The 72089-nt window shown below is 44.4% G+C and overlaps 2 protein-coding genes across 6 annotated transcripts; one reads left to right on the top strand and one right to left on the bottom strand.

Annotated features, from left to right (window-relative positions):
• Positions 1-1577: 1577 nt before the first annotated feature.
• Positions 1578-24755, top strand: LOC118511781. Of its 2 annotated transcripts, none has more exons than XM_036055290.1 (5): positions 1578-2745; positions 19764-20027; positions 20113-21859; positions 22908-23080; positions 23797-24755. In XM_036055290.1, the coding sequence occupies exons 2-5, from the start codon at positions 19764-19766 to the stop codon at positions 24307-24309; spliced, it is 2697 nt and encodes an 898-aa protein (XP_035911183.1). In that variant the 5' UTR covers positions 1578-2745; the 3' UTR covers positions 24310-24755. The 2 variants fall into 2 exon arrangements, with proteins under 2 accessions (XP_035911183.1, XP_035911184.1); XM_036055291.1 differs by lacking the exon at positions 1578-2745 and adding an exon at positions 18671-18779.
• Positions 24756-28951: 4196 nt separating this feature from the next.
• On the bottom strand, positions 28952-71756 carry LOC118511780 (trissin receptor). 4 transcript variants are annotated; one of them, XM_036055286.1, is made up of 10 exons: positions 71024-71756; positions 46902-47680; positions 43042-43186; positions 37870-38029; positions 35389-35586; positions 35125-35286; positions 34784-34995; positions 33839-34040; positions 33148-33530; positions 28952-31158 (listed from the first exon to the last, which is right to left on the bottom strand). In XM_036055286.1, exons 2-9 carry the CDS (start codon positions 47335-47337, stop codon positions 33393-33395), a joined length of 1653 nt encoding a protein of 550 aa, XP_035911179.1. In that variant the 5' UTR covers positions 47338-47680; positions 71024-71756; the 3' UTR covers positions 28952-31158; positions 33148-33392. The 4 variants fall into 4 exon arrangements, with proteins under 4 accessions (XP_035911179.1, XP_035911180.1, XP_035911181.1 ...); XM_036055287.1 differs by having other exon boundaries at positions 71035-71756; XM_036055288.1 differs by lacking the exon at positions 33148-33530.
• Positions 71757-72089: the final 333 nt, after the last annotated feature.

Genomic DNA, 72089 nt, shown 5'->3' with positions numbered 1-72089 from the left:
GCGTTGGCGGGCGGGTGAGGCAGAAAATCGATCCTGAATCGAACGGAGATTAAGATTAATGTAAGCGAAAGCGGTAGTCGCGAAGCTGGCCGTCTGCAGATAGTGGAGCAGTTATTCTTCGTTATATTATTTACCGGTTGATGCTAAACATTACGTGGCTTTTGTTGGAGAATAAAATAATGGAAGGTCTTTTTTGTGTATGTGTCTTTTGTATGTTGCACACAGATAAGACTCGCAAAGACTTTTGTACTAGCCAAATAGATTAATAAAAAGAATGCTTGTTGTATTTTATTCATCACTTGTACTGGTTAAAACACGGTCAGTGATTAATTCCGAGTCCAAGAAATCAAACAGATTTAAAGGTAAATCATCAGCAAATTCATACTTGATTGCTCACTGCAAATATGTGTGTTAGACCGCATAAAATTATTTTCTTGAATGATACATCTCCATCAATTAAAACCTCTTTAGAATCCGACTAATGTGTGAATCTCCCCCGATCTAATTTCTACAGTTTAAGATACTGCTACAACCACCACAAATGGTCGCTAAATCCCAACGGATTTGCGTCACGCACTTTCGTTTTATTTGCCCTACTTCAGCCGTATGCGCACGGCGCCATGACGTCATCGTGCAGGATCGCAGCACGGTCACGATCCTTCCGCAACTGCGGGACACACGCACGTCTGCAGCAACCCTCTGGGAAAACGGGCATGGCAGGGTAAAGATCGCTCGGCACTTTGTTCTAGCGCACAGCTGTTTGGTATGCGATCGTGCCGGTACCCAACTGAAGCCACTGGCAGCATGGCTTATTCACATTCCATCCCCTTGTAACATACGCGTGGATGAATCAGCAATCGAATGCCGCCCGATGCGTCGTCGGTTTAGATCAGTGGTCGGCAAGCATCTAGGTTGAATCAGTATTAAATAATGTGATAAAGATAACTTAAATAAAAATTTAACAAACTTCATCTAAGTTTTTAATATGCCTTGTTGACTTTCTACATACTCGACAAACCCTCTCTACACAGTTTTCAAGGTACGCAAATCTCACTGTCTAGTGAAAAATCTGGGGAAAAAACGTCATCGAAGCCACATAAGTGCGATAGCAGACGATTTTTTTATATTTAAAAATTATCAACTTTAAATTACTTATTTAACTTTCTTCGATCACTTTAGACTAGCACAATTGATAATTTTTTTTATTTAATAAAAAGTAAGCAAAATACTAGGTGGGAATGCCTTGGGATATTTATACGATATTTGTGAAGCATTCCTTAAAATATGGCGTTGAGCTGTCATACTAAATTATAAAAAAATAAATAGGATTTGTACTTATTCTTCTAAAACTGGATTCTGACTTTGTTATGATAAATTTTGCATTCCAGTCTTTAGAAGACTCATTTTCGACAAAAAGAGGTGCTAGGGACTCGTTACTGTCGCCAAAGAACCAGAAGCAATTGCTAGCCAGCCACCGAGCCTTCGTTTGCCGACACCTGGCTTAGATCGTGTACGAGCCACCGTCACGCCAGCCCACCGTAGGGGTGGTTTGAGCGTTTCTGTTTACCCTGCCGTTTATTCGTGTTTCTGAAGCCGACCGCCGTGAACGTATGCCGTCGAGTGAAGGGTACGCGCGTAGTGAACAGCAAAGGTACGCCGCATGCACGCGTCCGAGTGATCGTAGTGAAGCAGTTTTTGGTATGGCACACGCGGTCTGAACCCGAAATGGGCTTCAAACTTCCGCAATAGCAGGGTGCGATCGTAAGAGGTGCAGATCACATTGAGGTGCATTTTTGTTTTTGTTGGTGTGGAATTCAATTTTGGTGCTGTGCCGTCAAACGGAAGTAAAGTGGCCGAAAGGTGTAAAGCTCCCGGTCAGCCTGAGTCAACTCGGCCGGGGCGGGATTATATCGGTGGGGCGCGCAGGAGGATTTAATTGTAAAATCGATGTGTCATCATTAAGTTTGCGATCGCGTGAAGGAATGTGTGGTCGCCAATTTCCATGCGATTTTGTGCTGCCGAGTGTGTGTGTATGTGGAGGTGAACAGTGTGTGTATGCGTCCTACTTTGTATGCGGGAATGCGAGAATAAGTGTCTAATCGGAAGACTCAGCACTAGGCGTTGCTGAGGTCCCCCCGCCACGAGCTGGGCAAACCGTTTACGGCACTGAAATTGTGAAGTAACGCGCCGAAGCTGCCCAATTTGACAGCTATTAGCGAATTTTGGCGCAGGTCACGTTTTGTGTTTTGCTGTGCCACTTTTCCCCAAGCTGGCGGGCCAATTGTGTATGTTTTCCGTTGATGTGATGTGTTTGTGCGGTCTTCCGTTGTGGTCTTTATTGCAACGCTATTGTGTTGATGCTCCGTGCTGCTGCTGCTGCTGATCATAAGCCCGCATTTTATGACATAACGAATTGCTGATTCCGTGCTGATAGAATCGATCGATAAGTTAGTTTGGAGAGGCACAGATTCGGGATCGGGAATCACACCCGGCAAAAAGGAAGCCATCCATCCCGACCCGGACCCATAGTGTGGTTACCTGCGAGATAACGTTACTTTGGGTCTTCTTCGATGCGTGCTACCTGTTGATGCTGTTCTCGGCTGGATAATAACACAAGTCCCCGGGACCCATTCTTCACACACACACGGCTCATTCAACTCCGGAGACTTTGGGACATCGAGCAAAACCGTAATCTTCTTAAAGGTCTTCGACCAACACCGAAAAAAGGGCAGGCTATAAGACAAGGTAAGGAAAGAAGAGTTTCAGGGAGGCCAACAAAAAAAAAACCGTAACAAGAACTATCGCCGATCTCCTATCGGACATCATCTCCGGAAACATGGCTAGACCGGCAACGAAGATACGGCGAGATCTTGTTCGATTCTAATTATATCTCACCATCGGGCGGTAGTACGCAAGATACGTATCGTGGCGGTTGTGTTCATAATTTACACACTTCCTGCCACCTCAGTTAGCATCCACGATAGAGTGAGTCCGGAGAGACGAATATGACGCAGCGGAACCAGGGATCCACGTGTGATTTATCGATCGTGATGATTTGTACCGCTAAGAGCGAAGCAGCATCAGCACCGTCTAAATGGGCAAGCTAATGGGCTAATAGGCCGCATATAGCCACCGCACCTCAGAAACTCGTTCCCGAGTCGAGTCGGTTGCCCTTGACCGTGTGTCCCTGCGCGGGGACGTACGTGTACTGCTAAAATATGCATTATTTCCACCACGAACGGCTGCAGGGAGCGCTAATGGCAAAACAATTAGCAATTCATATGTGGAAAGACGCGAGCACAAACCGTGCGGTATCGCACCGAATGGCTTATGATTCATGTGTGACTTAAACATGTAAGCAGCGAAAAAAAATATTGCAGTGAGCTCGTAAGTTCGCTTAACCACCGTAAACACTTGTGCTTGTTGTCGTCGATGTTCGGTGGCGTCTTGTCGAGGCTCGATTCAACGATAGGCAGTACAGGTAGAGTAGCTCTCGGAGGTTACAAGCGATACAAGTGTTTTTCTCGTGATTCATCAGTCCCGGCATCCCGTAAAAATAGCTTGACTCAGTATTTGATGAATGAGTTATAGAAGTAGTAGTAATGCCGTTTCCAGAGAACGGTGGAATTTTTGAAGGTCAAATTAGCGAGCTCGGAGAAGGTTCGCGAGGTGGGCTTTAACCAGTAAAGTTTTCTGTCCAAAAAGCTGGCACCCAAATCCTTTAGCTGTTTAAATAATCCACTAGATTAGTGAGTCAACCGGTGCGCAACGAGCATAATTAACAACTGTATTAAATTGGATCAATATTTACCACACACGCAGGCAGCTCAATTAGCTTCCCCAAAATGTAGCTTTCCAAGAATGGGGTGAAAACACAATCGGACTTTCAATTTCTGCACCAGGCACAACTGGAGTGCCATACAACAATAATGTTTTGAGCAATTTTTTTTATTTATGTTGTCGATTTGAATAGTGCAGTGCAATGCAGAGCAAACCACCGGCAAACGAGTCAGCACAAATCCGGCTGTTCCGAGCGAAACAATCAGAACTCTCATGTCGGCTGACAGGCGAGGCGAGTCGGTCTGTCAACGGTGTCGGTTTAGCGGTTTCAGAATTTGTATCGGAAAATTAATGCTCTGCTAAATCAGCATTATATCGCGAGCTTTTGAGCTTACGAGTAATTGTGTTGGCTTTATGCGACCGGGTCCCGCCCCGGGTCGGCCCTGTATCACTTGACAGGTTGGATGGTTATCAGTTACAACGACCTTATCATGTCTCCGTACACTCTGAACACGCGATGTTCGATGGGAAGGGTAGAATCTTTTGCAAACATACGCACTCGATGTTCCAGAATCCCACCGCTGTCTGGACTCTGCTGATGAGCTTATCGGAGTGCAAAAACCACCATCACCTTTTCCTGGTGGGAGTTCCTCGTGGCGGCTAGCGGCGACTAACTCTTCCCCCCAAAAAAAACTCAATTGCACAACGAGCGCACCAGTTTCCGAATGAAGTGTGAAACCTTTACGATGGCAGGCAGTTTCGGGCTGTTTTTGATAAGATAGTGCAGTTTGAAGCAGTAATTCGTGTCAGGGGTAAAAACAGCTTCTCTACCGTATCGGGTTGATGGTGGAGCGTTGTTTTGGAGTGTTCATGTACGGCGGTTTGTATCACCTTGTCAAGGAGGTTATCGTTCGGGTCCGTCGATGAAGCCATCGCCGTTTCGCACCTGGGCTGAGCACCATCCCTGCTTGATAATAGCCCCATCACGGCAGGGAAGTAGGAAAAAAGTAAACGACTTCAACAATGCCATAAACGGCGCAAGAGGTTCTCCCTTTTCCCTTAACGGCGGTGGCAGCTGTAACCGTGCACTGTGAAGGGGCTGGTCAAGGTTGCTGTCGGTGGCATCTCCTTACCGAAAACAGTAATCACGACTACGGTCTGCAGGACGCGTACACACCGGAGGTCATCGTTTGCGGTGGAAGCTGGCGCGTATGTAATGCATAATTCAGTGCCGGAGATGCCACCTCCTGCGCGGTTCTGTGAACTGAGCATATGCTGTAGTAAATGAGAACACGGCGATGACTATCGTCGATGTTTGATGATATTTATTAGCGATCGTGCACTGCTGATGTCCAGGTGTGGACGAGCGCGTCTGAACCGCGTTCGGAATCTGAAAGTACAGCATTCCAAGATCTTCAATGTTGGAAGCGATCACACAAAAAAAAAAACTAGCTTCTCCGTACATATTAATTAAATTGTATTGGGTTGTGTCTTTTTTTCCCCTCATCGCTCAAGAGGTTTCTATGGAAGCCAGCACCACACACACAGAAATAAGCGCGTCACCTACAGTAACGGAGGTAATACCCGTCCGTACATCTGCTTCTGTTCCGCCGATGGTGCCGCCTCAGTGCGCATGTAACCGTACACGAAGGGCTACGATCGCTATCCGCCCTAAGGGATGCGCACATCTGTACGCGTGCCATACGCGCTGCACGTTTCCGGCCGATAGAAGCCACCGGTCCGAGGGGCTGATCGTGTAGCGTGTGGCACCATATGTGCAAGTCCTTACCAGTTTTCCACACTGAGGTCCTTTTTGGGGTTGGCGTGTCGGCGGAGTGGGATATATTTAGAACTGAGAACTCACCCCCCCTCATGGTGAGTGCTTTCATGTGTAGGTGGGCGCATGAGGGTGCATTTTTGACAGTTACAATAGTGAGCGCGTCCTGCTGTCATCACTGGCGGTGGAGGGACTTTATGGTAGCGATGCGGGACCTCGGTACGCTATCGGAGCGTTGTTACAGCTGTCGAGTGGAAACCGTTTGTGGTCCCTAGATCATAAACCACCATCATGGAACGCATCTTCTTTTTTGAATATTCCGTTCTCCATTCTCTATTCCTTCTTTTTTAAATGCTTTTTCTGTTACGTCAATGAATTTGCATAGCTCCAGCTTCGGTTACTTTTCTTCTGTTTATTCATTACACATCGATCGCCAGCGAGGTTGTTCATTTGTCACATTTATTGACCCCATTACGTAGCTAGCGTAGGGAGGCCTCAATTCGATAGGTGAGAAAATATAGTAAGAACTTCCCAAACATCGTTCGCCGGTCGGGTTTTTTTTGGGGGGCGAACATGCTTTGAGGTTGTTTCCGTTGCCGCTCGATCGAACTGTGTCAAGGTGGGAAGATGGGCGCGTGCTTCAATGTCTGCCAGGCTCGTTTATCTCAAGGCTGGATTGTGGCTAAAAGCAAAATATGGTTAAATGATAAATGTTTGGTTATTAACGTGGTGACAACACACCGACCACATCGCACCACGGTGGCTCGTTAGTGCAGCGGTTGCAGCAAAGGCCGTGGTGATTTGCATTCGTCGATTATATTTAAACAATGTGCCTCATCGATCGATTGCGAACCGATCGCTTATCAATGGGGCAGTCCGAAAAAGGAAGGTTCGTAATTATGACGTGGAACATTGTTGAGGGAGGAGGGACAAAGATCATAATCATAATTTTTACTCGGGTCGAGATGTAGGCGCAACGACGCAATATGATTGAGCATCACATTTGGTAATAAATTGTGAAAGTGGGTGCTTCATGTCATTGAGGTCGCTTTTTATAAATAACGATGGTTGGAACGAATATAAATACTAATTTGATGAGATTAAAATAACAACTTGTAGAGGTTCATAGCTATATTTCAGAGATATGAGACGCACGTCATCTATCCGGCTCTTCAAGTAGTATCAAGTATTCTCGTTAAGTAAGAAGCTCTGTCTCTGAATCTATCTGAGCAATTAAGGGCATGCCTTTAAAGCAATAACATCAACTCATTAATTACATATTGTGCTCAATCTTTCTTATCAAAAATACTACATAATAGTACGATGATGCTTCGATAAGAAAAACTTTCCAATCAGGAACACAAGAACAAGTAAAAAGCAGATTCTTCTCAGCGATACGATGCTACCTTAACTGTCTACCGTTCCATTCCACTCTTACGGCGGGTTTTTTCCCCCATTTTCATAATCAGAATTATCGTCTCAGATGCGCTTCAATTAATTACGGCAACGATTATGAAACTCAACTCTCGGCGAGCCAGCTGGCGTGATGAAATTTGTAGCAAATTCTTCTCAACCTTTTCGCTGCTCCATCGTTGCTTCGTATCGCGCATCGGCGATCAGAACGATGCTCGAGCCCTTTCTCCCGCAGTGCGCAGCAAACTTCCGATTAGCGGTGCTTTCCCAAAAAAAAAACCAGTGAGGCCCCCAAACAGCCCGCATCTTCCATCGTGACAGCTCCGGTAGGCTAAAACAGACCTTCCACACCAGACAGGACCGATTTTTAATTCATTACGTACCATTAGTATGTAAATGGTTTCTGACCAGTTTGGGGCAGTTCGGTTCGGCTTTCATCTTGATTCCTCCTGCCCTCCAAACTGCAATCAATATATACATGCTGGATAGTGAATGGTTATTGTGATGAGGGCGAGTCGCGAAGGTAAACGCATTTTTACTCCCCAAACGATCGTGCACGGCGAGATCGTCGCGTAAGTCGAGAAGTCGGGGTGCCGAATTGGATGGATCCCATTCGGGGTGGATAGCATAGGAGATAGTTTTTCGTAATCGGAACGGAACGCGCCACAACGCGGGACCGCGTCCGCATTGCATAATTAAAGCCCGATCGCTAGAATGTGTTACGGCAAAGGTCGAAGAAAGCTATCGACTCGGCTTCGGTCGCGCGGCAAGAACGCGAAGTAAGCTCGGCCGTTTGACAAAACAAATATGGTTTGTCTACAAGCTGTACGGCAGCATAACGTGACCAGCCTAGCCATTAGCTGCGCACGGTTGATGGAACGATACCGATACTATGGCCAAAGATATCTGGCAGGGTCTAGACCAGTTACCACCACCCGCCGGTCGCTGACGGGCGACAACGGCGCAAAACCATCATCGGGATCGGTCAGTGTCAGTCGTTACGGAGCCATCGCGTCTGTCCCCGCAGGGTTGGCGACATATTTATTACCTCAAAGTCGATCGTACGCTTCTATTGTGATCCCTTAGCTTCCCTCCGGGGGACTCGATGACTCTGTGCCGTAACTGTACATTGTTAATTTTAATATTTTATTTGAGCAAAATCCCGTTTGCCCTCCAGTACCCTAAAGCTATTTCGGAACCATGTTTAGATCGAATTGTTTGTTTTGTTTAAAGGTATGATGGGTATAATGATAATAATCGTAAGTTCTATGAGCCACATAGACTAGAGCTTTTAAATCATGGTGTCTTAGATCTCTTCTAAATGAGAGATAGCTTGATAAACTGAAACTCTACTTAAGAATGTCTAAAGTTCTTTATGCTAATTCTGTCGCTAAATTCGTGTTTAATAACATAACATCAAGAGTTAGTATAGGATGAAGTTATGAAACCGTATCTTGCAATTAGTACCCATTTGTATGTCGTCAAAGATCAGCTGGTCTTTTGAACCACATCAAGACAACGCTGTGCACTAGCTTTGAATTCACCCAAAGACCTGCCTCTTGTCCATATTGACCATATTCCAAGGTACACAAATAGGGGTGTGTGCTCATATTGACCCGCAGCATTAGGTCATTTGTTTGGATTTACCAACACAATTGCGCTACCTTTGTTACGTTATCGGTCGTTGAGAGCCAACGGGCAACCGGGCCCCGGTCTGATAATGAACGGCCCGCGTCACAAGACGCTGGGATCAATGTCACCTGAACGGCAAGATGCCGTTGAACCCCATGATGTGTACGTGTGCTTTAAAAAGTTTTCTTACCACCCATGCACACAAGCATAGCACCGTGCAGCTCCTTCAAATCCCCTAATAAAGCCTTCAACACGAGAACAACGCAAGTTTTAGTTGACAGTTTCCGTGGAGGAGGCGTTTTGTACGAGCGGTGTGTGTTTACCCTTTTTGAATGGTTGATTTTTGATGGCAGCGGGAAGAGTGGTGTGTGGAGAGCAGCTTCCACTCCACGCAAGTCCAGCTCCACGTCCCCGGCTCCCTGTACAACAAAATTTGAATAATCTGTCAGTGGGGAATTAAAATTAGCTGATCACTTGTCGCGAGTTCTGAGACAAGACCCCTCCCTGTCCAGGCATCCCTGTCACATCCAGCCCGTCAGTAGGTACCAGAGCCGAGTTCGTGGCGTTAGAATAATGGGAGAGGTAACAAATAGAGAGAAAGGAGGTAGAAGCAAAATACACGCCGGCCTAGAATGGGGTGGGCCATGCTTCACGAGCAATCCGATCACGTACCAAAGGCTGCAAAGCAATTCTCGTCTATAACCTATGGTTAGAATTTTAAACATCTCGTCGTGCGTGCCCTGCCAGCATTTTATAGACCGGACCGCTTTTTTCAATGAACCAGCTTGACATGGTGTTGTTATTATGAGGCAATAGATTTTTTTTTTAGTTCGGTGTGTAACTAGACAACTGGGCAGCTGGGTACCGGGGAAAAGGTTTGGGGTTTTGGGGGGAAATTGGTCGATTTGTTAAACGCCACAATAGTCCTCATCGAGTGCGTGAGCCATAAACGTGACCAGGATTGTTTGGGTAGATTCCTGAGCGTGGATGTTGATTTGCAGCATAAAACAATTGAGGTTAGAATTTCGGTATAACAATAAACGATTGGTGGCTTTGGTGGTATTTTATTAGCTGCTGCGTGATAAGTGGCGTTACAGTGAGAGCCAATTGGAGCAGATGAACTTGGAGCTGAGTTGTTCAAATTTCTACGCATCCATCACTATAAACCACTCAAACACGAACGGAAAAAGTCATTGCAGACTTGTAAATTTAATTACCATTACCATCGATTGTGCTAATCTTCCCTCCCGGACAATCGTGCTGTTTAAAATTCCTGCAATGAAAATATTGATTGACGTGCAAGTACTGTATGCAAATATGGCTAATCGTTGAATTAGCTGTGTTAGCATTTTTTCGTACCGTTCGTGCGTGGGCTTTCCTTCCCTAACGGTTCCCGCTCATCTGGCTTCTCAGAACCTTGGATATCGGTTCCCGTTGAACGAAAAATAAACGGCACACGAAACATAAGCCATTCTAAACACGTTGCTCCGGAGCTGCAAAATGGGGCGATGAGAATGAGATCTCCTATCCTTTTAAGCAGCCGTGCCCATGTGCGCTGGAATGCTGTGTGTATGCATCGCCTTACCGTCCGCAACATCCGCAAGTCACATTTCAAGAGGCATCACAGCCCAACGAACCGTCTCGCTAAACAATTAACGAAAGGAAAGAAAGGTCTTCCCCGAGCCGGTAGGTAGACACGGCAGAAGGCAACGGAATGCTCTTTTGCGGGCGTTGCATTCCGTTCTTCGCGAGTTGTTCTCGCGGCAGTGATCGCTTGGTAAGACCGAAGATGTTTCTCTGCTGCGTGGAGAATGGAGAGCACTCGGTGAATAGGAACCCCCCCTGTTTGCTGGAGGTGATGTTTCTAGCTCGGTTTCAATTTTTATGTGTACCGTTTAAGGCCTCTCGAGCACTCCGTACGCCGCGATCGTTCGTCAAGCGGCACGATACGCTGATCGATGATGGATAACTGTTACGAGATCCGAGGAGCCCGAGCAAAGGTTTGGGTCGCTCTGCCCGAGCTCGGCGATGACTTGCGGTGGGCACAAATTTCGGGACATCTTCGAGCGAGCTTGCAGAATTTTAACCAGCCAAGACGGAGCTCCGTACCCAGCTCCGAGCGAGATGGAGTGCGAGAGGATCAACAGTTAGCCTTCCTCATCCCACCGAAAAGAACAAAAGTCTTCAACTCTTTCGAAACAAACCATCACCTGTAGGCATTGTTGGGTGGTGTGCCCTATGGACGAGCTTTTCCTCGGTACTTATGCTGTCGAGATTGGAATGTACGCCGTACGCCTGGAACGATCCCCCCCATAGGTTTGTGTGTGTATTAGTCGTTACGGAGCAAAATTACCCATCGGTACCTATTGGGCTATGGGTTCTCGATGTCTGAAGTGCCGGCAGCGATCCAAAGGCAAATCCGTCCGAATGGCGCATATCGTCCAATGTGGCGTGGTAACTTCCCGGTGATTAGAGGAGCCGTTCGTCAGCGGTTTCGGCACTGTGGTGCGCAAAATTTCCTCACACCCTCCCCCCCTCCTTCGGTAACGGCACTTCGAGCCGAAGGAATTAAAAGTGGTTTATGTCGACTGGCGGCCGGGTCGTCAAGTGTGGAGGGCCCCGATGAGTGATAGCGCCTAATGATATAACACCGGGTCCGACCGGTCACAAAGCAGCAGGCGAAGCTGGAGGGCTATTAGCGTGTCGTGTACCTTCTGGAAGCACTGGCAGAAGTTGGCACGATTTCTGGATACCGATAGGGGCACCGGAGTTGGAGTAGGGTAGATCAGGAAAAAAAAAATACGAAAGAATTCCTTTCGTCGGCAGAATCGTTTGTGCGGGTCGTGTTTGAGAGCGTGTGGCGAGAGCTTCGGAGATCGAGCAACGGAACGCTTCAGGACACTGCGGTGAAATGGATGTCACGGCACGTGTAGGTCAGGTCTTTAAAAGACCAATTTCGATCGCTACAAATCGTGAGCATTAAATTCTTTCCGGTGGACGTGTTTCGGTGCGCCCGGGTGGGAAAAAAGAAGGTTCCGCACCTTTGTCAAGCCTTGGATTATTTAGATTGATTTCGATTGAATCGTCGGGATTCGCGCGGCTCCGGCACACTACACAGCGAGAGCGTGTGCTGGAGTGTGTCCCTTCCGGGAATGGACCAGCAGCAGCAGCAGCAGCAAAAAAAGGAGTCCAAAACAACTTCACAGCTGTTCCGGAGAGAGTAATTAATAGATCGAGATCAAAGTCGTTGGGCCCGTTGTTGCTTCGCTTCAACCGTGCCATCTGGACAGCTCGGCGAACCTTCACGGAAAACTCCATCCCCGTGGCCTCGCCGAGAAAGCACCTGGTGGTAGGAGAGTAGGCAAACGACAGAACGTTTGCGAAGTAGCGCCGGATCGCCGGACGCCTAAATTGCCGGACGAAAGGTTGGAATTTGTCGCAGTGTCGTGTCGGACTGGGGCGCCCTTTGCTAAGGTAATTGGCAATTGGTTCCGCGAAACATCGCTTCCTACAGTGGAGTGGTAGGCTTGTGTGTGTTCGTGTTGTTGTTTTTGTTTTGCTTCTGTGTGTCGTTTGTTTTGTACTGCGAGTAGTTCAATGTGAATCGTCTGAAAGGTGACATGTTTGCTTTAATTAGTTCGTACAGATTTGGATGCAATTATACGGCTAATAGTTTTGTGCGCGCCGGAGTTCTAACGAAACTGTGTTTATTGCACGACTTGAAATTGGTAAATCATTGGGACGCTTTTATCGGAATCGCTGATGGATTATTGACGGAAATAATTAAAATTATGAAGTTTTTGGAATCCCTTCTTCATGATGATTTGTGATGCATTATAGATTTGGTGGAAATAGCGACCAAGTGGACCATTTCAAAGAATCGATGTTGCAAATGAGTATTTCAATTATAATTTCATCAGAATGGAAATTTCAACTAGATTCTCCAAAATTTGGACTAGATGTATATAAATTAAGGTTCTATTCTATGGAATTCTATAAAAATGATCGAACTGAAGAGAGCTTCGGTTCCTTTATTCCAAGTTCAGCGATTGAACATTATCAATTGAAACCTGAAACTTTGGAAGCGTAAATAAGTTAACGTTGAGTTTAATGGCGTTACAATATTGTTTAAGCACCATAGATCGATTAGTCTCCCAGAAGACAATATACTCCATTTTTATCATCCTAGTTAAGTTTTCGAAGTACGAATAATAGAACCAAAAGTTCTCCATCTGCATGTAACGTCCTATTTATTCTCCAGGAAAAAAGAAAACTTCCCCACAAAGTAAACATTCTATCTCCGGGTTTTTCAATGACCGACTTTGACCGTTTGAAGCTTTTGCAATACTTTCTCCCATTAGGTACGGAGAATTTCCTTCGCCACCAATCATTTGGTCCCTTCGAAGTACACCCAACGGCCCATCATCATCCGACCATCAATACGGTGTGATCGGATGGGACGGTGCACGATAACGATAAATATGCATATCCTTCCATTCACTGATTCCGCTTGCACCGAGTCGATGATTGGTTGCAGTCAAGTTGCTGCTCCAGATACACAATCACTGTTCGTGCTTTCACCTGCCTCGAAGAAAAGGTGTAATGAATGCGCCACACCTCTCCAGGAAGCCATTGCACCCGGTCCGATCTTTGGCGGGTCTTCGGCGGATGGTGGCAATGGTGGTTTGTTTTTATTGACCCGGACACGGTGGCGCTTTCATTGCACCGCGTTCGCTGGTGCAATTAGACACTTGGAACGTGCCGGCGTCGACGAACTAAAGTGGAGCGCCATTTTATTATCAGGAAATAAGCGTGATGGATCCCGCTTATATGGCGGTTCGGTAGGTTCTTAAATCCGAAACTGCTACGAACGCGCAGAACAAAGTTTAGATTGGCGCCCGAGTTTCGTTGGCCAGAAATTATTTACGACAATCGTTATTCATTACCTCATTCGAATGGGGTTTGAGTCGTTCCGGAGAACTTATTCCGTGAAGCATTGCGGATTCCTCATTGATATTCACGCGGGCTGGGAGCTGGGGAATGAATATTTATGCTATTCATATTGGTGCGGCGCAGATTTTGGATGCATCCGAGTGGACCCGGGCGGACTTTGTGTGACCACGAATCATAAATGGATAGCTAGTTCATATTCTAGGTGGTGGAAAGAAAATTCATCCACCTCGCCCAGTAACAGGTTCTGCCGAGCTGTCGATCAACAGCAATGACCCGCGGAGTGATGAAGTACTGTGCCGAGTGAACGATGATGACGAGCCGTTCCGGCATGCTCGGCACGTAGTCCCAGGCACCCGAGACGGTGGCCAGAACGGTGGAAGTCAACGATAGAAGTGCTTCGAAAAAGGCGGCATCGTGGAGTCGAGTAGTATATTTACTGTGAACCGCAAACGTGCCGGAGTTCGCCATCGCTGTTCAATTAATTGGTTGGTGGCTTAGTGGTGGGGCAATGATTTAGGCAGTACAGTAACTGTACCCTGTTCGATCTCTGGCGCCGGTGCTGGGTGCGGTTGATGGTAATGACATTTCTAATTACTAATTACCATATCGAACTCGCTGGAAGCAGTGCGAGCAATGGTGGGGCTGGAAGCTCTTACAGGATAATGTTTCACCGAAGAAACGTCACCGACAAAACATTTCTCGCCTGTATGGCAATGGGTGATTGGGTGAAGTTGGGGCATGCGAACTTTTCCAACAACTTTCAAGGTCCCTTCCCCCCCCCCCCCCCCGCTGGTGGCAATTGAAAGTGAAGCTTATGAAACTTAAGCGAAATCGGGGATGATGATGTTGTGAGGCATCATAAGGAGTTAGAGAAGCGCGTCAAGAGTGGTGGAGCAAAGATATTGAAGTTTTTGCTCAGGGCGGGTCGCCCAAATTCCTGAGTGAGTAACAACGATCGCGGGGGGATTTTCGATGGCAGAGATTTCCCAGCAAGGGCTGGGTAAATGGTATAGTGAGCTGTAAACGCGAAAGGAATTTTAACTGCGGCAGATCTTTAACATACGATACTGAAGTACGAGATGACGCTCGTACTAATAATCCTATTAGCAAATTATCGTCCATAGTGCTACCAGGCTACCCCGGCAGAGAATGTCCTGGAGGATAATTAAGCAATGGCAGGAAAGTTCCAGCACATCTAACTCATCAGCGCCAAGTCCAACTGATTATGTGTAAATTGTAGCTCTGTGACTGGATTGGAAGTAATGTACAAATGGCATGATAATGGTGTTCGGACTTTGTCTCGAGATGCTGATTATGTTGGTATCGAAATGTAACTATTGTTAGAACTCACTCACGCAACTTTGGCAACCCAATGGAGCTCGTTTGGCGTCCAGGCATCCTAGCCGTGTCCAAGATGTCCATCAACGGCGAAACCCATTTGCCAAAACTCATTTCGATCATCGTGCGTCCCACGCAGTGCCCTGTCAGCTGCAGTTTGACATTGAAAGCATTGTTTTGACAGTTAGTAGCAAAAGTTTAGCCTATTCTGAGTGTGCAGGCGAAAAGGTGAAAAGTTTACGGTTGGATTCGGTCTGACTCATTGAGGTTGTTAGGGGAATGGTCTGGCGCGGTTTGTGTTAATCATTCACCACCAACTTTGTAGCACTCGCGCACTCGATAAGCTTTCGATGGGTTGGGTTTTTGTTTGAAGTTCGATGGGGGGAATGGGCTACCCCCCTTTTTATTTTGTTTCCCCTATTTAGCCTAACGACGCAGTACCGACAACAACGCCTGCAACCTACCGCATAAAGTGTCATTAATCGATTCGTAGTACAGCGAGCGATTAAGTACGTCGCTTCCGTAAATGGCATTGGAGGAGAACTTTGACGATCGGTTTGAGCTGTAAAGGAAAAGCAACAAACTGCAACTAACAACATCCGCACACGTTCGCTCGAGGCGCAGGAATTCTGAGCTGGTCCGGGGAACTCTACGCGATTGTTGCTGCTGATGATGATGGAAACTTTTCTACGCCAGTAGCTAAATGGCTTGCAGGGTTGCCATAAGGGCTAACAAAGGGTCTCTCGTTTGTCGCAGCTGCATAATAGTGCCGCTGTCCTTTACCGGAATCAGCATCAGCAGAAGCAGCAGCAGCAAAACCATGACTCATACAACGAGTGTTCCTATTAGACGACCGTCTTTTCCAATTGAAACATGCACTTGCGAATGCAATTGTTCGTGGTTGGAGGTTTCACCAGCAGTGGTGGAAGGAATGTGTGCGCTCACATTCTTTGCCGACTAGTTTGTTGTGATGCTTCGGTGTATCAATAGAAAGGGGGTGATGCTTCTGAGAAGAAGAATGCAACACCCTTTCCCGTGTCACGGTTTCACGACGTCGGAAGCGAAAAGGCGTTGGTCGCGTCAACCGGATCGAATGTCGACCGGTCGGAAAACGCTTTGAAATTCCAGCAGTGGCGGGATGGAGGAAGAATTTTTCTCGACTCTAAGGTTCTGGGAAGTGTTGCTGCTGTTGTTGTTGTTGGGGGCTGCTCTGCCACTAACCCGTTGACACTGGAGCGCATCGAGTGCTGATGGAGCGTGGAATCGATTGCGCCTTCCGTACGATCTCGAGAGCTTCACTTTCGCTTCCGGGAATATGTCTGTCTGTTTAGCTACACACGCCACACGTAAGGTGGAAATGAAGCAGAAGACGATGCTGGCTAGATAGCGCTCCATACAGTTACCCCAGGGGCGTTTCTGTCTCGCAAAGGTGTCGGCATGATGCGTAGTTTATTGGGATCATTTGTGGGATGGTTGGTGGTGCGTTAAGGTGGTGTAGGAAATTGGTGATTTGCAACTTCGCACATGGCTGGAAGTGCTCGACTCTCGTCGACAACTTCCAGCGAGTGAATGGTAGCGAAAGTAAGAAGGAATGTTTTATGTTATTGTATTGAAGAGTATTGATCCACCAGCATTAACTAATCGGTTACGCTTAACGTTCCGGACGGGATGGCTGAAAATGGTGCTAACAGTAATACAATTTTCACTCATCGCTTTTCATCTGTAATCAGTCTTATCATTACATTAGTTTGGTTCTCCGTGATAAAATTACTGATAATCTTCCTGACTTTTTTGTACAACTCTTTCCAACTGACTAAGGCTGGTAAGTGGTGTAATTTTTTGTCATAAATCTTAATTTGGGATTACCTGGAATGGATGTTGCAGTGCTCTGATTTTTTTCACAGAAGGACCCTCCAATATTTGTTTCCTTCTCGAGAATCGATTATCTATGATAAGGGTACTATGAAGACGTGCTTTATGACTAGATCTGCGAAAGGCGTTTGAATCTGATGTTAGTATTAAAAATGCCTGAAAACCTTCATATTGAATATTCAAGCAAAAAAGGATTGCATAGACTGGCATTCAACCTTTTAGGCAACTGAGGACAAACGATTTCGACTTGGAATTTTTTTTCTTCTTATGTGACTCTACAACCTCGAGAGGTCTCCGTCTGCCATTTCTATCCATTTCTTTGGCTTGACTTTTCCCTGTAGCTGATTTGATCTCGGGTCCTGTCGTGTGAAGACTGGTGCCGCTTTCGCGTCGGCTACCGAACCGCCACTGCTAAAAAAATCTTTAATAACTGGCGCTTTCTAGCACTGATTTGCTACATGGTGTCATTGTGAGAAAGATTGAAACCTTCGTCCACTGATCCCTCATGGAGTAAGATTCTGTTAAAGCAGTTTAACGCAACAGGATTTCCTTGACTGGATCTAAGCTTGGACAACAAATGTTCAATAACCGACGCTTTCGAGCAAAATCACGATACTGTTCCCTACGATGAGAACTTTTGAAGCTTTTGGATTACTGTACAATAATCACCGCAACAGTCAAACCCTATCAGGATATGGTTCAACTATTTAATCACTCTAACCTACTTCAAGCAAAATGATTGTATTGATCTTCTCTTGGTAACAAATATCGAAAAGCTTAACTGAAGCTAACTTATGATGCTCTGATAGATCTGATGTATCTGGTGAAGATGCGATATTGACATAAACATCAACAGTAGCAATTCTAAGGCAGACTGAAGTTCTGCGAGCATCTGCTGACGTTTCTCCATTTTAATTTGATGTCCCAACGGCAGCAGTTTTGCACATTTATTTCCATTTAAAATGTCAAAAGAATCCAACGGAAATAAATACCATTTCATTAACAGCTACTGTGTCGAATCGATCGCTGCAACATCGCTGCGTTCTGCTCTAGAAATCATTGCAAAATAAATCGTCCTCTGTTCCCGGCCATACGCTCAAAAAAAGAAAGGAAACGAGAGAAGGTCTCAAAAACGAAATAATCAGCTGTGCTTCTTTTAAAGAACGGTTCCATGCCATGCTGACTTGCTGGCTTCACTTCCGCTTCTGCAGGCGACGTCCTGATCGTGCTCACCTGGTCTCGTTCTGCTGCAGACTTGCGGGCACGGTAAAAGTCGTTAGCTAGAGCGCCACCCCTCTTACCTTTGTGGCAAAAATAAACCACTTCCAAACCCGGGGGTTCGGTTCGATGGGGTAGGGAAAGAGAGAGAGAGGGACAGAGAGAGAGAGAGAGAAAGAAAAAATCCAAATTCATGAAGCAGTAACGCACCGAGATTAATATCGAGTCTCAGAAAATCCAGCCCATACACACATATGCTTTGTATGTGTAATCAAAAAAGGAAGAATGAGAGGGAAACAAATACGTCCGTGTTTCCCTTTGCACGGTTTTCCGCTGGTCCCTTGCGTAATTAAATCGCGGCTGTGTCGAGACCCCGGGTAAGCAGTGAGGGACCCCGTGCTTGATCGTTCTGCTTGCGCAAGCGAAAGGGAAACACACGTTACAATCAACACACACACACCCTCAGGGACGCATACTGTACTGCAAGGATATGAGGACGCATTTCGTCCTGCATCCTTGGCGTGCTATTCACAGGGCAACAACAAGAGGGATGGAAGAACAGGGGACGGCTGCAACATCTGCTCGTCTGCTATGACCGTTGGAAAGCGTCGTACAGCTTGCCTGGCGATGCAGGACGCGCGTCTGCTCCTATCAAACGATCGGCAATACTTGCAACTACCGAACGAAAAAAGAAAAAAACATTCTGGTGCATGCGAGAGTGAAAATTTCAGTTTAAAATTTCCTCTGCCCGATAGCGGAAGCGTGTTTTGCTGTGGTGTCGCTAGCGTTAGTTAAGGTAAAAGAAGCTTAATTTAATCGTGTGGTCGTGGGTGTTGGGATGTAAATTGTTGCAAAATTTATCTGTAAGTTAATGGAACCTGTGGAAAGGATGTCCCGATGTCACGATGTTAAGTTATTCGTTACACAAGTAAAGGACAAATGCTGCAAAAACAATATTCGGGTGGTCTGGTAGCGAGTGTCTTGTAACACGCGATGTTAAATGTGAACAATTTATCACCCAAAAGATAAACCACAGTGTTGCGGAATTGAATTAGAAAAAAGGTGGATTCTTGTTGGGAACACCCGCAAGATCGCACGAAAACTGTACGCCGGAATGCAAATTCACATCGAGCTTCGCAATGGAAATGGGGCGGTATCTTGCCATGCATCTTGCCGCCACGAAGGATTCGAACGGCGTACGCGCGTCTGTGGTTGTTTCGGATAAATTATTCCCGTTGCAAACGGGACCACCAAGGGTAGCGTTCTGTACGCTGCAGAAGACTCAAGAAGCGCGCGTACTAACTCGCCAAGTGAATCGCGAACCCGCGCTGCCGTGGAGTGTAACGCAAACAACGGACGCACACAATGGGGCGGTTTTCTGAAGCGGTTTTGCCCGCCCGGAAGTGTTTGCCTTCCAAATGTTTGTCCGATCGGCGAGTGTTCCGGTTGCGGAGTGGCTGCCCGATTCGGAGGCGTTGATATGTTTGCGCTTCGGCTAAACCGGTGCGGTGGGCTAAGGTTTGATATTTGCAATCCTTTACCCGTGGGCGGCAGCAGGAGTGAAATTAAATTAATCTCACTCGTACACCGGCACCGGGCACTGCGGACTGTTTGGGAGGGCGTTTGCTGTTGTAATTGTTGATGCGAGAGTAGGAGCCTTTTGCGAGTGTGTTCGAGGAAGTCTTGACCGTTATCAAGAGATGGCCAAGATTTTATTCGACATTTCATGTTAGAAGTCTCATGTCCCAATTATAATCCTACTGTTGCGCTTCCATTGCAGATGTCACGTTCCAACTTTGCGCGCTCACAAAGCAAAGTTTGGTTCGGCAATGAACCGGACAGCGGACCGTACGGTGGCTTCCGGCCCTACGGCTACCATCTTCACAGTGGACCAATGTCGCGGCCCACCTATCCCGCCTTTCACGATCTGGAGGAGGAGGACGAGCTGATCGAAGAGCAGCAAACGAGTGCGAAAAGTCCCCCGAGCGCCAACAGCTGGGCCGAAACGAACCGCCAGGGAAGCCCGGCCAGTCACAAAAGTCAGGTAAGCATTCCTTACACACGCGGAGAAGCTGCAATAGCGCTTATTTTATTTATTTATACGGTTTTTTCTACCTAATATCCAAAAGGACTCAGGGTTTTCGGACACGGAAACATCCCTGAATGCGGGCGGCGGTAGTCTGGCGAAGCGGGGCAACATAAACGATAGCCAGTCGTCCTCTTCCGGGGACGACAAGCTTACACCAAAGAGAACCGCAAACGAGGAACTGTTTGCACGGTCACCATCCCTCAACAGTAGTGCACCGACCCCTCCAACAGTCATCCGGAGGCCTGCAGCAGTAGAGGTCGGCGAGAAAGCTCCGGCAGGACGTCGGCTGTCGTACGGTGATCCGACCGGTGACGTACAACCACCCGACAGTCCACGTAATGTGTCACTGAAGAGGGGCCGTGTCATTACGAAAAACAGTCGCGTGAAGCGCAATCTCAGTGAGCAGTTAAGCAATTCGTGTGAGGAGATGATCTCATTGGACAGCAGCGAGCTGTCGAACATTCTTAATCGAACGATACACGAAGGTGCCGAACCGGTGTCCGAATCGGATGCCAATAATAACGCGATCAAGGGTGGTGAGCCGGTAGAGCTCCCGACGTACTCCGAACTTTATCCGTCCCGCGGTACCTCGACGCCTATCCGTGGACAGTCGAAGCTGTACCGATCGTTACCACTGTCACCGAGCCAGCGGGCTGCACCACCTATCCGGCCCGTCGTGGCACCCTCGGGGACGGACAATTTCTACGACGAGCCCAGCAATACCAACTCAAGCACGGTGAGTGATGCTGGGCTGTATTACACGATCTACGACAATCCGCTGCTGAATGGACATCAGCCGGCGGTACAGGGTTGGCTGGATGGGTTGCGATTCTCGTGCCAAAGTGAAGTAATGTCGATACTGCAAACCAAATCCATTGCGACCGAAGCGGGACGATCGCTCAAACTAACGTCGACGGTGGCGGTGAAGATATTGCGCCATCTGCAGGGTAAGGTAGCCACACTTCAGGGAACGTTCGAGCGGGTGGAGAAACTGTTTGCCGCTATCAGAAAGTACCAAACACAGCAGGAAAGCAACGGTGATCACGAGGAGGACGAGGAGGATGAGAAGGAAATCTACCAGAAGGTGGCACCGTTTGTCCATGGACTTGCGACCGATATCGATGTGTTCCTGCGGAAACAGCAAGGAACGGATTACTTCGGACGGGAAGCTTCCGAGCGCGAGGATCGAAGAAAGTTCGCGGAAAATGCTCGTTCGTTAGCGGACATGCTGGCGGATCTACGAGCAGCCGCCTCGAGTACGGACACGTTCGACTACCGGTCCGTGGAAGAGGAGATCCAGATCGTGAAACGCTACTTCCTCATTACGGTGCGATTGATCTTCAAGCACCTCGTAAGGGTAATTGTGGACGCTGTCGAAGGTGCCCGCTGTGAGCTGATCCTGCGCTCCAATCTCAGCTACGTCGCCAGTCTCTCCAACCTGGACTACGGTGGACTGGCCTCACTGAACGACGCATTCATAGCGAATGGGACGGTTCGGGTGTTGCTGTTGGTGTGCGTCGAATCGAAGCTTTCGTCCGTCCGTGCACTTGCCCTGAGGGCGCTGGCGACCGTCTGCTCGACGACGGAAACAATACGCCAGCTGGAAAGGGCCAACGGACTGGAGGTACTGCGCGATATCCTAGCAGCGGGTGATGCGGACCGGACCGAGCCGGAGCTGCGGGAGGCGGTGTCGGTGTTGACGCAGATTACTGCACCTTGGCACGGTGAGGAACATCGGCTCGAGGGATTGAAGCAGTACGTCCATGCCATCGTCGAAGCAATCACCGGTAAGCAAGCCTCTTCACTGACTCCACGTAAGGTTGATTTGGACAGGGCGTCGCCAAGATTGGCACGTGGCAGATTATAAAACTATTTTTGGAATGAAGATTTTGTCTCCATGCTGCCGAGGACCGTGTTGTGCATCTGACATTGACACTTGCCTGCTGCCATGTTGACTGGCTAACAATCTGCCTGGGATGGCAAAATATGCTTCCAATTCCAAGAATGGAGGCCCTATTGTGACTTTTATCTGTCGAATGAAAATTCCTCACGTGTGGAATGTCTCCCTGTCCTTTGGTGTGTTAGACCTGGAATGGGAAGCTTTTTGGATGAATTTTGTTATTAAAAATTGTTAGCAAATTCAATTTTACATCTTTAAGATAACGAAAACTACCAGCCTGGGACAGATTTTCGCAAAGTATTTTTAATAACTCAACACTTACCGATGGCAATAACCGTCCGTAACCAAAGCCGCAAACCGTGTCCGGCACAATGCCGGCAAGTTGGTGTGATTTATGTGCAAAACTTTCACCATTATCGTAACCATTTGCATTTCATTTGCGAGTTCTTGCTGAAAAGTGCTTCTTAAGATCGTCTGGCCCGTGAAGCTTGTGGTCGAATGTAGTTTCCTTCGTGACGCAACATACAAGACTTTAATGAAGATCGACAGCACAAGGTTGCTGATGTAGCAGTTTACAAGCCACAAGCAAAAGCTGCACACATTGCCCTTGCCCTTTCGCTAGCGGACCATATCGTTGTAAATTCGTAATTAGAAGAATTAGTGTTTACGGGTGAAAAAGCGGATGGTAAAGCAGGGGTAAAGTAATTGCCGGATAAAAAGTTCGCTTAACAAGACTAGCCTTTCTAGCACTAGCTTTCTTGGTCAGAAAATTGCACCGGCGGTGTGGTTTTCCCACTGCATCCCGCTGGTTGGGTTGGAAGAAAACGTCGGTATTAATTTCTATTTTATTTCCTTCTTTCTTACCGCTGTGTCATCACCGCTCACTGTATGCTGCACGGGGGAAATTGAATGGACCCTCCCCATCCATCCGGCAGAGATCATCGTGAAGACAAACTGCTGCCAAACGTTGCTGCTCTGCTCGGCCAGCCTGAACAACATGACGCGCATCGAACCGACGGCCGTGTACTCGGTGATGTCCCAGGATACGGTCGACAAGCTGAGAATGGCCACGGAACAGCGTGGCCCCGGTGCATCCATCTTTCTCTACGTAAGTACGAATGAAGCGGGCTACGGGTCGGTATAAAGCGGAGTAAACAGCTTCATCTGTTACATCTCCCCCCCGATTCCGGGGGAAAGCGTTTAGTGGATCTAGTTCATCATCATCATTCTTTTGCGCTGTAACGACGCTGCACACGCTGTTAAATGCAATAAAGGACAAACGATGCGTAACACGTCGCAGCAGCATGTCACACAGGGTGATGCACGGCACGTGGTGGACTCTCATACGGTGACTAAAAAGCCACCAATCCATAAGAACCACGGCGTTCAAAAACTAGCGCACGATACGGCTTTTGTCCTACCGGCTGATTGAACCAATCAATCGATGCGGTGAGACGGCTCCGTACTTTTCGTCCTGGTTTGATACAATTTATCGTGCCTGCAAACTGTACAGCCTCTCTCTCACATTCACCATGTGTGAAATATTGCGCCCGAGCAGCTGAAGGACACGAATTGATGGATTACCCGTAGCCCGGCCCGGTTGTCCTATTGCGAAAGGTGTTATCCGGCGATTTCCCCGGGATCGTCAAATCGGATAGCCGTGATACGGCACGACACGAAAGGATACATATTGGCGTGAATTGATTCGTTTTTGATGAGATGACATTAATCCGATGGGAAACCGGGTTTACCATGTGACACCACTGCTAGATACTAATCGTGATCCGTTTTTCTTTCTGTTTTCCACCCTCTCCGTGCGTTCAGGAACAATTCACCTCGACGCTGTACAACATGTCCGCCAACTGGAAGTGCCATCATCATCTCACCCATCGGCCCCTGCTCACCTTTCTCGTGACGGTGCTCGGCCAAAAGTTCTACGACCGGCTGCCGAGCGGTGTACAGTCCGAGGCTCAGCGTAAGACGATTCGAAACATTCTTCACGTGCTGTCGCGATTACTGTCCGGCGGTAGCCTATCGTCTGGCACATCGCTCGAACTAATCGAGACAACGATTGGGCCCGTGTTGGCACGCATCGAACGGACGCTGGACGGGCGGAGCGAGCATTATCAGGACATTACCTACGTCAGCCGACGGTGTAACGAAAGCCTGGCCACACGGCCGTCACACTTGAAGGATGGGTCGGTCGAAGGTGGACAGCAGACGGGGAACGTTCAGACAGCGGCAGCACCTCACATTACCCGGCTCACCATCCACCGGGATCCGGTGAATGGGCCGGTGATGGTGCTGGACAAAAACCGACAGGAGAGCTACGTCTGAAGGCGATTGAATTATTACGTCAGGCCGACCTGTAGCCGAGCTACGGCGAGTGGCAAAGAAACCAACGAATGCTTGTGCCATAGAGTGAACGAATGGTTTTCGAAACGAAACGAACGAATCCTGGACGTGCCTTCGAGAATGGCCATTAGAATGCCTGTGTAGAATGCCTGGGCATGGGATGTTTAGAGCTTGAACGAAAGGGAAGACGCAGTAGGACGCGAAACTGTATTTATGTATCTGTATGTATAGCTTCTGTTTCTTGGTATACGTGTGACACTAGAGGATCTAATATATATTCGAATGTGCTCAATTGTTGTTATTTATCCTCCCAATTCCGTAGCTCGTAAGGGAAGCAAAAACAAACCCCAGATGTATGTATTATAAGCGAAAAGTGAATACACCGATGAACGAAACGATGAACTAAACGAGAAGAAAAACGCTTGAAATCGAAGTCTCTTATTCTTACTAGCACCGTATGAAAAGACAGTTTTATCAAGGAACAAATTGAAAGTCTGTGTGAGAAAGTGGGCATTGAGACGAGTCGAGATCGAGAAATCCAATTTCCAGCGAAACATCTTGCACGCATACTCATACTGTTTGACATATTCATGAGGGACTTGATCAAACACGAAGGACGGTCAAATGTAAGGCATTCGAAGCTGTAACGGCCTAATGTGTGGCTAATATGAGCTATGCATATTTTAATGCCGAGGAAAAAAGGACATAATTCAATGGAATTGATAATGTCTACTACGGTAAGGAAGGATGTTTAACGGATCGGTTGGACCGGATTGGGGAATTAACATATTGACTCAATAATGTCTTGCCTGTCTTAGCAGAAGAACACCTATCTGTCTGGGTGGTACTTTATGGTCCAAAAACAGAATTAGATTAGGCTCGGTTCCATGGAGGCTTCGGTAAGCTTTATTTTAAGCCTCCGTAACTTGTCGAACTGATTTCACCGAACCTTCCTCCTCCGGTTTATGCTTGTTAAGCAATTCGATTCGATTTTTAACCTATTTGATTACGTCATCCATGTGTATGTGTGCAGGACGCACAAAAAGGACAGTTCTCTAAGCTCTCCCCAGTGGCATGGAGATACAGGAAAAACAGTGTTCCATAGACCCTTGTTGCTCTGGGTTGCATTTTCAGATTTCGGGTGGTAAATCAGGAAATGGGCTCAAGAATGTCATCCCCGTAGCAGCTGTTGTTCGCTTGCTCGTTGTCGGGCAGCGTGTGTCGTCTTTAGATGTCTCGTTGTCCCGAACAGCTTCCGGCTGTTCGAGTGAGTATAATTCTTCGAACGAAAGCCAATCAGCACTCGAATAACAAAACCGATTTTTCTTCGAGCACATTAGGAGGGAGCTGGACCCGTCCAGTCCAGTTTGTTTGGTCACCGGGTTTATCCAGCAGCTTTATGAATGTTTTGCTAGCCAATGTTGTTTTGGTTAGTCGAATTTCTATACCTCCGACACGTAATGGCCGCAATGCCAGCAGTGTGCGTGTGTGCTGGTGGGGAAGAAAAACTATGGCAAAAGGATCGAAAGAAATATAATGCAGAGGGCTTCCGGGTGACCGACCCCAGCTCCATTTTTCCTGCTTTCCAAGAATGTACTAAACGCACTGGAAAATTATTAGTTTTATTCCTTCGAAGGGAAAGTGCCGGGGATGATGGTATATTATTGCAGAGAATTTTATGGCCCAAATGAAATATTGTTGTGTGGGGCAGTGGAACGTACTTTAAACTATTCGATGACGAAGCATGTTAAGGGTTTTATTGGAAAACAATAATTCTTAACATTTGTTTACAAAAATTATCTTAAACTTAAACAATTTAAAATCAAACTAACGGTGTGCAACCTATTATAATGTCCCAAAACGCGTGTTCAGAAGGGATGTGTAATGTGCATTGCATACATTTAGGGGCAAACGTTGTTTTGGGCCACTAATTTTCTTCTTCGTCAGAATTTCCGTTTATTTGTCGATTTTTCACGTAAATAAGAATTATTTACGAATCTTACATGTTTTGTTGACAATAATAAAAAAGGTTTTTTTCGTTTTATAACTGGATAAAATAAGAATATTGGAGCAGCACCATCAAGATATGAAAACAAGTGAAACAAAAGTCAGTTACTTGTCTTTTGCAATTTCTACCGTGACCTTTACGAGCTTGTTTGTTACATTTGACATTGAATTTCGTTGAACTGGTATTATTGTTGCATACAAACCACACTTTTCTCTAGACACACGAAAATCAGCTCCACAATCGATTGGAATTAATGAGCACGAAAAACAACAATAAAAGAGAGGATAAAACATACCCCAAACAGTGCTGCATGTTCTTCGGAACTCGTTACCCTTGTCGCCTAACGAATTCGGAGAAAATCAAACATTCTTTGTAATTAATTTGGTACAGTTGGAGCTGCAGCAACCGGGTAGGTTGGTGTTGAAATCGTACAAAACGCAACGACTTAAACCAATTTGTTGTGCACAATTGGTAAAATTATTACATCAAAACCTGAGAAGTGCTACTGCACACCATTTGCCACCCGGCAACTTTACCGATTACGTTGATTGTAATTGATTTTACGTCGCTGCTCCCTTTTTTTTCGCTCGGAACACAATGGCACTTCCAGTCAGCTAAAGGGAAAAATGGAATCAAAATGGCTCACTGGAAAACAGTTTACAGCTCGTGAAGTTGGACAATGGTTGAGACCTTTTTTTTCTTTTCGTCCTAGCTTTCCTACCAAAACTACTAGCCGACTGCTTGTGTCGTTTCGATCGGGTCCAGATTTCATTTACACCACACCCAAGTCCGAGGCGCAAGCAAGTGGCTGCAGTAAGAAACCAAGTAACAACATTAGGTGTTGTGAGCAAAAGAGAACGAATAAAGTTGGCTCTTATGAAAAACCCTACCCCCCATGTTTTTCCACCTTTCGCAACCGCTATTTTTGTGTCCTTTTTTACTTGTTTTTGAACGGACATTTCTCTCACGAATTGAGGTGAGTAATTGAGAGATTAAGGACACTCGAGGAAGGGTTTTTTTTGGAGGAGGAAAGGACCTTCAATGTGCAGTTGCTGATGCTTTCGGGTCGCACAGGTAGAAAACTTTACCGAAAGGCTAGGTTTGGAAAGTGCGGGAACGGTATGAAATTAAATTAATTTAAAACTAGCACCAAACTTACTCCTTTACGCTGCTTTTTTGGAGGGGCGGGCGCATTAGGTGCCATTCTGACAATGCGGCAAAAGTTTGCGAAAAGTGATCGATTAATATAAATTAATTAAGACTTGTGCTGCAGCATCGCATTACACTTCTTTGGCAGTGTTTGTGTACAATGGTGAATTGCAATGAGTAGTGGAAAAAGGTTGAAAACCTAACCGGTACTACCTTAAAGGAATAGGATTTAGAATAGTTGGTTCGCTTTAATGGAACAAAATTGATGACTGATGTGTATGACAAACTAAAGATTCAACTTAAAGGTGAGATTTGATTTGAGAAAATATATTAAAATTTTATTAAACACCATCATGCATAAAAGAGCTCCAAAATAGTTTCTCGTTGGTAAATGTTTATCTCTTTACCTTGTTAAATAATACTTGATAATACTGGTCATAAATTCTCAGAGGTAATATGGGGAAATTAAGAAGGTTATATTAGCTATTTAGAACAATATGAAAGCTCTATTTGTTTGCGTGTTGGAAAACGGTCCTATGACAACGCCTTTATTCGGTTGGCACCCATCCAATTGCAAAACGTCGGGCAACGAACACTAAATGTTTCGAAAGACACTGAACGGTTCAGACAACTGAAAAGCGAGTTTGTTCCTCATTTTTTTGTTATGACATAATTCACTTCAAATAAATCAACGCACAGCTAAGGAACGCAACCAAGGGATGTAATTCAATTCGATTTGCTTTCGCTGCAAAGACCAGTACTCATAATGAATTTGGATCATCAGACCGAACTCACCCGGGATAAGGTGCCCTTTCACGGTTTGGAGAAGGAAATGTCTCCAAAACTATCGTGAATTGTATTAATTTTTGTAATTTAGTTTTAAGCAATACGGCCAATAAAAAATTTTCAAAATGAATTTTTATCATCAATTGTTCAATATAAAAAAATAGTTTGAGCTATGGGTAGAAATTCTAAAAAATCATATAAAAGTTTAAAACAGAACTGATATAGGACAACCTGAGGAATTCATTGGATAAGATCAATGGTCAATGGTCAATAGAAGACGAAATGGAAAATGATAGCATCCAATTTTTCTTTAATTAGCAGTCATTAACCCCTCATAATTTTGAGAAATTTTTGCTAGCTGAAAAAATCATCAAAGTATTTGTGTGAATAATACGGCGTCATGCCGTAATACTGGAATTATAAATAAATAAATAAGTATTTGTGTGATGGAACATCAACAACTAAAAAACATTTTTAATTTTTTTTTGGTTTAAATCCCAATTTTATACAACTCAATAATTCTAATACTATTCCTGGAGCATAGATGCTTCGTTCATAGATGTAAGTCGTGAATATACTATTTTTGTCACAAATTACCTGTTTTACCGAATATTTCTCGATTTGTCGATCTGCTTGGATAGATTCTCAAGGCATCATAAAAATAAGTTACACCCATGTAAATGATCTGCCTTTTATGTACTATAATTTTATTAATCGTATTTCTACGCTCTTTACAATAAATTCTTTCCAGGGGTTTTCCATACTATTCCTGTTAATGCTCTTACTATCCCAAAACATTCGCCACTCTTATCGTTCATTCGTTGGAATTACAAGTTAAAATCCGTACTGTTCTCCTTTCGTATTTCGTGTTTAGCACTCTTGCTTAGTTCATTCGCATAAGTCTAGAATTTTTGTTTACAATAAATGTTGATCCTCTTCCTATGCCCCCCACACAACGAGCGAGAACGAGTAGTAGGTGCTAATGTGAAAAAATATACTTCTTTAAATATACGTATAGTCTTCATCTGAGCGCAAACACTTGGTTTGTTGTAGAACATTATTCAACAAATCTGCTCTTTGGCAAAACCGAACCCCGACGCTGCACGACGGGTCGGTGATTAAGTACGAGCTAATACGCATTGATGATGCTGCTATTTCAGAAGAAAAAAAAATCTTTGATGTACCAGTTCTCCCATGTTTTGATGATTTTACATTGTAGTTTTTTCTCCATTCTATCGCATATTTTCGATATCGAAACTGTGTTCATCATCTCGTAGTACATAAAACTGTAATTGATTCACTATCGCGCTTAAACGGGCTTCGGTGCCTTCTCCTCGCACAACTATGGATGAGCTGGTTACTTTTATAACATTCTTAAAGATCTTCTCATTTTCATAATCCTTGTACTACCCATCATCGATCCATCCAAGTTTTCTTTTAACTTTATCACAGTATCGTTATGTTGAAGTTACATTTTTTTTGTGCACAAGCAAATATAATTGTATAATAATTCAAATAGTAATGGAAAAATGCTCGAGAAAAATATTCTACCATACAAAACACAGCATCAAAAGTAAAAGATTGATCATAAACATTATCATCGATACGAGATTAATCAGTTTTCATTATTGTCAACAAGCGAAAAGATTGAACAGGAACATTAAACAAATATTAATCAAACGTTTGCGGATCGTCAGAGCAAAAGTCCCGAAATGAAAAATAATTCATCCTTATGTCATTCAGCCCTCTCTGAAATTTATTTACAAAACATTTTCAGTACAAAAATAGTGGCTCGCCTACCGCTTTGCATCTCAATTCCAGTCGCTTCTCTTACAATCGTTAGCTAACGGTCGGTAACATAAACTTTTTGCAGAAGGAGTTGATCGCCTCCCTCTCTCTCTGCAGGGAAAGAAAAGCTGGCACCATCGCATTCGAACTTGCTATTGTCAGTAAAAGTTGCTCACTAAAAGAAAATCGGTCCGGAAGGAGTGTAATGTACGGTGGCTGTTTCTTCCCTGTTACTGCCAGAATTTTGCTGCCATTAGGAATTTGGCACCCGCACGCCATGACCTCTTTTGCAACACACACCGGTGTGTGAGCTGTTCGAATCGTGAACGAAGGCTTGTGGAAGGCAACAGCACTATGGGTGTAATTGGGCAAAAACTTTCCGATTGAAGACACACTCACACACTCACATTAAAGGGGGAAATAACTTTCGGGCCGTGTGAGCTACACAAAAAATTGGCATCGTTACTGTGTGGTGTGAATTGAACTGTAACCGTATCCACGAGTCATTTCCCGTTGTGATTGACATTCATCCGATGCCACCGTGCTGGCCGGCTTTGGCAGCAACAAGCCCCTAACGCCCTACGCGGCGTTTGATTTCGTTGTACGCAAACGGTTGAGCACCTTCCTGTATGTCGAGTCGATGTCGAAAAACACAAAGCTTAGGCCTTGCCCGATACAATACTGATGCTTACTCAGAGTTTCACCAAAAAGGCCCTTCTCAGGTCGCCCCATTCCGTCCCGTCTCGATGACACTTACGGTGAGCGGCGGTGCCATCGTGGCAGTGGACAGTGTGGTGGCCGGCTCGTTCAGATCATCCTCATCGTCCTCGTCTTCGTCCTCGTCGTTGCTGGCGAGCTCGTTCGCCCGGCGAAAGAGCAGCTCGTTGCGTCGGAAAAGCGGATGCTGCCGGAACCGGTGCACACGGGAGCGGGTGCCAGTGCAGCCGGGTGCATTAGTGGTGGGCTCGGCGGCGGCGGTGGCTGCCCCCAGGGGCGTCCCTGCCGCTGCCGACACACCGACCGCAGCACCCGCGGTCGATCAGGTCGTGGCATCATTGGGGAAATCCTACATGGGTCGAATCGGTCGGTAAGGAATGGTTCTGTATGCGTGTCCGCGCGTTCGTGTTTGTCGTCCAGTTTCGTGGTTTCGATATAATAATGTTTAAGTTACACGTGCACACATTCGCATCAAGCGGCCGGTCCCGGGTGGGGTTTTGCGGCAATCATCATTCGGTCCGGCAGGCAAACCCAGAGCAAGAACGCAATCGCAACCAGCCAGCCAGCCAGCCAGCCAACAACACAAACGAGCACAATGCAATCAAACCGACAAATAAAAGGAAAAAAGAAATGGAAAGAAAACATCGCTACAATCAATGCACAAAATTTTGGTCATCTGTCTGTTTTGCTGCATTCCATCCAACACATACATGTAAAAAATGCACACACACACACATCTATGGGTATTAATGGCCGTGATATTGCGTATGTTGGGTTGTGTATTTCCTTTCATATAAGGCGGCCAATAATTTGTCTACTGCTTAAGGCTAGTGTTCATACTCGCTAGATGAGGCGACTAGGATGGCGATGTTGATGAGAATGTGCAGTAGTTGGGTGATTAATATGGCATTTAAGATAGGTAGGAATTGATTTAAAATGGCGTAATTGTTGTGAGTAATGGTAACATTTATTTGGAAGAGCTTTTAAAATTTAACTAAGCATAAAAAAGCATAAAAAGATTAGAAGCAGCATATGTAGTCTTTGGTTGTACCTCTAAAAGCTTATTTAAAAATAAATATAAAAATGTTGTAAAAGTTTATCCTGTATAATATTTTTTCCTTCAAATTTGAACAATATGAGTTGTGAACTTATCAAACATTTTAATTTTTTTTCCTAATTTCCGTTTTTTAATACTGGGGAGATTGTTTATGTACTTGTATTTAATTGCATAGTTTTTATTCAAAATGTTGAAAAAGTGTGTATAATGTGAAAATAATATTGACATATTTTAATTGAGACCGATGTGCATAAAGACTTGGATTGAAAAGTAGGAAAGAAATAAGCTATAAATTAGATAACACGACAGCTACAAAATTGTATGAAACTATAAAACGAACAAAAAAACCAATTGAAAAAAAAAAATTGTAGGCCGACTGGTAGTAGAGTCGATCTTCATACGGCAGGACCGGGGTTTGAATCCCATCCGCACCGTTCCCCCGTGAGTGAGAACTGACTATCAAGCTACGTGGTATCACTAAGTCTAGTAAGCCAGAAATTGCTGGCATGACCTACTAGGTTGTTACAACAAGAAGAGGCAATCGCAATTCTCTCAAACGTGATAACTCGAGGCCACCCAACATTGTTGTGGGACCGTTACATGTAGACGAACCTTATTATTTACTCGTTGTGAAACTATGTTTCAGAAGATAACGTATTCGTATTGTTAAAACAACACGCACCGTCCATTTCTGAGACGTCATCGGTGCTTTATCTTAAGAGCTACGTTGTAGTCTTACCTCAAGGAACTGATAGCTATTTTATGTTAAATGGAAACTCTGAATGCGCTATCATGCTTCATTTATTGAAATGGAGCGCACTCTGCCCTTAATAGGCCGCTCTTGGCAGTCTACGACCCCTTCAACGTTCCCGTCTGAGTTAACGGAAGGGCTCACCTGTAAGAAGTCTCCTTTCAATACCTCAACTAAGCTCAACAAGGACCAATGGAATGTCTTTGTAACCTCTTGGAATCGGTAAAGGATTCACTTTTTATGTGTAGGATTTGTGCATGGTTGAATCAATTGAGTAGATAACTCAGTGTTAATTTTTGTTTAATAATCAATAAAAGTTAGTCCATTCTTGACGAATAAAAAAAAAAAGTCAGCCTATTTCTCAATTGCATACGTTAAAACTAAGCTTATAGATTTTAAAGATGATTTTAAGTTTGTTATAACAAAATGTTAAATTACTATACCAAACCGAAAAAAGCTGTTTGAAGAAAAGGTTGGATGATTGGTGTATCCTATGGACCTGGCTACTGGTGACCATCGAACCAACGGTTTTAGCATGCAATTTATTAACTGACACCAATTTACCCGTCTTTGTAACGCTTTGCTTAGCTCGTTTTTTTTTTGTCATTTTTAAGGATGGTCCACCAGCGAGGACATTGGGACGCGGGTCCTTCATGCCGAAACCGAGCAGCCGAACGAACCAACCGAAACCGAGCATCCGAACAGCCGATACGTGTTAGCACTTTCCGTGTCACTTCTTCATTTTCTCGCTCTGTGCGTCCGTTTTGACCCGACGTCTCTGACGACTGCGATTTCTAAGCTCCCACCCATCACAGCATTCGCTCGTCGATCCCATCGAGGGAGCGGGTCGTCGGCGAAGGACAGTGCGTCGTAAGGGAGACGGTCGGTTTGTCCGTGGCCCAGCAAAGCATGGCATGCCGCAGCAGCACTAGGATGGACCGGGGTCGCTAAGCATCGGTGAAAACGGTGAGCCAAAGGATCGAGAGGGATTAAAGGACGAGTTTGGAAGGGTGAGCGTGGAAAGGGGTGAGAGTAGATGTAGAAGAATGAGAAAGCAAACAACATGCAGAGCACGAAGAATGTGAAAGGCAAATGCGCGTAACGCTCAAGAACAAGACGGAAGCCGCAAACAGGCCAAACGTAACGTAACGTAACGCCATAACGTAACTCTTGCTAAGAAGAAAATTCGCTAAGTAATGCCAGTAATGCTATCGCGGAAAAGTGTTATGCAGGATCGGTTCTTTGCTTTACTTACGTGCAGTGGGATGCGCTGATTGAGCGATTTGTTTTTGTTCTTCTTCAAGGAACACAGCAACAGCTCGCGCATGCCTTTACGAAAGTTGCGGCTCAGGAAGGCGTACAGGAGCGGATTGACACCGGAGTTGAAGTACGTCACCAGGAAGGTGAGTGGGGTGAAGAGCGCATTAAAGTTGGAGTCACCCTTGTAGTCGGTGGACCTGGGGATGGGAAGAAGAATGGTTTTGTTCAGAATTTTTGAAATTTTATAGTGATTAGGTGATAGTTTTAATAATCTAAATATCCTATAACGATACTTGGCCTTTACTATAAGTACGAGCATCGTATATTATAGCAAACTCATTATAGCAAAAAAAAAAGCATTTCTTATAATGTCGTTGGTTATAATTTGAAGTAAAAAGGAGAAGCGTTGTCCTGAGTCCAAACACATTATTCACCGGCCAACAATACGTGCCCCAAGCTCGATTCGATAGTATAAATCATCCTCAAGACGTGTGGTCAACTTATTCGGTAATGGTGGCAGGAATCACTTAGAACGATGTTAGGTTAAGTGAACAGAGAACCACCGCACGCACCAAATGAATGCTACCTGAGCTCGGACGCTTTTCTCTTTATTGGGAAAGATCATTACGCTGCCACCGGTTGGACGATATTTCAATTAAACGTGCATGATTAGGCTCTTTTCCTCTGCCGGTTGACCATCTTAACAAGTAATTTCGTATGCGAAACTGTACCGTGGAACGCAGTTTTTTGTATGCGACAAGCTTTTTGGCTTATCATTTTATTCTTCCTTTGCCGAGCCCGCTCACGCTGTTGACGTCAAAGCCGGAACCAATGGTCGATAAAAATGAAATATGAAGTCACTTTCGCAAACGTTACGCCGTTCGCCATTGCTCCGAGACCTGAGTGGGAGCGAAAAAGGAAGAGCTTTAATGCTACTCACCAGTATTGCCACATTTTCCGGGCATGGAACGGTAGGTTGCAGAGGGCGAAGGTTAGCACCACCACCATCAGCATGCGGATGACTCCACGACGCGCCCGGAGCACGTTGTTGGACGAGTGAGACAGCTGCGTCAGCTGGGTGCCGTGCCGCTGGTGGAAGCTGTTCTGTGCCGGCCAGGTAGTCACCACCACCTTATCCGACTCGACCGATACCTGAGTGTATGTGTGTGTGTGTGTGAAGAACCCATGAGTCGTGTGTATCTCCGGCATTCCGGGCGGAAGTGGACACCTTGGCAATTCCCGTCCGCCAAACGCAATAAAGGTATCCGGACGGACACTTACCTGGCTTTCGGTGACACCTGTGGTTCGCTTGTCGTACTTGCTGCTTGGCTTCCGGTGGAAATTGCTCGAATAGCTCGATGAGGTTGTGTTTTGCAGCGCGATGTGTCGCTCGAGTCCCCGGGAGCTTTTCCACAGCGCTATCGCTATACGGCTGTACAGGACCTGCCAAAACCAGGGTCCGGAGCGAATGGAATGTGTTTAGGTTGGGATGGGATGAGGTGGGAAAAAAGACTCATACCCGACTGATCCGTAATGAGCACTTACCGTCATAACCAGGAGCGGCAGTAGGTACAGCAGGGCAAAGTTGATGATGTCGAACAGCTCGGAGTTGAACATTTTCCGGTTGACGATACAGATCGTTTCCAGCTGGTCATCGCCGAGGTTGTTCGTGATGGTGCGCACGAAGATAAACTTCGGGATGGAGTAGACGGCGGACGTTATCCACACGGCCACGATGACTAACTGTGGGGACGGCCGGAGAGCGAGAATGATGAGGTTAAATGGAGGAAAAAAACGATTTCAAGGTTCTACCTTCTGGAGCTCGGTGCTGGGTAATGTAATTTTTGTCTGCTTACAGAAGCGTGTTTTTTGTTGAGTTTTTAAATGGTTTGTACTTCAACAGTAATCACAATTTACCAAACATCCATCATACTTTACGAGTTACAAAGCCTGGTTTATCTTGAGCTTGCTTCATTAGAACAGATTAATATTTAAGCCATTTCGAGACGAGAGTAGTTACACGGATTTAATGGACTATTTTTAGCTATTTATTAGCATTTTCAAGCTCACCAAGGATGCTTTAAACGAAGTTTACTCATAAAGTTAAAGTTTTTATTTTAAGGGATTAAGCATTTAGCTACTAAAACATATTGATGAACCTTGTCTCGACACTTGCTCTTCACTACAATTACTTAAGCTAAAGAAATAAAGCAATAGAACATTGGAATATAATTTCTAGATTCATTGATTTTGTTTTTAAGTATAAAATAATTATATTCAATGTTATTTTTTAAAGAAAAATCAACCAAATAAATGACACAAAATTTAAAATGTGCACAGGAAAAGATTTGTATGCGTATTGCATACTTTTAGGCGGCTTATTCATCATGAAGCTTGGAAGCTTCTAATCGATATGGCTATAAATTGATTTATTTTTTAAGCTGCAACAAATGCTTTGTGTAAATAAGTAACATTGTTAACACTAACGGCTAAAAGGATTTGCAAACGGCATAAAAAAAAGACTGATTTTAGATAACCAAAAAGCCACTCTTCTCGTTACAGCTTTTCATCGTTAATCAGCTCAAAGAGATGTTGATGCTTCGGCTTATGTGCCACTTGTTGCCGGTTAAGCTCACTTTCCACGAATCAATCGTCGAAAGTTACAGATCTCTCCGTTTACCTTTCGTATCTGAGCTGACTTCAACAGCCAACAACAGCGAGTGTACGCAATTTTCCAAGGGTGACCGACGGTATGCATGTGTTACTTCTTGCACGTAAAAGACAGTGCCGAGCGACGGTGCAAAGTGCAACAACGAGTGACAGATTGTTCCTGTTTTGGGGTGTGTGTCTGTGTGCAGTTAAGCTGATTATTTCCCCTACGGTAGTTGCCGTTCGGATGGACAACCACAAAAGGGCACACTGTTTGTTAGCGAGATTAAACTTTTCCGGCAAGCGTTCGGCAAAGTCGGCGACCGTGGATGCAACTGGTCCATCGGTCGGATGCAGCCGGTGCACACTGGCATCGATTGAACATGGGTAGCCCTGTCCTTTTGGGTGCAATATTGTTTGCTCTACTGCTTATCGATCGACGGACAAAAGGCACGACATGGCAAGACGTCGATGACGTTCCTTTGTGTGGCGTTCGAAGCTGACACGGGACAGCTTCGGGAAGGACTGGCTGGCGTCGTTCGGAGGGCGATATCGATTCGGTTCAATGATTGAGTGGATACGCAACGTAATGGAACAAAACGCGAACCGTTCTGGCTTTCTTCTGGTTCGGGGGGCAGTGAAGTTGGATGCTCGAGTATGAGTGGCTTTTCGAGGGGTAATTAGGGGAATACTTCGCTAGTCGCAAGTCGGTACACTACTCGGTACTCGGCTGAATGCGAAGTGCAATCGATCGAGAACTGTACGTCAGGATGGTCTTTTTGTTGTGTAAGGACAAGCTTCATGGTGCAGTGAATCACGCTAAGCGGAAGTGTATTTGTTTAAGTCTGGTTTCGTGTGTTCGATTGAATTAAGCTCTAATTGAGTTTACTTGAGCGGAAATTATGGAGAAAGTTTGATGTTTGGTGGATTGTGCTGTTTGTTTGAAGTAAATCATCTTGATATGCATTTCTGAGCAGATATTAGTGTGATTTTATGTATAATTTCTTTTATAAGTCTAATGGCTCTACAAGACATAAGTAAAAGCACTCACTCTCATGTCAATTCATCCCTGTTACAAACATTTTTTTTTTCGTTTATTTATAGAGGCTTTGGGTCTCTGAGACTTCATTCGCCTCTTTCCTGTCTATTGTTACATATGTGTGGTAAAAACTATGGCTTAACTATTGCTTAACTATTATTCTTTTTGTAATATGGAAACTATTGTGCTACCTGTTACAAACAGATTTAACGTACCAAAGCGAAATACGAAATCATAAATATCAATTCCCGGAACTTATCTGGTTCAGTGTGATTAATGTTTTCGATTTTACCCAGAAACCATCGGAACGCAACCTGCCGTCGTGCCAAGGTACCTACCCTTAGTCGGCGCGATGTCAGTATCTGCTTGCACGTGATCGGATGGATGATGGCAAAGTAGCGCTCCATACAGATGACGACCAGGATGAATATCGAGGCGGTGTAGCTGAGCGAGTGCACGAACTGGTACATCTTGCAGAGAAAGTCTCCAAACACCCAGCTGCGATGGGAAGCGATATGGAATGACGGAAGACATAAGCAGTTATTGACGGGCTGTCAAGCGTTCCCGGCATGGGCACAAAATTGAACGGGTTGAGGTTCACTAGAACTAGTAACTAGAAGGATGGCTCAGACTGCAAACTAAGCGGTGACATATGACACATTAGAAGATATAGGGAGAACTTCCTATGGTGACGACATCATGTCTGGGATCGCAATTTCCGAACTAAGTGATGGCATTTCACGGTCAAACCTTTTTTTCTCAAGAGATACAGCTCAACCACTATCACCGGAAAAGGTGTGGAAGAAAAACAGATCTTCCTCTGGTTCAAAAATTGAAACACACCCCAACATCGATCGGCTATTTGTTTATTGATGTAAGCATATTTTCCAAAATGTGCTGCATGTGTGTTTGTTTGCATTGGTGTTTCCTGCTGGGTTTTGTTTTCTCTTTCTGCGCGTAACATTTTATAACGTGCTGGGAACATAAAAATGTTTCTCAAAAAGTCGAGCATCGCACGCTATTACACCGGTGGCGGCGTGTAAACATTTGCAGAGCAGCGTTAAGGAAACGGGTAAGAAAAGAAAGGCAGCGTATGATGGAATGTTAACAAAGGATAAACGTACCACTGGCTAACCGTGTTGGCGCATTGCAAATAGCATCGGAATCGGAAAAAAAGAAAAGTTGGCAATTTTAAACAAGCCAAGAAGTGTTTGCTTGTTCATTTGCTGCCGAATATGTTCGATGAATTTTTAATGGGTGCATAAGTTATTGAGTTTATTTGCGCTGCATTGAACGCTGGTGAAAAAGGTTTGATTTTCCCCATACTGATAATAAATGTGAAGAAATTAAAGAACCTTAAATAGAACTTTGTAAGCATGATTATTTTAAACTTTTTCAACTTATAGTTTATTCGTTAAATAAGTCTTTTCAATTCCAATTTTTTAAAGATGCTCAAATAAAAAAGTCCCTGATGATTTAAAGCAAAGGAGTCTACCTTGTGGCGTGGCGGTTTGGATGAGATTTGAACCCTGCCGTGTGAAGACTTGCGCCAATTCACTTTTCCTTAGTTGTTCCACGACTGATTTTGACGGTTTGATAACCAGAAGTAAATTTAATAACTTTAAATTAATTGATTGAAGATTTTATTACAAGTTCTTTTTCATTTTGATAATGGTTACAAAACAGGGTGCGTTACGGACCAGGAAGAAAGTTTTACCAGGAGATAGCAGGTCGCCGAAATAACTTTAGACCTAAGGTGACCTGCTGTCGGAATAAGGATGGGGATCTGGTCAGTTACCAGCCAGAGGTCCTCTCGCGATGGGCTCAGTACTTTGATGAATTGCTAAATGATCAGTTCAACGAACAGCTAGAGGCTCCACTAGCAGATGATATCATGCTACTGCCACCTAGCATAGATGAAACACGAATGGCCATCCGTCGGCTCAAGAACAACAAGGCACCAGGCACCGACGGAATAGTAGCCGAACTGATCAAAAACGGTGGTGCAGCACTCGAACAGGAAATTCATCAAATTATTACTGAGGTATGGGATAGCGAATCGATGCCTTGTGACTGGAATCTTGGCATCATCTATCCCATATACAAGAAGGGAGATAGGCTAGAGTGCAGCAACTACAGGGGTATTACGGTGTTGAATACCGCCTACAAGATTTTCTCCCTTATCTTACAAGATCGACTTGTCCCATTCGTTGAAGAGATAGTCGGAAACTATCAGAGAGGATTCCGAAACGGAAAATCAACCACTGACCAGATCTTCACGATGCGGCAAATCTTGGAGAAGATGGCGGAGCAGCAGCTCCACAATGGCCAACATCACATGCCAGGTGAAGGTGGATGGAAAACTCTCAGGGCCCTTTGCTACCACCAAGGGCCTGCGCCAGGGAGATGGGCTCGCCTGTCTCCTCTTCAACCTGGCGCTAGAGAGAGCCATCCGTGACTCAGAGGTGGAAACTTCGGGAGCCATCTTCTATAAGTCAATCCAGATCCTGGCATACGCTGATGACATAGACATCATTGGTTTGAGGCTCTCCTATGTAGCAGAAGCTTATCAAAGGATCGAGCGTGCGGCACAGAACCTCGGGTTGGAGATTAACGAGGCGAAAACCAAAATGATGGTGGCACCACCAGCGGCTCTGCTAACAAACACTGATTTACGCAGGGGTGATGTACAGAAAGGTGACCGCACCTTCGAAGTCGTCCAAAACTTCACCTATCTGGGGTCAAAAGTCAGCACCGACAACAACATTGATGTTGAGTTACGCGCACGGGTGCTGGCTGCCAACCGGTCATACTACAGCCTGAGAAAACTTCTCCACTCTAAATACCTGTCGCGACGGACGAAGCTGGGATTGTACAGAACATTTATAGTCCCAGTACTCACATACGCCTCTGAGACATGGACTCTGTCCAAAACTGACGAAGCCCTTTTAGCCGCGTTCGAGAGGAAGATGCTCAGAAGGATTTTTGGCGCCGTATGTGTGCAAGGACAATGGAGGAGCCGCTACAATGACGTGCTCTACGAGTTGCACGATGATCTCACCATCGTGCAGCGCATTAGACTCGCCAGGCTCCGGTGGGCTGGTCACGTCATAAGAATGACACCGGACGACCCAGCCCGTAAAGTCCTTTTAGGCCGTTCACACGGACAGAGGAGGCGTGGTAGGTCCATATTGAGATGGAGTGATGGCGTTGATGCGTCCGCCAGAACGGCCGGGATAACGGATTGGCAGACGACGGCGCTGAACCGTGAGCGGTATCGAGGATTGTTGCAGCAGGCCAAGACCGCAAAGCGGTTGTAGCGCCTGATAAGTAAGTAAGTAATGGTTACTAAAAACTTTTACCTACTTTCAACTTGTTCAACCCAATTTAATCAATTGCTACCAATTTTCTCTTAAAATAAAAGAGACACCACGCCAAACAATCTTTCAACTCTCATTGCGCTACCGCTAGGGAATCGTTCAAAGTTCTTCGAATACTTAACAACTTTCCAACCAATTGCTGTCAAAGAAAACTTTTAAACCAGTTGTGAAGATAAGAAGTATGTAGTATTTTCTGCTTTTTTATTATAGGATTTGTTTCTCTTATTTGTTATTGGCTCAAAAGCCAATTGTTTAAAGGAGTCAACAGTTACTTGTAGACAATAACATTAAGGGTAGATCTTACTCAACACCCAATAACAATTTATCTTCTATTTTTCAGTTTAGAACAATTTATATTTTAATTCAATTAAGAGATAGCTCTTTTCTCATTGTTATAGAGTCTTAAGTTAAAAACGGCTCGAATGGACACTTTAATTTAATTTTTAAAAGCAACTATGAATCCAACACCCCGCTCAAACAACGAGTGCACTTTCTCGTTGAAATTATCAAGTTAATTAACTGCATTCTGTTAAATTTCCCCGAACTTAGCATGAATAACATTTAGTTGGAGTTAAAAAACCTGCTCCATTCTTTTCCATCCACTCGTCCATCCACGGGCGAAGGTTCGCAGCCCATGGGAAATATTATCTGTTCGGCACCCAACAACAGTCTTCGCTCGCGTAAAGGCTGTGCCATGCTACCATCCCCACGCCGTCAAACATCGTCTTTCATCTTTCTGCTCTATCTTCAGTGTGCAGACGCGACGGTACAAACCGGCGATCGTTATTTTCCTTCAGCTCAGCGTAAGACATCGCCCCGGTAGGGCAAAGTTTTCCCGCGCTGCTGCACGCAGATACTGTACGCGAAATCTCGGCAATGACTCCCAGTACACCCCACTGGCAACTGGTGAAGCCGACAACAATGCGAACCATCGTCCTGTGGGTTTGCGAATTCCACTAGAACTTTCCCCCCGAACCGATGCTGAGTGCAACGCCAGGCTCCAGGCTTTTGCGGATCATGTTACGGGACAAGTTTTTGAATGGAGCGTTGGTGGGTGGAAAAGCGCGGAGAGCGCCCGGGCCAGGGGATTTGCCAAAGATTGCTGTTGAAGAAGCCGCTGCCAACTACCGGCAACCTTAATTATGCTCGCTAATTAGGTAAAGGGATTATGTTTTGGCGCGGCAATGGAGACGCGGCACGAAGGAGACACGTGCAGTTAGTTATGCATCAAGTGTGTGATGTGGTGTTTAAATCCGGCTTTGGTGCGGGATCGCTCGCTGGGATGGAAACTGATGTCGGTTTTAAAGTTAGCTCACGTCCATGTTTTAAAAGGCAAAGTTTCTCTTCGGCCTTCATCAGTTCGGCCATCTTTTGTCAAACGCCTTAGGGTGTGTCGAACAGAGCGAACCACGTGGTTCAATAATTAAAAAGCTGGTCGCTTTCCGTATTTCTTTCTTTTTTGGCGTTGGTTTTGTTTGGTGTCGGCACCGAGCAGCACAATCAGCAGCATCATTAAAGATTAATAATTGACGTACTAATGGTAGCTTTTCGCTTCATTGAGACTGTCCTTGAGCGACGGAGTACTCGGCTCAGGAGAGAGAGAGAGAAAGAAAAAGCCGTGGTACGATTGAAAATTTATACTACACCGCCAGTGGGATGGAACTTGGAAGGGAAAAACGGAAGCAAACGTTCCTGCCGTTCACGAATTTGAGCTTAAATTCGTTGCCAGATGGGACGGGCGAATGCCATTAAAATTGTAATTAATGTCTCTCTCGCTCTTCTTCCCTCTCTCTAGTTGTAAAGATAAACGGAAGCTTTTTCTTTGACTGTTTTTCGTGAGGATTTTTTTTCGGGATCATGCTAGATTTTGTCCGTTTCGGTGATTTTTCGGTTTGATTTTTTGGATTTTTCCGCTTCATTAATTACTATCGATTAGCTACCCGAGAATCAACGGCGAGTAACAGAGACGTCCCGGGGCAGGATAACCACGCTTGGGACGTATTATAGAATGCAAAATCAATTATTGTCCCCCAAATCAAATATCCAAACAGTGATTTCTCCGAACGGCGTTGGCAGTGAACAGAAGCCAGGAAGGAATGTCATTGAACGTTCGGCGTTGGTTTGACTTACCTTTCGATCAAGTATATAGTCAGGTTCTGCATCACGCAGAACACCCCCACACACAGATCGGCGACGGCCAGGTTCGCGAGGAAGAAGTTCGTTATCGACCGTAACCTTCTCGAGAGCGTCACCACTAGAATTACGAGCAGGTTGCCTGTAGGGGGGAGAGGATAGGAAAGAATGGAAACAAGACATAAGACGAACGATGATGATGACGTCCTTATGGTGAAGTTTTCAATAAAAGCCAAACTCCTGAAGCTGATTGACGGAGGTGAACGGGTGATGTATTCCGGGATTTCAGTTTGCTGCAACTGACACGTTATCCGAAATCCAAGAAACTCCCAGCGAGAGAAGGGTTGTGTCGCTCGCGAGTAGACTAAGGGCTAGGGCAGATATCTTTGGAACGATTTTCGCGACGAGTTTCCATGCGAAAGAAGGCGAACGTGTGAAGGGAGTCTTGGAAAAAGCGTCTCCTTGAAACGGGAGCGACCCTTAGGTCCCAGCTCGGGGAGAATAATAGCAGATATGGGAGTTATCTTTGCCGTTCGCTGGGGTTGAATCCTTCGGGCTGGAAGTCAGACAGTAACACCGCCACGGCCCATGATGGTGGCGATGAGAATGAAACGCTCCTATCGGGGGGTCGTTTCAGTTCAGTGGTAATGGACCGGAATTGCGTATCGTCAAAGGAGTCAACCTCGACAGTGGACCGTGTAAAGCTCTTACATTGTGGTTCATTGTAAGATTGTTTTTCCTCCGATCGGTTCGCCTGATAGTCGGATTAGGATGTAAACAGGCCACGGTTGAACAAATAAGTATTTTTTTATTAAAAAGCTTCAACGTTATCTTTCCAGCAGGATGAACCTGGACAAAAAGTTAATAAATCATATGAAGATTTCTAAATTCGTCATAAGAAGGGAAGTTTTCGTGCCGGCCTCAGATTATAATTTTTCCAAGTAAAACTAAGTAAATTTATCCTTTTTTCCGTTCGTTTCAATACTTTCAGAGCAAGATGAAATCTTGTTCAAACCGATTAATTGTTGGACGGACTATTAAGCCTTTATGAATGCTATACTTGATAGAAGAGCATTGAGGCAGTACTGCGATTTTGTACATGAATGTCTATCTTGTCCGAAATATTCTTCATCGTATGCTCTGAACCTTGAATTTCAAGTTGGGATCGATAAATCAGCAAGCCGATAAAGCATTAATTTTCTTTAAAAAATCCGATTTGGAAGGTTTAATAAGGCACAACCTGGCAAAGTTGTTAAAATAAAAATGGATGAGGTCAGAACTGATATGCCAAAATCCCTTGAGCCTGTAATATATATTCTGACTTTATTAGTTAAATCTCATGTTAAAAGAAATAAACACTTTCTACGATTAATTTTAAATTCTCTTTGATTTTATTTGGCTCATCTTCAGCCATTGCAATCTTTGATCGAGCCGATCAACCGATCGGAATCGAATCGGATATCGAGCCGATTTCCTCATCGAGTAGGATGCCATTAGGATGGCAAGATGCCATTTGGATTAGCAGGAATTAGGTATTGTAAGGCATAAAAAAACATTCCATTAGACATCTACGAAGGTAATGGGAATTATGGGAATCATATTTACTCGTTTGAGTTGAAAAGGGATAAAGCTCAACTATATTCCTTATTATACAGAAAGTAATTAATTCAAACAAAAAATTAAAGTTTTTATTAGGAATGCTCAAAAAATACTCTAAAAATGGCTAGTAACTGATTGGAATGGTAATTTAACAAGATTGCCAAGCCGTCCTTAATGAATAAATGGAAAAAAAGTTCTTCCAATATTTTTTTCCCTACTGAAATTTGTTCAATGCTCGCAAGAACTTAAGCATAAACTTTAAGAAAATAGCGAATGCATGACAAGAAGGCCTCTTACAAAAAATCAAAAACACCTCAATCATCCGTCATCACATCTCCATCTCCAATCACATCCGTCATCCAGCTGATGATTATCTCAAGCCCCGAGCTTTAAGCGACCAAGAGATAATTGTTTAATTAAACATGCTTTATGTGGAACATGCAATTGAATCACCAGTTTGTTTTTTTTTTCATCACGAAAACCACATACAATCACGCACGAAATAAATTAAAAACACTCATCGTATCGCAACCACTTCCGCAGCCGTATCAACCTCCGAAGTGCAGTGTAATTTAAATTCCTTCTCCCCGTTTACACTGTACGCAACGAGAACGACAATAATAATTTCGGGCGCAAGAATAAATACTGCAATAAATCATGGTGCGTGTTGATACGTTGGTCTGTAATTGTTTTATCGAATCTGCCCTCCCCGGTGAACGTGAATCGGTTGCGGTCACCGTGCGTCATAAATCATCACCGAAGCATATTTGGTCACGGTGAAATTGTTGTTTGCTCAAGCGGTCATGAGAAGCATTATTTCGCCTCCCACGGGTAAGTGAATGGAAAGAGTAAGGCAAACCGGGCGCAACATAATTTTCAGCCAAAGCTAACGACACTCGGCAATCGGAAGGCCATAAATCTGCTTATCTGGCGATAGCCCGTGAACTGAATCAATTTTTGATCCAGTACGCCAAAAAAAAAGAAGCAACGGATTTCCTTTTTTGGTCTGGTTATCGAACCCGACAGACTGGTTCACAGTTGGGGCATATAAAAGGTAATTTAGGATAAATGTGAACGAGAAAGTTGCGGAAAATTTGGCCAAAAGAAGGTAAAGAAAACGAACCACCCACCTATGGCAGCCCAGCGTTCGGAAGGTGCTTGATTAACTGACCATTCGGCATTACGGCATTCTTAGAAACTGCTGATACGCGTAATCATATTCCACGAAGGAGCCACGCAGCAAAAAGTTACCTCGAATTGCATGTGAATGCGTACTTGTGTGGAAAATGTATTTCCAGGCGAATGACTTTCTCCCAGGGAATGCCCGAGGGCAATCGAAAACAGGAGACACAAAGCGAGGCGAACGAAGCAGAAGAAGTAGAAAAACACTTGGTTCGATGAAAGTTTAGCCGTGGTAGAAGGAAACCCTGTGACGGGAAGGACTCTCATGGATGGAGGTAATAAATAATTCAACCGGGACTTTACCCTGGGACGATTCCTTACGGAAACTGATTGCTATCAATAGCGCCGGTCGCAAGTTGATCCGTTTGCCGATGTGAAGTTTATTCGCGTGGGCCGTGCTTGAGTGTTGTTTTTCAAGTTGCTTTTTTCTTGGGCAATCGAAGCGGCCATATGCACCGGGTGACGTGCTGGATTCAAGTGGGCAAAAGTGGAAGAAAAATAAAACTGTACTGAGCCTTGGGGTGAAAAGTGTGTCGCCATAAGGTGCAGTCGTGCTCTTTAAGGATGTTTTTGAGTGTTTGGTTGTAGCTTAGAGATACACGCGTCGTCTCGCTTGAGGTTGATGATCCTTGTGATAACTTTAGGGCTGGAAACGAGCAAATTGATATGATTGGTTGCTAACTAATTGGTTGCGGTTCGGTAGTTGGGTCCGTTTGCTAACTAAGAAATATATTGTTTTGGCAAAATAAGTTATTTGAAGCAGCCAGGATCATTTTTGTAGTCTTCATAATTGAGTTGCCATCATGAAATAGTCTCTCAGGACCAGATCTTTAGAAAATGGTAGATAGAGAAGTATTAAAACCTGCTCCTGGGTGTCCTGTCTGCTGCTTTAGTCAAATCTTTATGTTTCATAAAGAAACTTATTATGTTAATTTTGAATATGAAATAATAACCGTCAGCACCAGAACAATCGACCGGAAAACGTCGAGTACCATCGAGTACCATCCCTTACTTAATACCACCCGAACCCTGAAAACGTTAGCATACATCAACACTTCATTCTAAAGCTATCTTACCGAAGAAGCAGCAGCAAAACACCAACGAGTAGAGCGTGATGAATATGACCCGTACGTCCGTCCGATCGAATATGAACTCCTTGTGCACGAAGTTGGGGAACGCGTGGGTCAGGTTGCTGCTGTCGGAAAAATCCAACCCCGACCCGTTCACGTTCAGCAGGGCGGTGGTGAGCAGTGGCGCAACCGATCCATTGACACCGCCCAACGCGAGCATGCTGGCGGGCGAGGAACTAACCACCGAAGAGTAGTTGGCCAGGGTGGAACCGTTCCCGGCGACAGGTGAAGAATTTCCAGCTCCCAGCAACAGTCCACCACCTGGGTTGGCTGGTTGGCCCAGCCCATCGAGAAAGGCTGCACTCGAGCTGGGGAAACTCATCATCGCACCGACGGAGCTGGTCGTGGTGGGGTTGGAAGTCCCGTTGGGAAAGTCTAGCATGTTTTAAACCCCCCCCCCCCCTCCTCCCAGTTACAGCTGGCTACGATTGCCGTTTGCTTTACCGTGTGACGGACGCTCACACCACAAGCTCATGCCCGCCGTCGGGATATGATTGATAGGTGCTGCTGGTAGAGTGCCCCATTCGTACGGCCACTTGGTACGGGTGGTACGGCTTAATGGGTAGTTTTAATCAGCAGCTCGTATGCACGTACGTGTGTGAATTGATTTTTCATCGCTCACTTAACCACCATCTGCTGCTGGTGGTGGTGGTGTTGGTGATGTTGATGTGGATCACTTAATTGCTGTCTTCCGCCGGTAGATTATCGATAATTGAGTAGATTATCTGTGGCAAAGAAAGAAGAATAATGGACGTAGCAGAACATTAACAACCGGTAAAACGGGGTAACGGAGGGAAACATATGAAAGTAATCATTTGCACCGCACGATGGAGACGCCTGGTCGGTTTCGATGTACGCGATGGAGACGCCTGGTCGTTTTCAACGATTCATGCAACGGAGAAAAAAAACTTGGGCGGTAAAAACAGGCCAACAAACAATAGATTCCATCGATAGGGCTGACACTGATAATGACGATAACGATGCCGGAAGGGTAATGAAAATTTAATTTCATTATTCCACCTTCACCGTGCTTGTACCGTCGCGGTTTATATTTGTGCACTTGCCTTTGAACTCGTGTGACCGAGCTGAAAACTGGGACGGTGTGGTGTACAGGCTATTTTTCAAACAGCCGCAAGCAGTAACCGGGCTGATAGAAACAACAGCACCACCTGTACCTACCATCTTCAAACACGCTTTCGAATGTAAAAAAGGGCCGTGGTAAAAGAATGATACCGTCGCTGGGTGAAGTAAATCATACGGGGAAAATAAACGAACGGAAAACGGGGAGAGAAAACGAGGGAACAACGGCATGGAAATATGGAAAACATAAACTTCAATCTGAAAATTCCCATCCGTTGGTTCGGTGGTGGAATGTTGCGTAGTGCGTTCGTTTGTGTATATATATGCACATGAATGAAAGACATACGCTCATCGGTTTTTGCCTTATGTTGTTCCCGAAATAAAGTATGCTCCAGTAAAGCGTGCTGCAGATCGGTATGTACCGTGTGTAAAGTTAGGGACAAAATTGAAATATTTCACCACGGCTGCTCGACTGCTGCGCTGTATGTATTTATTGCTTTCTCAAACTGGTGGCTGCATTGGAAATTGCTGACAACTTCCCATCCCGCTTTCGAAACTGTCAAAAGCATCCCTGCGCTCGTATAAAATTAGAAACCACATGTGCGTGTTGCAAGCGGAAAAAAGCAGCATCAAGGTGGATTTGTCTTGGTCTCTGTTTTTTTCGAGGGCAAACTCCTTCACCCGTCGCATAAAGACAACAATACATGTTTCCCGGGGTGGCCAAATAATGCGTACAATAGCAAGGCATGCGTACAATAATTTAGTCACTGTATCTACGACAGGACAGATACGGTCTGTTACGTACGTGCGTGTGTCCTTGAGCTAGCAGAAGGTGAAGGAGCATGGTTGGTAAGAAGTAGAAGGTACGAGAATAAAAACCGGAACAGGAAATAGGAGAATGATTTATATTTAGGCGCCGAGGGAGACGCCTTCTCCGAGTTAACGATCAGTGAGCGGTGCGGTTTCCAAAATGAAGTGCTTTGGTGTCCAATATTTTATCGTCTTAGATGGTAGTCCGGCTCGGCACTAGTGCACGCACCGCCGCTCATCGCGTAACCCTCTCTCACTCTGTCTCGCTTCCTCCCATTATCACCAGGGGCAAAGGTTTCTTTTGGATAATGATTTGTGACAGATCAGGGAAACGTCTGTGTTTGTCTGTGTGGTTTTCCTCCGTAGGAAAGGGAAACGATGATGAATTGCTAGAGGAAATTAGTTTCAATGGGTTTAGCGTAAAGGAAAGAGAGAAGTAAAAACGAAATTACGCACATAAATAAGGGTATAGTCCTGCCAAAACGTGGAATAATAAACAGGGGTGAATTGAGGGTGATTCTGATTTGCTCCATGATAGTAAAGGCATAATTTCGTTGTCTTTAAGCTTAACCTGTACCCTAACCTGAGCTTTAGAAGCAAATAAAAGACAAAGGGAAAATCACCATTACCAAATTTCAGTGATAAACACTCATAAAGAATGTTTACCTACCAACGATGGTTTGGTTTTCCATAGATTTTCCGGAGCCATTAAGAAGCCATTTTCGCTCATTTCTTTGCCTCCAAAAGATGTAAATGTTGTAGCAAAAGTTTTTCCCACCCTAAAAACCGTGCCACATCATTAATGTCCTTGGTCGAATATTGTAAAACCAATGCTCTGCACTGGAGTGCCCAGAAAACAAAAGCGATCCATTAAGTCATTTTCATCGAGCAATGTATCATTCAGTGACTCCCGGTAAAGTGCTTCGGTTTTATTGCAAAAAGTGCCACTCTTGACAATTTATCGTTTGTTGCTCTTCACAAAAAAGCGTCATAGTGATAGTAGTAGAATGTGGTTCGAGTTTGTGCGGACGCTTTTTCAACCATCCAGGAAAGCAAAACATATCAGCTTCGGCTGCATCATTAAGGGTGATCAGTTTTCATTTCAAAATTTTCCTTTTAAAAAAGAAACAGCACGAAACGACAAAAGTTTCTGATCGCCTTTCTACTGTACGCGTTGGGAGGTTGTTTCGGCACCGAACTGAGCGGGTGATCCTAATCCATTTTCCCAAGGCCCGTCGCGTTCTCGAGGGGAAACGAGCGGTGGCCGCTAGTGGACGAACGATTTTCGTTGCGATTTGCGGTTGTGTCCCTCTTTTACGCTTCATTTCAGCATCAAATTGCATCCTTTGGAGCACAAGGATCCAGAGCCTTCCCTTATCCTCAATCTCCCGCCTTTTCTGCTGACTGCTGAATGAAGTTGTGAAATCGATCGTTAAATTTGCCATGAAGCGCCGTTCGATGTTAGTCGTTCGAGGCACAGCATTTTGTTTTCATCGGTACGTGTAGCTGTCCGGTTAGATTATCGTTCGATGCACGACAGCTACGAAAGAATGGCTTGCTTGTAAGAAGGAGAGAGACACGATTCGGCAATCGGGAATGGTAGATGTTGTTCTGGAAGATGTTGGCGACTTATCGAACGTTGTCGAGATGATTGTTTTAGATTCGGTTTAACGATAATGTTTGTGACCGGTTTTCAGAAAGCAATTCTTATCAATTTTCCAACAATGGTCTGTTCTTCTGAATTTTTGGGGAATGTTTGACTTTTTCTATATTAATAGAATATTGCTTAAGGCAAAATGATTGTTACTTGGAACGTAAATTGAAAAATGTTCAGAAAAAGATTTTTTTCCACTTCAATGTCTGTTTCACATTTTTTTAAATCCATCAAGAAAAGTCCCTCGTCTCTAAAACATTGTGTATATATCTGCTCTCTACCAATTATCTGAAATAGTATCATATGAAAACCTCGCAGGATGTAAACACGCTCGAAGCTTGATTCTCCAATCGTAAACCCTGGGAGGGGGGGTTGACCCACCCATTTTCCCGCACCGATAGCCGCAGGCCAATAAACTTTTCAAACTAAAGTGCAACCGACAGACAAATGCCACGAGCAGCAGCAGCGAGTGAATGCGAGTCACGCACACGTGTGCACGGAGTGTTTAATCGTAAACATTTGGCCCCTGCCATGGGTTTTTGAAGTGGCGACCGAGGAAGATCTGTTTACTGTTTCGCGCGATCGCACAAATAAAAATCCGAACCCAAAATTCGCCAGCTCGATGAATGAATTGTGCTCGCGCTTGTTGTTTTTGTGGTTGCAGTTTTCCCATCGCTAGTTGTGTTTGTTGATCGTTTACAAAAAATGCGTTCCTTTTGCGAACCGTCTCCCCGTGTCTTTATTTACGTAAGTGTAGAAGAGCAAAAGTGAAACGGATCGACGATTTCAAGGTGCCGATGGGATCGCACGGTTTGTCAGCTGCTGCAGATCTCTCGCTCGCCTTGTGCCAAACGGTCGAGGTGTCCGACCGAATTGATGGACAATGGTTTCGGTGGCGTGGTTTATGGTCTGTGGCCAGTGAGCGAAGCTCTCCATCAAACCGCCACATAAATCTTCCGACCGGAATAAAACAAACCGGAGGTTCGTGCGGTTTATTGATGGCTAGGAATTTTCCTGATGATTTAATCAATTTACTCGTACGAAGGAATTGATTAAAATGCGCAAGATTTTCACGGGATCGGCAACGGTTACAGCTGCACTAATGGGACTTCCCAGATGTGGTAAGCGTAGCGTGTTTAACAAGCGCGTTAAACATGTTGGCTTCAAGCCAAGCAAAATCATTTGCCCGACCGGCGTAATACACATGTCACGTTCGTTGGCGTTAGTAGTTTCCAAGAAAACGGGGTGTGTTTTTATTCATCCAATAATATAAGTGCTTCGTAAACAAGAGTTGACATGTGCTGCTTTGAAACGTAGTTCAAAATTAAACGAAGAAGCAATAGTATGGAAAGGGCAAATTGTAGTTATTTTAATTTTATTTTAGGGCTATTCACACTAATTGCTGTAAGGGAGAAAACAAAATAGCCGCCTTTCTATCCGTTTTTTTAATTTATTGCTTGCAGCATTTAGTTTCGATACATCTCTTTTAAAATGTGTCCAAAACAGCTTCAACATTCAAGTGATAACATATTCGAGCTAACGTTAACGCGGGCCATAATTTTGCATGGAAAAGATGCCCAAAGTAATATTTTTTATTTTAAATTTGATGAAAGGTTTTAATTCAAGCAATACGACCAGGCCGTTTTTTATGAATAAAAAAAGAAGGTTTTAATTCATTGTCCTACGCATTTTGGGAGTGGGTTCAAATTTTTTTCTTGATTTATCCAATTATATCATATTAAGCAATATTTAAAAAAAAATACTTACTTGAATACAACTCTTTTGTACAACTTCAAGGCAATTAGGTTTCAAGGGGGCCCTGCGTGGCCCGTTCAATTTTTAAACAATAAATAGTCTCACATTCAAATAAAATCTCGTGCCTGGTGATAAAATGGATTTTCGCATTTAAAATAGCTTTCTCTAGAAGGAAAACCTTGAAAGTATCGTTTGCATCCGCCCATTGAGCCGATCGACCTTTGGCTAATGCAACACTAGTGCAACCGAATGTGCACTCGGTGCACTCGAAATATAATGCACCGGCGCCGGTCCGTGATAAGTTGGCCGGACCGGGCTATCTCCGTCGGAAGCCCTCGAAACTATCGTAATTGAAAGGGGGATAAAAATAGATTCGCCATTCGGCGGTCCGCGTGCACTTGAAAGCGCGTACGCAAATCGCTCAGAAAAGAACCACCCATTAGAAGGCCGCTCGCCAGTACGCAAACAACGATACAAATTAATCCTCTACCGTTCGAAAGATGGACGGACGGAGTTTCCATATATCCACCTCCCCCGGGTAAAGTGATCCCCGGACTTGAGGATAATCTCGTTGAAAGTTTTTTTCTTCTATTTCCCGCTCCGTCACGAGGAGCTCACATTAAAATAGAGAACCGAGAACGTTGGAAGGCATTAAATTTCTTCCTTGCTGTACGTAATTTAGGACCGACCGAAATGTGGTTGCATCTCGGTCGGCAAACTGTGACGCGAATTACGACCGATTGTAAATTGCATTATAAACAATTTCACCGACTACCCTTGAGAGGGCTGCGTCCGGAGCCGCTGTCAAGAGCCGAGAAAAAAAGGGTTTTTGAAGAATCTTTCACGTCAACATGATTTAGCTGCACCGAAACCAACTTTGGACGATTTTTTGCCTTCTCAACTTCAACTTGCCGTGATGGGATCATGTGGACAGCAAAAAAAAAAAAACGAATCTGAAGCTCTTTTAAGAACTCTTGGTGAGTATAGTGATTGATAAGCAGCCCCCTTTTCTTGATGTCCCGAGAGAGAAAGAGATAGAGAGAGAAGCACGTGATGAGATGTTGGGTGGGACAGCCAAAATGAAATGCCGTCACATCGTTGAATGATTCCATCTGGCTCTGAATATGCCGGTTTTTTTTTGCAATTTCCGATTTTCCCCCGCTGCATGTGTGTGATGAATTGGGGTGGAAAAAACATCGTAACTCCCCATCAACTTCAACGTGTTGATTGACAGATTGTATGACGGTTGCAGACAGCCACACATGGAAGGTGGTGAGTTTTTTGAGATTTAGATATTCATTCGCCATTCAACCGGAACCCTTCAACGTCACGGCACGGGAGGATGGTCAAAAACGTCGCGCAGCAGCAATCGATGACGGTCGGCTCCACTTGGACCTGGGACCCGAACGCGTGACAATTTTTGCATAAAGTGTAAATACATTCCGAAATCTTTCCCCACTTTTTTTTCGGGAAGGCACGTGCGCAACATCAGATCAATAGTCGGTGATGTCATGGAAATGAGTTTTTCTTGGGAAAGTAATTTCTAACGAGACTTGCTTAAAGGAAGGGTATATTATTAAAGTTTATTGAGACGTTTTCTTCATTGTACTGGTGCAATATTACCAAACCAGATCGACTCGCTCAGCATCGCATTACAGCCATCTGCACCTAATACGTTTTTAACAACCAATACATCCCTGACCTGCCTACCGGATGCAGCCCTTATTACGCCATCCTTAACAACGCCTATAAACACTCAAAGATGTGTGGTCTGTTTGGGCAAAAGAAGCAGCCAAAACACCAGACATTTTATGATACTTGTGTCCTGAGAGAGCAAACATGTGTACTTCACACCGATGAGACGCGCACGTGTACGTCATCCATTTCTTTGAATGATCCATAAGACAACTGACATCTTTGTTTCATGACACACACACACACTCGAACGTTTGGGAGATTGATTTATACGTGTCATATCGTATACTATCGTCAATTTGTGGCCATATTTTAGTAGGGATCAAATTACCATCTCTCTCTCTCTCTCTTCAGGTGTAACTGTATGCAAGGTGTATCAAACCATTTTTATCAACCGAAAAGCTAGGCTCTTCATGTCACTCATCAAATCATTTCCGAAGAATGGCAAGCCAACACGGGATCGAACACAACACAATCGATCGATCTGCCCATTCGTTCGCACCCACCGTCGATCGGGTGCACAGTTTTACGATCGGAAACGAGAGCAAGTCGTAAATCGTGTGTACATATGCTTTATGAGCCAGTTTTTGAACCGTGCGAGTCTTCGAATAGCGAACGTAACGAAAGATGAGCATCCCATGAGCGGATGAATTTTGCATCATGTTTGGTGAGTCATTCCGAACGGCTATTTACACCGAAGGCAATAACTATAAATCAATCGTTAAAATGCTTCAAATAATTATACTACGTGAAGTAAATAAATAAATGATCGGTCTCATAGTGTTGCGTGCCAAATAGTGTAAAAACTAGCGTTGCGTTGTGCCAAATTGTGTCTGAGATGATGCTCACCGGGAGTTAAATCCCGTTGAATTTTAAATTCAACGTTCACGATAAAAGCAAGGATAATATCGTAATGGAAAATGCTGACATCATAAGGGCACATCAAACGATTACACCCGGGCCTGGGGGAGACACCAACTCATTCCGCGTATCGTGTTTCGTTTCGATGAAGAAAATGAAACAAGAAACGGCTCATATGAGAAATAGTGCCCGTGAAGGACACATCCATTAGCTGGTGGAGGTCAGTTTATTCTGGAACGCCGAAGCGAACGGTTCAGCTTCCAGCTTGTGTTATCTCCCAAATCGCTCGTTATCAGCTAAAACCGGTTTTCTTATCTTGAGTCCAATCTCTAAGTAAAAGTGATCATCGATCCCAAAGCGTTAGTGTGTTTTGCCTATGGGGAAGCGTAAAAAGAGAGAGGTGCTTCGGCCATCTCTCTCAAACCCGTCGGAGCTTACTCCAAAAAAGCCGAAAGAGTCTCTTGTGTGCGTGAGTGATGGTACTCCTGACGACGCCGATGAGGAGATAGGAGAATTTGCAGAGGTGAGCTACAAGGGAGGAGCTCGTCGTAAATCGGTAAACGCTGCCCCATCCGATAACAATATATCTGTAGCAGCATCCAAGAAGGTTCGACCGCCGCCTGTGGTTGTAAAACAACCTTCCTTATTTCAGCTCAAACATGAGCTTAAAGATTTCTCTGGAGTGGAATTCCAATGTATTGGAATAGGAGTTAAAGTTTACGTGAAATCGCTCGAGGATCACCAACGCCTGATCAGCCTTCTTGAAGGAAGAAAGGATGCGCTGTTTTATACTCACGACATTCCGCAGCCAAAGCCACTCAAGGCTGTCCTTCGCGGGCTGCCGCTGACGGATGCCAACGAAGTTATGGCAGAACTGCGAGACCGCTATTCCATGAAGCCAATTGAGGTTTTTCGTATAAAACGACGAAACGAAGACACGAACACGTACTCATCGCACTTGTATCTAGTGCATTTTGAGAAAGGTACATGTTCTCAAGAAGCCCTCAAAGAGGTGCGTACGATTCAATCCATCAGGGTACGTTGGGAGGCGTATCGAGGTGGACGTCGACGATTGACACAATGTCTTCGATGTCAAGCTTTTGGACACGGCTCGCGCAACTGTCGAATGAAGCCCAAATGTCCAAATTGTTCGCTAGAACACGTGCTGGCAGAGTGTACAGCGGCAAGTGACACACTACGGTGCGCCAATTGTAATGGAGGTCACAAAGCAAATGACCCTCAGTGTCCTCAACTGGCTAAATATCGACAAATTCGGGAGCGTGCATCAGCTCAGCAACGAGTAAATTTTCGTAAGGCTATGCAAACGAAGGTGGTGCCTGCCTCTTCAGCATTCCCGCCACTGAATCCACGTGCTGAAAGACCCATTCCGACTGTGTCTGCTGCAGATACGCATCGCAAGGAACCGCCTACTGTTGTCATCCCTCCTGGTATGCAGTACGCCATGGTGGCAAAAATGACATCACCATTTCGTTGCAACACTGCGGAAGCCTCTCTCCCATCTGACACCGGAGCTCCGCTACATGATGCAGCTACTTTAATGGGCATTTTCACAGAGATGGTTGAGCGGCTCAGCACATGCCGTTCCCGTCGAGACCAAATCACCGTCATCGGGGAGTTTGCTATTCGCTATGGATAACAAACTCCGAATCGCCACCTGGAATGCTTGTTCTGTGAGACCGAAGAAAATCCCGCTTGTTGATTTTCTTCGAAGACAAGCCATCGACATCATGCTTATCACAGAGACCCACTTAAAACCGGATGTAAGTTTTGCGCTTCCGGGCTACAACTTGGTACGGATGGATCGTCGCGGGTCCAATACGCGAGGAGGAGGGGTAGCTATCGCCGTTAGAAGTGGTATACTCTTCACCCCGTTACCGAGCTACAAAACCACAATGTTAGAAGCTGTCGGAACTGAAGTACATTCAGTCACTGGGGTAATACGGTTCGCAGCTGTTTACTGCTCGCTCCAAGGTCGGCATGACCTTGGTCACGATGCTGCCTTCAAGCGCGACCTCTCCATCATCACCAGAACGAATGCCAAACTTGTTGTGGCAGGTGACCTTAATGCTCGACACCGCATGTGGAACAATATGCGCTCCAACACCAATGGTAGACTTCTCTTCGACCACGCCCAGCAAGGTCACTACACTGTTGAGTACCCAGACTCTCCGACCTACGTAACATCGAGAGGTTCATCCAGCACCTTAGATATTTTCTTAACCAACGTTGGGATAGAGAAGCCAGTGACGCTGGATGAGTTAAATTCCGATCATTTTCCGGTATTAACTGAGGTGACCTTCACAGCTAGCCGTAGTCCAAAACTACAAAGAAAGGACTTCCTCAGTGTTGACTGGGCGCGTTTTGGCCGGTTAGTGGACGGCGAATTACATGAAACTGAATGCAATACGGTTGAGGAAATTGACCTTGCGATTGGTATGCTAGAAAGGGCAATTAAGAAAACAGAACAGGTATGTGTTAGGACCAAGCCCGTTACGAGTGAGTTTGTGAACATAGACCCCTATACATTGGAACTGATACGGATGCGAAACCGATACAGGAGACTCTTTCAAAATACTGGCAATAGACTTTATAAAGGTCAAGCAGCATCTTTGGCGAGGGTGATCTCTTCAAAAATTGCTTATATAAGGAATGCGAATTTTGAACGGGTTGTTTCCCGGATGGATGTTCGATCTCCACCCTTTTGGAAAGTAGCCAAGATCCTTAAGCAGAGATCCAAACCTGTCCCTCCTTTGACAGTCAGTGGAAACATTTTGGTCACTCCCTACGAAAAGTGCAATGCCATTGCTGCGCAATTTGCTAGTGCACACTTGCTAGGTACTAATTTTGTTAGTCCTTTTGAAAGGAACGTTACTGAAAGCTTAAGATCAGCTCATCAAGCTAGCTTCTCTAGACCAGAACATGACCGTGTGACCGTGGGAAACGTCCGATTTGCACTGAAGCGGATGAAAAACATGAAGGCTCCCGGTATAGATGGATTATTCAACATCCTACTCAAAAACCTTCAAGTGAAAGCACTTACCTTGTTGGCTACCATTTTTGATAAGTGTCTTGTGCTGGGATACTTCCCTAGCGCTTGGAAGAGTGCTAAGGTGGTTCCCATTCTCAAGCCCGGTAAGGATCCTACTCGTGCAGAGAGCTACCGACCAATAAGTTTACTCTGTGCTTTGGGTAAACTATTTGAAAGAATAATCCTCGATCGTCTTCAAAACCGGGTGTCTGAGCTGGAACTCATCCCTGCAGAGCAGTTTGGTTTTAGATCAGGTCATTCAACTACACAGCAATTGCTTAGGCTCAAAAATATCATTCAGGCAAATAAAACAGCATCTAGATCCACTGCTGCTGCCTTTTTGGATGTTGAAAAGGCTTTCGACAACGTTTGGCATAGTGGACTAATTCATAAGCTATTAGTGTACGGTCTTCCAATGTTCTTGGTGAAGATCGTCAGCAGCTACTTGGAGGATAGGACATTTCGGGTGGCCTTAAGCTCTGCGATGTCTGATGCCTTACCAATTCCCGCCGGAGTACCACAGGGTAGTTTACTTGGACCTTTATTGTACATTTTGTACACAGCGGATGTACCTGATCTACCCTGTGATGGCAAGTTATTCCTGTTTGCAGACGACACTGCCATTGCCGTAAAGGGCAGAAACGTGGTAGAATTGAGGAGCAGGGCTCAGCGCTGCCTAGATATTTTCCTCAAATATGCTACAAATTGGAAAATCAAAATAAATTCAACAAAAACCCAAGCGGTGCTGTTTCCCCATCGGTATAAGGCCAAACTTTTAACTCCTCCAAATTGTAGCCGTATTCGAGTAGAAGGTAACTTTGTAGAGTGGTCCACGGTCATTAAATACTTAGGACTTATGATTGATCGCAAGATGCTCTTTCGAGAACATATTCAGGGCATTTTGAACAAGGGTCACATGCTCATTAGAAGCCTGTATCCCTTGATTAATCGTAGATCCAAGCTATCACTACAGAATAGGCTCGCATTGTACAAGCAAATATTTTCACCAATGGTTACTTACGCAATTTCGGTGTGGGGGTCTTGTTCACAAACTAACTTAAACAAAGTGCAAATAATGTTAAATAAGGTATTGCGCATGATTTTAAATGCCTCAAGATACACAAGACGAGTGGATCTGTATGAAAGTGCAGGAATTAAACCACTTCATGAATTAGTTATACAAATGAATGCAATGCTCTTCGAGAGATGCATGCATTCAGAATATGAATTAATTCGCAACATAGGAGCCTCACTCCGAATGTAAATCAAACTAGGTAAGATAGGTTAAAGTAAAAATAAGCTAGGGTAAGTTTGTTATTATTTTTATATTTTTAAGGTTTTTAAGTTATTTTTCATTAGTTTAAATTAGGTTATCGTAGGCTACTAGGTAAAAAAAAAAAAAAAAAAAAAAAAATCTCTTAATTCAATCAATTCAGTGCATGCCATCGCAATAACACACAACAAAATCTTTACACAAAACATACAGAATTTAGGTTAGAAAAGCGCATTTGAACGCTGTATATAATCCAATATTATCCTCAACAATGTAATTGTATCAAAACATCAAGAATAAAAATGTATGTATGTATAGCTGGTGGAGGACTAAAACAGAAAGCCAAACTCAGGGAAAATCTGAAGAACATCTTTCGGTGAACTCGTTATGCAGTGAAGTCATAGCACACCGGTGAAGTCACTAATCGTAATGATATGGTAAAGTTGAAAAGGAAAAATACAATCACTTAAAAGGCGTCCCAGGGGAAGGTGCTTTGTTTACATAATGTTTTTGGATTTTAAAACTCTGCTATAGAGAATATTTATTGTCGTTTCAGGCTACACACCTTTGGGATTTTTTTTAACTGAACTGAATTTTTCGATTGATAGGTGAGACGAAGTTGAAATCTGAAATTGCTTCCAAACTACTGTCGATCAACATGCTTGATGTTACAATAATTGTTTTATTTCATTTCAACAGGACGGTCCTTTCGTATTAACACGGTTTATTCATATATCATATTCACAGTTTTATGGTAAAAAATTTCAAATTAAATATTTGTTTTAGACCAGTCTTTATATGGTACGACTGGGGTTCAAATCCCAACCGAACCTTTCCCCCATATTCCGGCCGTTCTGGCGGACGCATCAACTCCATCCTGCCATTCCAGTTTGAGCCTACTACGCCTCCTCTGTCCGTGTGGATAGCCTAAAAGGACTTTACAGGTTGGGTCGTCCGATGTCATTCTCATGACGTGACCAGCCCACCGGAGCCTGGCGAATTTAATGCGCTGCACGATGGTGAGATCATCGTATAGCTCGTAGAGCTCGTCGTTGTAGCGGCTCCTCCATTGTCCTTCCACACATACGGGGCCAAAAATCTTTCGGAGCATCTTCAACTCGAACGCGGCTAAGAGGGCTTCGTCAGTTTTGGACAGAGTCCATGTTTCAGAGGCGTATGTGAGTACTGGGACTATAATATAAAATTTTGACCCCAGAGAGGTGAAGTTTTGGACGACTTTGAAGGTGCAGTCACCTATCTGTACATCACCCCTGCGTAAATCAGTGTTTTTTAGCAGAGCCGCTGGTGATGCCACCATCATTTTAGTTTTCACCTCGTTAATCTCCAACCCGAGGTTCTTTGCCGCTCGCTCGATCCTTTGCTAAGCTTCTTTATCTTTATTGTTTCAAACGACAGAGCTTTAAAAATGCCACCACTTTTCGGTCTTGTAGATGTTCCAGTCCAAATGAGTAGTAACTGACACAGTTAATAGGGCATACTGAGACATTTGACTATACACGATAAAACAAAGTACGAGTAGGACGGAGGCCACAAGAAACGCGTGTAATTTTTTTAACATAATAGCACAATATAGCTTGACTGTCCTACCCGAGCCTGTACGACTGACTACTCTACAGCCAATAAAGTAAATACTTCTGGAAGTCGAAGAGCTAAATAAATGTCTTAAAACTCCTGCTTTCATAGATACTGACGACATTTTTTTTTTATCTTCCTGACAGTGGATTTTTTAATGCTGATTTTCATCAAAGTCGTTGTTAATTAGAGAAGTCACACACTTATAAAAGACCTTTTTGGCATATAAAAGCTATAAAAGCTTCTAGGATTTTGGATGGCATACGCTTGGACGTGATTAGAATTGATCTAGCAAATATTCATGCGTCAATAAAAGTTCTTTTCTTGATACAGAAACTACTTACAAAGAAAAGCCAAGTGATAATCAAATGGTAATCATCGAAATTCACTTGAAAACAGACACCATTACCTCCAGACACCGGCAATCGCATCTGTGACTAAATTATCCCCCATCATCCCTAAGTAATGCTCTGTAATGCTAATTCGATCAATCTAATGCATCGACGTGCAATGCTTGGCAAGAAAATGCGAACAAACCAACAAAAAAAATCTTCCCTCGTATCGATTACCAAGTCAAAGTTCTGCAACCGGTTCAATCTCTCCGCTCGTCCGGCGCTCGTCCCTGGTAAATTATTGATGTGAGATTGAATTAATTCATGCTAATGGCTATCACTTGCCACCGGTGCCGATCGCGTCATGCATCTCGTAGCACCGCGTGCTAGATTGGAGCTGAGATGAGATAATTAGATCTTGCAACCCAAAACACCCCCCCCCCCCTCATTGGGAATACCCGCCCCCATAACTAATCATTCCTGGTGAATCGCGCGGTTCTTGGGGTTTGTTCTCGGAACATCGGAACACACACGTGAGAGTATACAGTGTATCGGAATCGGTGGCACATCATTATCGACCTGCAAAATTACACTCATTGGAAAGACGCATGCTTGAAGATGCCGTCCGTCCCGTCGTTCGTCAGTCGTCGCGTTAATCGATTATCTTTACTGGCTGCCCTGTCTGCCCTGTGCGGCCGTGGTGTGCGAGCTGGCTGATAGTATGAGACGTTTGTCATTTGCAACACGCGATGCATCGTGTTGCAAGGTGCAAGGTGAGATTAGAGCGTGGCGTCGTGTTGAGTGTGGTACCGATTCCGAGCGAAACCATGCATCAACGCCGAAGCGAATGAATTTCTCAGCTGTTCACGCGTTGGGAGTCGGTTAATTTACGTCAATCATATGTTTGCGTGGTTTGTGCTTCGGAGCTTGACTGTGTCCAGCTCTCACGGGGAAAAGATGTTCATACAATACAGACCATTGCGGAGAATGTTATGTTGAAATATTCTAGGGAAGCATTAGCGCCACACATAGCAAGTGGCATAGAATGTAATGGGAAATGCAGCTGTGGCTGCTGCAGTTGTCAGCATGGAAATTGGAATCCATCCCGATCAATTGCATTTCCAATTGTAAAACGGCGGCACTGTTAATTGTGCTCGGTGGAAAACACCGAGCATCGTGACTTGCCGCTTGGTTGCTGATTTATTCAATAACGATCGTTTCCGGAAAATTCTCGATCACGGAGCGGAAAGGATGGGGGGGGGGGGGGGTGAGGGCCTTGCACGGTAGTTTGACAACGTATGATGAATTATTCATTTGTTTGCAGCTCGGGCGACACCCAACAAAGGAGGGCTGAAGGACATGGGGTGAAAAGGGGAAATCTCATCTGCACTCAAACGATCGGAATCAATTGCTCGGTTCGCGCGCGAACAGCGTACACTCGCATCGGATGCAAAGCAAAACACTTTAATTAAAGTGTCTTGATGAGGAGAGCAACATGGAAGAGATGTATTGCAAGTTGATACATTCAATGGCAGGAGTTGTTGGATGGTTGATTTAATTACATGAAAAGTACTGTAACGGAGTCTGTGCCTTTGCCTGTTGGCGATGCAACGCGAAACAACGAAGAGTATTTAGAAGTTCAAGGTTCAATTTACTGTCTTTTTAAAGGGGAAATAATTTCAAATGACTCAAATGTGTTATTGTAGTGATTGTTTTGCATAATCATCATTTTAAATTGAGTCATTTGATTTTAATATGATATTTAGTGATCTTTGTTGAACGTCAATAACCAATGATATTGGGGCCGCCTAGTGATAGAAGCGACAACGATGCCGGTCTTCATACGGCAGGATCGTTCGTGAGGATTGACTATTGAACTTCGTGGTTTCATTAACTATCCTATGCCAGAAATGGCAGGTATGACCTGAGATGTCGTTATGACCCGAAAAATAAGAAGGAGAATCAGTGATATTAAGTCAAAATGAGCTAACAAAACCCTGATTGATGAGTGAGCGAGCGATTGATATTGTAACCTGAATATTAAAATCAAACATATCATATCTTAAAGTCAGGCTACATGGTGCGAGATGTCAAAAAGATTTCAGTTAAAAAGGGGGGTTATGCGAAATCTATACGTCAAAAAGATTTCGCCTCCTCGAGCTGAAATCTCGGAATGATTTCGCTTCTCCCTAGCCCTCTATGTCATATTCCATGCGTTGCCATGGTAGTTTTCGGTTGAAGAGAGAGATAGCATGAAGTGCTCTAAACGACGCGAGTAGATGAACCGAGACGATTGTGACGTAAAAATTTCGCAAATCCCCCCTTTTTAGCGAAATCTTTTTGGCATCTCGCATCATGTAGCCTGGCTTTTATAATCCGAGCTGTCGGATAGAGGAGCAGAAATTAAATTTTCAAGAGTTTAGCTGAAGAACTTAAGACAAAATGTTTGTAGAGATTAGTAAAGTCGCGCGCTAACTGAGGTTCATTATTGCTGTATCGATCGTATCCGTAGTCGCCATCGTAGTAAAGAGACTAACAAGGAGTTGTCTCAAATAATGAGCAATCAACAAATCAGTAGCGTAAATTTGTCTATTTCAAAGCATTTCTATCAACAAACATTGCGCTACGTTACGTCTATTTTCAAGAAATTTGAAGCTAAACAACATACAGCATTCAAGATAGTCTAAACGAACTTTGGAACTACTAGAAACGACTTACAACATTCTAAGGACGGGTATTTAAGGACTTAATTTAACTTTAAAATTGAATCAGACCAGTGAAACATTACACATTTGACGAATGCTTGAGCTTTTGATGGGTTGCTTTGTCAACTTATTATCTAAGATATCTTCAAGATCAAGGACCTTCTCCACAGTCTTCTTCTTCTTGGTCTAATGACTACTTAGGCCATGTCTGCTATTTCTGGCTTATTAGACTTTTGGTTTGAGGAGGAACGGCCCTGATGGGATTGTAATTCCGATTCTGTCCAGTAAAGATCGGCGCCTCAGTCGCATCTACCACCGGGCTGCCCTTAGAGTTCTAAAAGAGTATTCCTCTTCTTTGGTCTAACGGCCTCTTGGGTCATGCTTGCCATTTCTGGCTTACTAGACTTATTGATACCACGTAGCTGGATAGTCAGTCCTCACTATGGATTTGAACCCCAGTCCTGTCGTATGAAGACCAGCGCCGTTGTTGCTTCACCACCGGGCTGCTCCAAGAGTCTCAAAAGGGTCTATATAGTTTATAAATGTCCGTTGTAAAACGACTTTGAAGGCAATATTTCTCAATCGAGGTTTTATAGTCGTCTAATCCACATCAATCGCAGAGATTATCACAGTATTTTTGTAGAGTAGTATATTAAGTTCCAATTTTGATTATGCCAAAGGTTAGTGGTATTGCCATCAGTTTCAGCTTATTATCTTGATAGACGGTAATTTCCCTAAATCTTCTTTGTACATCAAACAGGTCCAAACGGGTCTATTTTATAAGCATGCATCAGTTTGACATCATCACAATTGAATGCTGAGGCAGTAATACAAATTCATTCAAAATCATACATTCAAAAATTCAAGACATCTGAGCTGATATTTATTTTAATGAAAAAACGACTACATATTTAAATTCCTTTTTATGTAATCAGTATTTGCTTTTATTGTACATTGAACAAGGAAACAAAAAATAAAACAAAAAAGGAAATGCCAGGTAACAAAAGGCAATAGAATTCATATTTTTTCTGCAATTTGTCGTCCGAAGCTGTGTTTCTTTCTTTCACCAAGCATCTAGCATAAAATAACCGTTAAAGCAATAATCATCCCATACATACTTGTTCTGCTGACCTGAGCAAAAACCTGGAACCTGGAGCTTGCCTTTGGGCCGTAACACGGTGCACCATTTCTAAAACCCCACGGGACGCTTTGTTAGCATAGTACATTAATTTTCACGACCATTTTCTACCACCACCGTACCGATTCCACCGCTGGGAAACTTGCTCAGCGACGCGTCACCACACGTGCCGTATGCTGAGGGATTTTACACTTTTCTCCAACCAACGCTCCGGAAAAGGATGCTGAAAGTACGGCTGCTTTTTTTTCTTTTTGGCGGTTCAACCTCACAACCGTGAGCAGCAACCAGGGCTTTGGCACCAGGGTTTATAGCTCCGGGAGCGGTCAGCAAGCGTTGGGCCAGAGCGCCAAAGCCGGGCAAGCAAAACTTTTCACCACCAAGCTTCACGAGATAGGAAAATATTTATCGTTATAGTTTACCTTCCATCCTGTGGTAGCTGTCGGACTCGGGTACAGGGGTTTGTGCCGTTCCAAACCATATGGCGAAACGCTGTCGCATTTATTTTATGCCATTTGCGTGTAACCGTTTCGCGCATGTTTACGCGAAAGGACCGAATTTCCGTACAGATGGGGGATCCCGAGAGTGGATAGTTGTTCGGTAAAGTGACAGGGTTGATGGTTTCGATGGTTTACATTAAAGGGTAGAGTTAGTCTTAGATGCTCTTGGTGTGGAATAAGCAAATTGGGTTGTTTTAAATACACTTCAGCGTACATTTGAGGTGTTTTTTTAAACAGCTGTTCTGTCATTGCGTTGTAAATAAAATAATCATAAGTTCATTATCTGTTGAGTGTAAATCATAAAACTGAACTCCCTCAAGAATGGTTGAAAGGTATCCAGAAAGCTTTAAGGTATCCAGAAAGTTCTCTAGGACCATATCAGAAACTCTCAAGGCGGTTTATGTATTTTTGTCGTTGCTTTGTATATATAAACAAACCAACACCTAACCTTGACCTTCATTACACAGCTGTCGTCTGCTGACATTGGTTCAAACTTTTGGCCAAACTTGTCACACTCCTGAATCACAGTGGTAGAGTAGGGGATCACAAATTGTTTAAGACCGTCGGAGGAGGGATTAGCTGGGGTCTAGCAAAGGTTTAGACCATATTCCCGGCTGTACGACCTTGTGGGAGTTTGAGACACTTTCGGCGAGACTCTTGTCGAAGAGTCCTATTCCTCGGATGGAAAAGTCGATTAAATGGAGAAGACTCTTAGACGACGATTTTGAACAAAGAACTATGAAGAAGATAGCGAATAGACACTATACAATTTATCTCAGGATATGCGCTTGATTTGACAGCGATCCTACCGGCTTAGTTATTGAGCGCTGGTAACCTCTATCAGTGATGGCATTTTTGAAGCCAGTTTCAAACTTTATATCTTTTGGATAAAGTGCTGAACTAGTGCTTGTGCTCCAAAACGTCTCTGGCACCTGAACCCTGTTCAAAACTCGAAAAGCTGTCTCGTTCAAGAATGAAACGGAACGGATGAAAACGATTTTTAGTCGATTATGGCTAAGTTAATATCGGAATCAGGACTTTGATAATTCACAAAAAAAGCCCACAGAAATTTGCACTCAAATAACTCCAGTCCGGTTGCCGCACCGTCAAACAAAAGTTTTGTTGTTGAATTCCCGAAAATTTGAGGTCGAAAACCACTAAAGTTTTGACCTTTCTGCATCCAGCACATGTTCTTAGGCTAAACAACAAGCGCTCTCGCTGCCCAAAACAATCCTCGCACCTCACAGTTCACCGAACCTTGCCCCATCCCTGGGAACTGATAGAAAATCAATCCAGAGGCCAGAGGCTGCTCCCCCCCCCCCTCTCCCCTCTTTGGCATGCTGGCCGAAAACCCCCCAAAACACTGTTCATAATGTCCTACTCCAACCCCGGTTTGGGCTTTATCTTTGGACGCCAGAAAAACACTCTCGCTTCGCGTCCCTAGCGCCACAGCCACTCGACCCTCAACTCCTTGCCGGGGTAATGTTTTCTCGATAACGCCACGAAAAAAGGGATTTGCACTGGATGAACGGAATTCAATAAGATCCGTTATCGAAGCCAATATGGTGGTGGTGGTGTAAAAATAAGGAAAAGTTGTTGATATTTATGGGTGAAAAGTTTCGGGTCTAGTGAGTGAGATGGAAGGCTTTCGAGGGATCGTGTTTTTGTTTATCGTACCGTGGGTAACCTTTACTCCAAGCAGCCAAGTTGATGTGATTTTTGGGGCACTTCAGTCAACCATCACGCACTAGAGAAGGCAACCCCGAAGCCCGTACCCGATGAGTTATCAGTGGAGGGATTTATGGTTCTTCTAATTCTGAAGTGAAAAAACATGAGTTGTGGGGTTATCGATAAGTTTGGGTTCCAAATCGATCGACCAGAGCAGCATCTCAGGTGGATGACTTATATTGATCGTTCCCAGAGAGAGAGAGAGAAAGAGAGAGAGAGGATTTTTAAGGGGATTGAAGAATAGATCCCAGTAAGCTGAAGTCAGCTTCAAATCGATTTCAGAGTACTTCGCTATACACACTCGTCGGGATTCGTTTCACTGGCAATAAACTTTTGTGGCTGCTGACGGCAGGTGGCTGCAAAAGTCTATATATCATGGAACAACTTTTAAAAAGTTGCCAGTTGCCTTACGTTAAGCCTTAGGATTAGGTGTTTTATTTCAAAATTGCCATCAAAAACTCTTCAACACACTCGGTGTTTATGTGGTCTCGTTTCAAACATCAATCGAACTTTGCGAGCAGTAACGTACGGAAGAAGTATATTAATTATCTATTTGGATGCCTTCAAAACACACCCGAAGTTGGAGCCCGAAATGCCAGGTGTGCTGTCTGCATTTATAATCGCCTTGAAGGCACTCTTGCAAAGAATGCAGATCTTTGAAACGCTTCTAAGGCGCCAAAAAACACCCGACGAAAACGCATCACGAAAAAAACAGACCCATCTAATCTCTTTCGCTGAGGACGTTTCTCGGTATTTGCCAAAGGAAAAACCCCTAATTACACACCCTTTTCAACTGATCATAATCTTTGTGAAATAAAAAGGAAAATTATCTGTGCGTCCCATCAATCCTTCGCTTCATTCTTCGCCCCCCTCCCCCCAAAGAAACGAGGGCCAACTTCATCGTTCGCACATTCGTTACGGTGAAAACTGTCAAGTGAGATTTATCTGAAGCTTAAGTGTTTTTCGTACAGCTTTCCTGTTTTTTTCTTTTGCTTTGTTATTTTCCGTTACCGGATAAAGCTACCCAATTCGTGCGTCGTCGAGGTCTAACTTCAATATTTGGCTTATAAAGTATCCCTTTTTTGCTGCTTCTTGTAGCAGCTTGCGAACAGGCCATTGGAAGAGTGCTTTGAAGCAAAAGGCTCGTAGGGGTCGGTGTTAACCTGGCGTGCAAATAATTTATGCTCATGTGTGAGGATTTGGTGGATTTGTTTTGTTCCCTTTTTTGTATTTATCTTGCGCTCGACATTGCTCCACATTCTGACTTTTCAGTCTATCAAATTAAGGCGTTAGAAACAGGCATCACTTGTGCCGTGGGGCTGTGAGGTGTGATATTATGTTTTAGGGTGGTTGGTAGACCATAAAAGTGTAATTAAACTTGAACATAAGTCTTCTTGTGTGTAACTTTGTAATACGATCAACACGTATCACACGCACACCCCTTTTCGGATTCGATTTGAGCTATGTTGGATAGATTTGAATAGATATCAATGTTGGCTAATACAGTTGTACGAAAAGCTTATTATCAGTTTTATTTTAATATGTTTTTTTTAATATGTTAAAATGTTGACACATGACTGCTCTCTCTCTCTCTCTCCCTCTCTTCTTTGCCTAACGTCCTTTTAGGTCATGGCTGTCATTGTTAGCTTACTAGACTAAATGATACATTGCAGTTGGTTAGTCCGTCCTCACTACGGGGGAACGATCCGGATGCGATTTGAACCCCGGTCCTGCCGTTTGAAGACCGGCACCGTTGTCTCCTCTACCACTGGGCCGCCTCGTTGATCCATAAGCTTATAGCTGCTCTGCAAAAAATCATGGCGCGGTCCGGTGGTAGAGACGATAGCAGCGCCGGTCCTCACATACAGGCAGGGCCGGCGTTCAAACCCAATCAAGACCACCTCACCTTAAGCAAGGCTGACTTCATTGCTATTGGGTAAAATCTAGTCACAGAAAGGCAAAAATGACAGGCTGAGACAACTCGAGGTTATAGTGCTCGAAGCTTAGCCTAAAGTAGGAATAATTTTATCACTGTCCATAATTTCTGTCAAAAGTGGTATTATTATGGTATTATTACGGTAAGCTATCGATAAATTGATAGACATACCTAATTTAGTATTCCAAATCAGTCTAAAATATAGATTTTGCTCCGAGTTTTTGAAAAAATGCTCCTTATTTTGGTAGATTATGATTAGGTACCCAATTGCTTAGCATTGCGAATACGAGATGAAAAACTCTCAAATTCTTGATAAACACAAGTAAAATAATTAATATCGTTTGAAAACGTCGTATTGGTAATATTGTAGTTTTTATTATTTTAGCTCAGTTATTTTTAATATTTTCATGAAACTGAATAAATTTTGACCTTCTTCATTAAAATTAGAATCCACAACCTATAATCCTTCCGGGAGAGAGAGAGAGAGAGAGAGAGACAGACAGTTAAAACCGCGACAATTTAGATTCAGAAACACTTAGATCATAATCCATAACGGATCCAACACATCCATAACGGAGACCTTTAATATATTCAGTAATTCAGTTGTTACACATTAGACCGTCACTCAGAATAGAAAATAATTTGAGAAAATTATTATTCAATGCCTCGTATTTAGAATCTCTACGTTCGGTGGCCGAGTCAACAGCGGCGTCGGTCTACACACGACAAACCGGGGTTTAAATCCCTCCCAGGCTACCTCCCTCGTACGCATGCCTGACTATCCAGCTATGGGTGAAATAAAGTCACAGGAAGCCAGAAAAGGCAGGCTGAGACCTCTCAAAGTTTTGGTTGATGTTGATCAATTAATGAAAAAACGAAGATAAAATTGTTTGAAAAAAACCCTGTTATAAACACACTAAATTGGACATATAGAGTATAAAAATAAATCTCACCTCAGTTGCACGAAGCAACCATTTTTTTTATTCGACTGTCCATAACATAATTCTTAAGGAAGCGAAAGGAAAATCAACGATTGTTCTAGAAAATCCGAGCCCCAACCCATCACTTTAAGCGTCATCCGCTTATTGGGCCACGGAAATTTATGCTCTAAAAATAGTGCACAACAGAGCTAAGCGCAAAAAAAATCGCCCCGAAACCGATCCTTTCACCCAACCAACAACCATCAATCGACCGTTCGTTAACAGTAATCAATGAAACAAGGATATGCTCCGAGAAGGTAGGTGGAAAAAAACACACACACACACACACAAACAACCGATGGAGGGACAAGGGCAGAACAAATCAGTTGAAGACTGGAGCAGTAAAAAAAATGACATCGACAAACGCACATAAAAATCTGTCCCGTCCAGCATTTTGCTTGCGCAAAAATCCCGTGGTGTACCCTCATCAAAGCCGCTTTGAAGGCGACATCCTTTTCAAACTGTCCACTCAACACGAAACGCGCGGTCAAAAATATATTCATTCCGTGCGAGCGAGAAGGGCCACGGGGCGATCCTTCTGGGACTGGGGCATTAATGCAGCAGCTGAAGAGGAAGAAAGCAATCGCCAACCCCCAGAAAACGCCATGATGACGACAGAGGTGCGATGATGACGAAGACGTTACTGGCAGGTTCGCCGATAATAAAATGTGCTGCCCATCACCGCCAGTGCCAGCTTAATCCATCAATCTTTGGTTGGCTCACTGGCTTAGGCGGTGGCTTTCGTCAATGATTCGCAATTGATTCGTTTTGCTGGACCGTTTTTTGAATTGGTTCGCCGAAAAATGGACTCCCGGTGTGAGGGCGGTGCTCGCCGGAGAAAATCCCTCATCGCAGTGGATTAATCCGATCAATTGGGTCCTACTTTGCAGCCAATTTAACGCATCGTGGGTCTCCAAAGGCGAACGGGACAGCTACATGTGTCGCTGAGATTGTTGAATTGTAGGTGATTTATGAAACTCACTTGTCACTCACTTGTTCCAGCGGTGGTGTCCGGAACGATAGAATCCCCGTTCTTACTGCTGATCAACTTTCGTATTTGGCCAATATCTGGGGGGTGAATCCGGATGTTTACTCACTAATGCACTTTACAACTCTTTTGCCCAAAGATCAAATACACATCGCACTTTGATTCTGACTTAATTACCCGCACTCTTTGCCCACAGACACTTTACACCGGGGAAAAAGGGATTTCCATCATCACTTGGTGAATTTTTCTCCCAACGAAGGCTTCCAGCGCTTTCGGCACTTTTGCACTGATGTAATGTAAATAGCACACTCGTACCGAACACACTGCACCGAACGTAATTTATCAAACCAACAGCGCACAGCTTCACATCGATTGATCCGTTTTGATTCACTTTTGCACTTTAACCATCACTCAAAGAACGGATTGAGCCCGTTAAATTTCAGCCCAAGCACAGGCACACACAAACACACCGATTTCGATTCCATTCCGGGGTAAATAAAGATCTCACTCACTGCATCGGATGCATCGATTCCATGCTAGTGCCTTCGGCCGCTGGTGCACCGATCACTATTTGGGTTAGTGGCGCGTAGTCGTAAATAAACTGGCTCAAGCTCGAATCTCGAAGCGACCGATACGTTCGTTACGGAACCGTACACACCAGCACGGTGTTTGCCCGTTCGCGTGCGTCGGTTGAATTACTCGCAACCGTACTGCTGCCGGCGATGGAGGCGCCCGTTACAATCGCGACTCCGGTGAACCGATTTCTCGTGTGTTGTCGCGTTCGGGGATGTTGCGTGCGGATGAATGTTGCGCATGAACGGTACAGTGGTGGCGTTGGTTATAAGCTCGGTCACTCGGGACTGGAGTATTTTGCCTTTTTTAAATTTTATTAGATATTTTAGGGCCAATGACTAAAGCGATTAAGATTTAAGAGCCAATGAAGCAATACAATTGAGCGAATTGAATTAATTCAATAAGCCTTTAGGTACAAATCATACAAAAATCATACTATAGTTTGAGGAAACTTCTCCACTCTAAATACCTGTCGCGACGGACGAAG

This window comes from Anopheles stephensi, chromosome 3 (genome assembly GCF_013141755.1).
Source record: "Anopheles stephensi strain Indian chromosome 3, UCI_ANSTEP_V1.0, whole genome shotgun sequence".
NCBI classification, from domain to species: domain Eukaryota; kingdom Metazoa; phylum Arthropoda; class Insecta; order Diptera; family Culicidae; genus Anopheles; species Anopheles stephensi.
Note: the sequence above shows the minus strand (reverse complement) of the source record. Positions and strands in the feature narration are given on the sequence as shown.

Bases quoted from the DNA above. Each gene is read 5' to 3' on its own strand.
- LOC118511781 (XM_036055290.1), top strand. From the start codon at position 19,764: ATGTCACGTTCCAACTTTGCGCGCTCACAAAGCAAAGTTTGGTTCGGC. The intron at 20,028-20,112 runs GTAAGCATTCCT...AATATCCAAAAG, and splicing joins CGGCCAGTCACAAAAGTCAG to GACTCAGGGTTTTCGGACAC. The intron at 23,081-23,796 runs GTAAGTACGAAT...CCGTGCGTTCAG, and splicing joins GTGCATCCATCTTTCTCTAC to GAACAATTCACCTCGACGCT.
- LOC118511780 (XM_036055286.1), bottom strand. From the start codon at position 47,337: ATGCTAGACTTTCCCAACGGGACTTCCAACCCCACCACGACCAGCTCC. The intron at 43,187-46,901 runs GTAAGATAGCTT...TCCCCCCTACAG, and splicing joins GTTTTGCTGCTGCTTCTTCG to GCAACCTGCTCGTAATTCTA. The intron at 34,996-35,124 runs GTAAGTGTCCGT...ACATACACTCAG, and splicing joins CAGGTGTCACCGAAAGCCAG to GTATCGGTCGAGTCGGATAA.